The following is a 60948-nucleotide window of genomic DNA, read 5'->3' as shown; positions in this document are numbered from 1 at the left end:
AGAAAGCATCTTTAACAAATGATGTTGACATAACTGGATATATACATGTAGAAGAATGACAATAGATCCATATCTATTGCCATGCACAAAACTCAAGTTCGAATGGATCAAAGACCTCAACATAAAGTCAGCCACACTGAACCTCATAGAAGAGAAAGTGAGAAATACACTTGAACTCACTGGCACAGTAGACCACTTCCTAAATATAACCCCAGTAGCACAGACACTGAGTGGAACAATTAATAAATGGGACCTCCTGAAACTGAAAAGCTTCTGTAAAGCAAAGGACACGGTCAATAAGACAAAATGACAGCCTACAGAATGGGAAAAGATCTTCACCAACCCCACATCGGACAGAGGTCTGATCTTCTTGAGTTATAGAAAGAACTCAAGAAATTGGTCATCAAAAGAATAAATAATCCAATTTAAAAAATGGAGTACAGATTTAAACAGAGAACTCTCAACAGAGGAATCTAAAATGGCTGAAAGACACTTAAGGAAATGCTCAACATCCTTAGCTATCAGAGAAATGCAAATCAAAACAGCTCTGAGATTCCATCTTACAGCTGTAAGAATGGCCAAGATCAAAAGCACTGATGACAACTTATGTTAGAGAGGATGTGGGGAAAAGGGAACACTTCTGCATTGCTGGTGGGAGTGCAAGCTGCTACAGCCCCTTTGGATGTCAGTGTGGCCATTTTTCAGAAAAGTAAGAAACAACCTTCCTCAAGACCCAGCAATACCATTTTTGGGTATACATCCAAAGGATGCTCAATCATACCACTAGGACATGTGCTCAACTATATTCATAGCTGCACTGTTTGTCATATCCAAAACCTGGAAACAACCTAAATGCTGCTCAACTGAAGAATGGATAAGGAAATGTGGTACATTTACACAATGGAGTACTACACAGCTGAAAAATAAAGATACCTTGAAATTTGCAGTCAAATGAGTGGATCAACAAAACATTATATTGAGTGAGGTAACCCAGACCAGAAAGACAAATGTCATATGCACTCACTCATAAGTGACTTTTAGACATAGGGAAAAAAAATCAGCCTACAATTCACAATTCCAGACAACCTAGACAACAATGAGGACCCTAAGAGAGACATACATGGATCTAATCTACATGGGAAATAGAAAAAGACAAGATCTCTTGAATAAATTGGGAGCATGGGGACTATGGGAGAAGGTAGGAGGAGAGGGGAGAGTAAATGAGGGGAGAGGAGAAAAATTTAAAGCTCAATAAAAAACAATTACAAAAAGATGTCCTAGTTGCTCTTGGACAACTAAGGGAATGATAAAAATAAAAGTTAGTAAGGCCCAATGCAGTATAAAAAGATCTCGTGACTTTTTATCAATTCTTTAGTCAAAAGAGCAATGTTGGGTACAGTGACACGGACAGGAGATGCAGTCCCATTTAGGCGTCCATGATCCACAAACATCTCCCTTGATCCATCTGTCTCCTCATTCTGGCATGATGCTCTTGTCATGCAGACACTGCATGTCCCATCCCCTAATGGTCTCAGCGGGGCTGGCTTGTGTTCATCGGCTCAGTTCAAACCCAAGGGCTTCATTCTAGCCTGCCAAGACTGTTGTTGCAGCCAGACCCTGGTTCTAACAGGCTGCAGACCAGCACCTTGGTGCTTGCCTTCCCATCAGTCACGTCTGGCTGATAAAGGGCCCAGTCTGGGTGAAAATCTTTAACTCGGGAGACTTTATAGCACATCCTCTGGGGGATAAGGTAGACCCCATTCATCGAGGAGACGTGCCGCTCCATTCCAAGATGAGGAAAATGGCCACCCCGGGGTTTGCTTCCCACAATAGCCAGCTCAGCCTTATGTATTCTGTCAACCATCTACTCAACCTTGCAATTACCTCCGCATTAAGGAGACACACATTCCAATCCTCACGGGGGAAGGGCTGCCATATTGAGGGCTTCCCCCCAGGTGTTCCATCTTTACATCCGTCAGAGTCAGTTTTGTGTCTTAGCATCTGCTGCAGGGGCTGCGCAGCCACTACTGCCACCACCCCAGCTCAACTATGGTTTCGTCGGTCCCTGTTTGGGCACCAATTGTATCGTGTGATACTATTTGGGGGAGTGTGACTTGAATTGATATTTTCTCATCCTAGAGAGGAAACCAGTGACAGACGAAAGTAACAACAGTTCAGTTTGGTGAAGCAATTCTGTTGGGGTTTCTTACATGAACACGGGTGAAGTTGTGCCACTAAAAGCCCACGCCAGCACAGAGGGCAATGTCTGAAAGCTGGAACCCCAGAGCTTCCTGTGCAACTTACAGAGTCCACCAGTTCCTGCTGTTTATATTGCCTTGGGCAGGGAGGGACCTCGTGAAACTAGTCAGTTTCAGGGACTTCTTAAAATGTGGAAATTGTTTGCTTCCCGGGTCTAAAGGAGCCTCTCTCAAGGGCAGAATGTTTCAATTAAGAGGGCATTATTATACAACACTTCCAGATCTGACTGACCCAGGATTGTAGAAGTTTCTGGAACACAATGATTTTGTCACCAGGAAGCAAAGAAGGAAAGATCTCCATCTGCCCTTGCCTATGAAGTCAGTCCCCTCAGAGTGACTCTTGGAGGAGGTGGTCAACGCCTTCCATTCCTTTCCCTCTTTCCCCAAACTTTTCTCTCCAAGGTCCAAAGGACAAGTTGAAGTCACTCCGAGAGAAGACTTAGGAGCCTGGCTAGTGGCCTGAGGATCAGCAGAGCTTCCTGTGACAGCGTCTAGGGTGGCCTTTTAAAAGCAGCTCTGGCCATGGTACTCTCTTAGCAAGGCACATGGCTTTCCCAGTGGAAATCACCCCTACGTGCTCCATCCCCTGCCTGCCTCCTGTCTCATCTTGTCCTCACTTAGTGATCACACAGTCTTCCAACCCCTACCATGTGTCTTGCCGATCTGAGAACCTTAGTTGACATCCTGAGCCCTATGTCTAAGACATTCATTCCCAGAGTGGCAGCAGGTTGTGGCAAAATGCAACCTTTTTTTAGTAGGGAATTTTCGTGTCTACTAATATAGTTCTCTCTGTCTCTGTCTCTCTCTCTGTCTCTGTGTGTGTGTGAGAGAGAGAGAGACAGAGACAGAGAGAGAGAGAGAGAGAGAGAGAGAGAGAGAGAGAGAGAGAGAGAGAGAGAGAGAGTGTGTGAGGGAATTCCCTTGAGGGAAAAGTAGAGGCATTTCATTCTGCTGTGGGTAGTGCCTGTCACCAAGTAGGCAAGTACCATGCTGAAGGGGTGAAGGGCACCTGCAAGGGCCAGAGCTGGAGTCCTGGATTCCTCCTCATTGTTCATCGCTGTCTTGGTTTCCTCACGCAGTCAGAAGGGTCCTGTACTCGATCTCTGGCTGCATCTGGCCTTGACCCAGTCCCTTGCCTGTAAAGTGAGAGGTTGTGTACAGCTGGCAAAGTTGCCTGAGCTCCTTGTTCTTGCCCTGGGACAGGGTCCCAGCAAAATTCCCAAGCATCTCCTATACCCCAGGAAAAAAGATTGTCCCGGTTCTTTCTTGATTATCCGTGTTTGGGCTCTTTAGTTCCAGGTATACTTGGGGACTATGACCTTCAAGTAAACATGCAAGGCCACTGGTGTGTCTTAAGAGTCCCGACTTTAGGGCTAGACCATATTAAACCCTCCAGTTTCTTAGAAGCATCAGACCTTGGACAAATCACGAATCCCAGTTTACTTGAGTAGCCTAGCACAGGGCTATGGTCCACTGTGCGCAATTATCTTTTCATTGCTGTTGTGTCCTTTTTGACCAGAATGGAGCAGGTGCCAGGAAGTAGCAGGGTTATGATCTCCTATTACTGGGAATACCTGAGAAATGGACAACCTATTCCTTAGCCTGAGTGTGAACCGCCATGCCTTCCCCGGAGAGAGCCCAGGGCTCCTTCTTCAGCTTGCATCTGCTCGTCTCACTGGAGAGGAGCTGGAGAGAAATTTGATTTGTTTCTTTGGGCTGGAAAAGCAGGCTCTCCTCCCTTGTCCCTGGATGGCAACCAGATTTCTGAAGGAGGACTTTTTGCCAGTCACATTTGCCAACAAGCTGTCTCAGAAACCTCTGGAAAGAGTGTCAGGAAATTGGAGGCCACTCTGACAAACGACAAAGTCCAGCTGAAAACCAGACACCATGGGAGCTCTGCTTTAATCACAGTAGTCACCACTAGACTGGTTTCCATGACAACAACTCTTTCCTAATACCAGGAACTGATTCACCTGCAAGAGAAAAATTCATGGAGGGGGGGGGCATTCTCCAGCACTAAGGTAACACCCAACCACTCCATCTTCTAACTTTATCCCTGGCAGATAGAGGTCTGCTGTGAGGGAGATGGATACGTGCTCCAAATTAGATCTCCCAAATGCTGGCATCCAGCTGGTTCTACAAAGTAAGTACTTTTGGGTGGATAAGTACCCGTGCCCAGCAGCAACCAAACAGATGGGACCCAGTTTCCTCCGAGCCTCGGGCTTACTCAGGGGAGCACCCATAGCCTTCAGAAAGATGGTCAGCAGATGCCAAGTTCGTATCCAATGTGGAGCAGAGAGAGCAGACATCCACCTTTGTAGGCTGCCTTTTATCTCTACGGGAAACATGTGAAACAAAGCTGTTTACCAGTCCATGTTTGCTACTTTTATGCCAACTTGACACAGCTAAAGTCATCTGAGAGGAGAAAACCTCAACTGAGAAAATGCCACCATAAGATCAGTCTGTAGGCAGGCAAGCCTATAGAGCATTTTCCAAATTGGTGTTTGATGAGGAGGGCCAAGGCCATTGTACATAGTGCCACCCCTGACTGGTGGTCCTGGGTTCTATACAAAAGCAGGATGAGCAGGCCATGGGGACCAAGCCAGTAAGCAGCATCCCTCCATGGCCTCTGCATCAGTTCCTGCCTCCAGGTTCCTGCCCTGTTTCAATGTATACATTAGCTTCCCTCAGTGAACTATGACTTCAGATATGTAAGCCAAATATAAACCTTTTTCTCGCTAAGTTGCTTTTGATCACGGCTGTTATTACATAGTAATAACCCTAACTAAGACACAGTATAAACCAGAGAATTATAAAAGGTTAAAGTTGGGAGAGGTCTTGGGGTCATTTAATCCAAAATTCATTCTATAGATATGGGCACTGAGGCCTAGAGGCAATCGCCTAGTTTGGAGAAGTAATGGTGGCCAGACACAGTGTCCCACAGGGGCAGGGTCTCTGCTCTGACGCAGCTCCAGATAGAGGTGAATGTTCCTGTCGGAGCATGTCTTGCTGTTGAGGGCATTTCAAGGAAAGCCCTCAACACAGTAACCGAGTATCTCCGTCATTTCTTTCTCACATAGAGCCATACCAAAGGCTAGTTTGGGCCTTAGCAGGCTGTCTCCACAGTTACCTGTGAATTATGGTATATAATATGTGGTACTGTGGAATAAAGCCCACTTAGGCCATTTTATTACATAAATACAAATGCCTCCTGGTTGCCATAGGATGTAATAATGGGTGTAGAAAGAATACAGTAAGGAAGGAGTCACATGAAAACATCGCATGACTGTTTAGAGGTTATTGATCCTGGTTAAGAACATTCCATTTTGAGCGAGTTATGATGGCATTTCCTGGTGTGGAAGAATTGTCTGTAATCTGTCAATCATGTTTTAAATAAATGCTGATTGGCCAGGCAGAAAGTATAGGTGGGAAAACCAGACAGGAAGTTGAAATGATGTAATGAGAACAGGAGAATTCTGGGAAGGAGAAAGTTGATTCCTCCCATTCCTGCCCAGACCACCAAGGCAGCAGGATGTGATCTGCCCCACTGAAAAAAGGTACTGAGCCACATGGCTAACATAGATCAGAAAAATGGGTTAATCAAGATGTGAGAGTTAGCCAGTGAGAGGATAGAGCTAATGGGCCAATCAGCTTATAACTTATAGAGACCTATGTGTGATTTTCTTCGGGGATAAACAGTTGTGGGGAACCAGGCAGGACAGAAAACACCAACAAGCAGGCCTGGCCCTCCATGTTACAATCCCCCTTTAATCCCAGCACACAGGCAGCAGAAGCAGGCAAATGTCTGTGGGTTCAAGGCCAGTCTAATCTACACAGTGAGAGAAACCCTGTCTCAAAAATAAAGTAAACCCTCCAAAAAATCAAATAATTAAAATTTAGGGTTGATCCTTTGCTTAATCTTAAGACACATACTCCAGAGGCCAACACAGAGGTGGTCATCTGGAAGACTTAGGGTGGCAGGGTTCCACGGGCCCTTTGCCCTCTGTCCTCCATTGATGGGGGTACTGGGTAAAGTCATGAAGAGTCATAAAAGCCCACCTGATATTTCTTCTCAGGAATGTAGTCAAAACTTCGAAATGCACAAACACACATACATGCACACACACACATGCCCTCTCACACACTCTCACATGCACACACTCTCACATGCCCACACTCTCACATGCACACACTTTCACATGCACACACTCTCACAGGCACACACTCTCACACAGGCACACACATGCACTCTCACACACACGCATATAAACATACACGCACACATGTTCTCTTCCCCCACACACATACTTTGTCCTAGCAGTTTCACTTACTTCTAGATAAATCTCCAAGGAACAACCCATGTACACAGGAAGCACACATAGGAATGTTCGCAGTGGCAGGTTCTCTCTCTCTCTCTCTGTCTCTGTCTCTGTCTCTCTCTCTCTCTCTCTCTCTCACACACACACACACACACACACACACACACACTCACACACACACTTTGTCCTAGCAGTTTCACTCACTTCTAGATAAATCTCCAAGGAACAACTCATGTACACAGGAAGCACACATAGGAATGTTCGCAGTGGCAGGTTCTCTCTCTCTCTCTCTCTCTCTCTCTCTCTCTCTCTCTCTCTCACACACACACACACACACACACACACACACACACACACACACACTTTGTCCTAGCAGTTTCACTTACTTCTAGATAAATCTACAAGGAACAACCCATGTACACAGGAAGCACACATAGGAATGTTCGCAGTGGCAGGTCCTATAAAATAACTACAGAGAAGGAGAGAAGAGGCAGACAGCAGGGTGGGGGGAGGAGATCTAAATGGTCATCAATAAAATGGGATGTGATAAATCCATATAGCAGAATATGAATTATATATAGCTGTGGAGGAGAAATTGGTTGGAGCCACATGTCTGCATGAAACTTCAGACAGACATTCTCGAGTGCCCCGGGTTCATACGCTCATGCAGTGATAACAAATCAGAATGCCAGGCCCTGGTCTCCTCGGCATAGGACACTAGAGGGGAAGTCAGCTGTAGTCCTCAAGGTTTACTGAAGTTGGCAGTGCTTCATGGGCACTTGATGCACAATTTTTTTTTCTGACTCTTATTAAGGAAAAGAGACAAAGAAAGGCTCTAGGCTGCCAACCCCATTGGATATGATTTATTTACCACTGTAAGACTCTGTATTCCAAAGTGTGACCAGACATGTGACCACGATGTCTCATGCGTCTTTTTGTGCTTTGATTTGGAACTACATAATGAACACGTGGCATGTGACAACAGGAAACACCAAAGGCAGAAACACACCACAGGACTAACATTCTCCTCCAGAGATCCCCACCTCAGTTCAGTTCAGAGACTGTCACCTCCCCCGGGGCCCTTTCTATCTGAGAGCAGCTCACCTGAACTGCACTCACGGCTGCCCGTTATCCGCTATCTAAATTAAAGTGATGTACTGTCCACTCCCTGCCCAGGAGTCATTTCTGAGCAGAGTGGGCAGACACATGAGGGTCTCGGTGGACAAACACTCAACAGACAGACCTTGGGAGAGACTCACAGAGGACTGAGGGTAACTCCTAGCTGACCATCAGCAGCCCAGCCTGAAAATGGCCTCTCACACTATTTTCTCCTCAACTTTGGTCTCTTGCTACAAAGTGGTCCCTGGCAAAGACTTAGGTTCCTTCCCGCTGATCCCAACTGTTCACGCAGATTCAGCTGGTTCAGAGGCAGCTTCCCAGGCATGTCTAGAAACGAGTTAAGCTGATGTAAAGGTGACTGAAGGTTTTTGATTCACTGATCTGACATCGGAGTAATTTACAGAGGAGGTTTTGGAGAGGAGCTACCAAGTGCCATCAGTTGAGCAGTGACAACTGACCTCTCTCTGCCTAGATGCCTAGGGGCTTCTCAAGCAGGGCTAGCAGGCATCCATGATATCGGTGTTGTGCTATAGGTGGCCACACCGAGGCGCTGTAGAGCAAGGAAGTAACTGACAACCCGAATTCTGGCTCACAGGTGTCTATGCCTGCAGCCGCTTACATTTAATTCCCAGTGAGGGCATCTGTTGGAAATATCAACGAAGGAAGATATTTCCAATCCTGGCTTCTTGTTATTTCCTAGCTAAAGGGACATGTTCCCCCAAACTGGAGGGAGGTACATTTTAAGAGGCTGCATTTCCTCTTTAAATTGTTATCCAGCTCCTCATCCACATAGCTGAATGGAATAGGCCAAGCTTGGGGCTGCTTCCTCCTGAAGTATGGACATACTGAGAGGGACAGCTCTGCCCCACAGAGTCAGCTGCAGGGGATGACACTGGTGCACGTGACAGCTAGCCCTCGGGATGTGGCAGCCACCCTGGAAGATGCCACCAGAGCTTGCCAGGGAAAGGGTTCCCTGGGTATGATAAAAACAAACAAACAAAACCCACTGTGATTTCTTAAATAAAACAGTCAAAACACACAATTCAGTTAAAACGTGGGATACGAACAACAAAAGTAGAAAAGGGAGAATGAGTGTCAGCAGCCTTCTCTTCTCCACGCTGAGCTGGTGGGGAGCTCCCGAAGGACAAGGCTGGGAAGGCAGTCTAGTAAGCCCCTCCTGCTCGACTCCAGAGCCCCCATGCTTGTTCAGGACAGATGCCCTGTGTATTCCACCCAGAGTCTCAGTGCGGTGTGACCCCAGTGGCCCAAGGCCCTTGGCCAGCCAGTGCATCTGAGACAGTTTAGTATAGTTCCTCTTGGCATGGTGGCCTCTGACCAGAAAATCATTTTCATTGCTGCGTCATAACTAAATTTGCTACTGTTGTGAAACATGATGTAAAGATTTTTGGAGAAAGAGGTTTGCCAAAGGGGTCAGGAGCCACAGGTTGGGAGCTGCTGCTTTAGACTAAAGTGAGCAAGGACTGCCCACGGAGTGTACCTGACACGCACCTTTGTCCATAACACAGATGGGCAAGGCACGGCCTTCCGAGTGACCTCACGTGTCAGTCACACTCACTGCCCTGGTGCCGCGGCTCACTTTTCAGTACTGGACATGTAGAAGAGGATTGAGGTCCTGGCTTCAGCCAGCACGTCTGTATCGTGTGGACAGAGGCAGGAGGGGAGGACTGGCCGCTGAGCCTGGAGGATGACGGTGACCAAGAAGGACCAGGTTGGTGGCGGGCAGCCGACTACAGGTGCAGTTGATGCCACATGGCGATCTGCCGGCGTGGGTTCTTTAACATCTCCTCCCAGTGGCTGCGCTCAGAGCCCGAGGCATGCAGGCCTAGGCTGCAGTGACCCAGCTCACAGCTCGGGCCCCCCTCTCCCTGGCCCAGCACCTCCAGCTCCACACTGGACGCCCGCAGCAGGTCATCCGGTAGCTCGAACATGATCATCTCGTTCCACACGGGGTTGATCTTGTGCTTGGCCTTTTTTGTCTGTTTCTTCTTCAGCTTCTGAGCCTGGTGCTTCAAAGTCACCTTGACAGAGACATCTGGGGAAGAGTACAGAGGAAAGAAGATGAGGGGGAGGTGAGCTGCGGGGTTCTGATGGCACCTGGAACACTGCTCTTTTCTGAGGTTCCCTACACCTCCCCTGGACCATGTATCCACCCAACAGGTATTAAGTATCTACTAGATGGTCTAGATTTAGGAAGAGAGACAACGTCTGTAATTTGCACTAGAATGTGAGAGACCTACCATCAGGTTGAGTATCTTTATCTGTAAAGTATGGGACTATAAACCTTATTGATTTGGGACGTTTTTCAGACTTGGGAAATACTTGAATATATATTGCAAGGTATCTTGGAGATGGGACTCATGTGTAAGCATAAAATTCATTTAATGATTCTTTTTTTCCTTGAATCTAAGGCCTTACACATACTAAGCAAGCATTCTACCTCTGAGCAATATCCCCAGCTTTCTTTTTCTTTTTGATCTAGAGAAGGGTTGCACTATGCCACTCCAGTTGGTCTTGAACTTCCTCTGCAGCCCACACAAGCCTAAAACTTGAGATCTTCCTGCCTTCACAGGAGCTGGGATTCCAGGCCTTCACATGCAGCTTATACACACAGCTTCAAGATTCTTTTATACAACATAAAATCAAATGGGTTTTTTGTTTGTTTTGTTTTTATTAGAATTCACCACTAGTGGTCGGGAGAGCTCAGATGTTGACATTTACTGGATTTTAATTTTCAGATTAGAGATCCATAGCCCGTCACAAAACATGAGCTCGGTGGGTGGCTCAGACCTAGGCATGTCAGAGGGCCTCTGGGGAACCACTTTGGCCACAAGTCCCCTTAAATGACTTGACAAACTAGTCAGAGACAAAGACTTAGGTGTCCTCCAGTTTGCTTTCAAATCAGACCAGAAAAATCATGTTCTCCCCACCCTTATCTTCTTCAGTCTCCAGTCCAGCCTCTGTGTCCCCAAGACGGTGGCTGCCCGAATTTTGGTCACTGGTCTTTTCTCTAAGTTTTACTTGAGGACCTGGGTTTCCTGTGGAGAGGGAAAAAGCGGGCTCCCTGCCCCCAGGTCCCAGGAAATTCACACATCAGCAGGCAAGCTAACACAGCTTAGGACAATTTCTTCTCATTAGTCAAGGTTGCCCAAGCTAATGTGAGAATAATTGTTACTTTGTATTTATTGCTATCATTAGCACCCCTGTGTGGTTAGTTTGTTATTTCTACAGAAATATTTCAGACGCAAAGTGCTCTTCTGTAATGGTCCTGATAGGAGCTATTAAAAAAGAAAGAAAGAAAAAGGAAAGGAAAGCCAGAAATGACTGGAAGGGATGAAGGGAGGCATCCACCTCTGACCTGTAACTCAGGGCTACAACACCAACCCTCTGGATTTCATTTGCCTGGGACCTGTCAGGAATAGATGGACAAATCTGTATTGTAACTCTTTATACATAACCATGATTTCTGTGTTATTGATAGCTTGCTTTGTGTGTAGGCATGGCCTGGCCCATCCCCGCTGCTAGCAGAGCCTGCTCAGTCCCCACAACTAGGGCCATGTGCCCAGGTATCAGAAGGCAACTCCAAACCTATGGGCTTTTATGAAGAGGCTTATGTGGGCATCTGTGCTCTAGGCTCCTTAAGCCCCACACTACCTTCATAGCCACAAATCAACTGTTGTCACCCATGCTCAGCGTGGCCAAGGCTTAGAGCAGAGAAGAGACTGGGAGCATGTGGGAACTCTAGCAATTATCCGAGAGAACGCAAAGGGACGAGTGTGCACCCCTGGCATCAGATGCTGAGGGTGACCCCACAGCTGGACTCTTACCAGCTCCTTGTTAACCCGTCTCCATTTTATGCTGGATTCTACCGCCTTCTGCACGCATCCCAGAGCTGGGACACCCACCCCCCCACCTGTCTCCTTGCAGCCAAACTTACCCTTGCCCAAAAGATCCTTGGATTGGTTGGAGTGGAGGTTCTTGGCTTTAATGAGCACCACCAGGAGGCGGTTGGCAGCTGGGAGGTAGCTGATGGACAGAAGGACCTCCCCGGTCCCTGCGGATGGCTCCTGAAAACAGGAGGTAAGGGATTGTAAGTCAGCCTGGATTCTGACCCATCAACTGAAGCTGAGACTAGAGTCACACTGCCCTCATACCCCACAGATATTCCAGGATCCATTCCATTAGCCTAAGGTTAGTTTATCTACCACGGCACAGGGTAAGTGGGTCCCGAAGACGGGTGCTGTGTGTCATCAGGAGTCTTGGATACCATAAATTTTCTTTTTCTCCCCCCCCCCCCTGAGACAGGATTTCACTATGCAGCCCCAACTGGGGCAGAGCTCACTATGTACACTAAGTGGCCTCAGATTCACAGAGATTTACCTGCCTCTCCCTCCAGAGTGCCAAGATTAGGCATGAGCCACCATGATCTGCACATGTTACCTCTTTAACTCCAACTTATAAACAGAAAACAGCCTCCCCTGAGGCTACATTGAGGGCAGGAAGCAAGAGGTTCCTCTCCTTCTGCACTCTTTACCTAGACTCTGGGGTACTTTGTCAGAATGCTAGGGTCCTAGGAAGCCTGGGTTCAGAGTAACAGCATGGACCCATCAGGCTCCTGGAGGAGTAGAATTATCCCCCAGCCTTGATTTCACTCATTTTTGAGCATGTGTTTCTATGTGTGTCTCCTTGTGGGCATGTGCACATGAGAGTGCTGGTCATCATATCTCTTGAAGCTGGGGTCACAAGCAGCTCTGAGTCACTCAAAATGAGGGCTGGAACTTGGATCCTTGTTAGGCATGGTAGGAGCTCTCAACTGCCGAGCCGTTTCCCCAGTCCCAAATTGTCCATTTCTTTGTTGGAAAAGGTAACTCTGGCTTTGCGGGCCAACATCACCAGTGAAGTGGCTGTCCTAATGTTTACAGGATACCAACATCAGCACAAGGCCGAGGGGCAGCAGGGACAGCTGGGCAAGGACCAAATAGCAGCGGTGTAGTTCGAGGAGGCACGAGTCCTAGTCTCGGCAGCTCCCCGGCACTCTGTCTCTGTCCACCCATATGCTGGCTTCCAATGTCACCCATCAGCCTCCCGCAGGAGTGAGAAATGTTGCCAAGTCTTTTGAAGGAACCCTCCCTGCCCTGCGGCCCAGCCTTAGCAGTCAGATTTTGTCCTTTCTTGCTGCACAGTGAGGGGATTCAGGGAGCCCCTTTTCTGCCCAGCATTGAGGTCACTGGGGGTGGTCACAGAACCCTTAACCTCCTTCAGTCACACTGGCATGGGACCCAGCTGTGGTCGGGAAACCTGCTGTGGGTTCTGGGCATACCCTCTGTCTCAGAGCAAGCCTGCCATCCAGGACAAGTGTCTCCCCCATGACTGCAATGACTCATTCTTCTCAGGGACTCTTTTGAAATTGTCCTTTGCTCTTGAAGAACCAATTCACCATTCTGATTGACTTCGATTTGTTCTTCTGACACTCCCTTTTGAGTTGTTTCTAATTCTAAGAAATGGGGAACCTGCAGGCCATTACTTCGTGTTTGGAACTGAACCCCACAAAGCAGTAGTGACGGTCCTGAAGAGAAGCAAGATAACGTCACCCACACCTTCGTCCCCATGACTGCCGGTCCTGCATCACCTGGGAGCTACTGTCAGGACAGGAAGGCAGACAGCATCCTAGGAGGTTGCTAGACTTGCCACCCCCCTGATGCAGTTCAGGGAAACAAGCATCCTGCTCTGCCCTCTTCACGGTTTTGCTGATTGGACTCCTTGAGGAAGCTGGTGGTCAAGCCTGGTCTGCTGAGGTGCCCAGAGGCAGCCCGTGGGCTTGAGGTTCCAGTAAAAGTTTAATTAGATCTAGGGTGCTAGTCACATGACAAACTGATCTGGGAGTCTAGGACTCTCGGGCTGACATGAATGCAGGTCTATTAAACAAAGAACACTGTGCTCATGCAAGCATGTGTCCTGTCCCTCTAGACTAAGGGTTCATTGCACAGCCCTGACATCAGGCACACACTGGACACAAAATAAATATTTGCCAGAAAAATTTCAGACATCTCTCTTAATCTTGGCAGTGACCTTGAGAAGGGCACTGAAGTTCTCATTCTCGGCAGGAAAGGCAAGGGGGCTGGTTACCACTTGGGTCAGCAGCTATGACATAGCAAATCTGAGACTCCTATGAAGTCTGCTCTAAGGGAGTCCAAGCCCCAGGCCACTGCTCTGGCTTCCTAGGTGCCAGTCTCTCCTAATGCTCTCATTTTACAGCGGAGGCACTGAGGTCTGGGGACAGGTGCCAAGCACAGAGCCAGGGGCAGAGCGCCACAGCTGACCTGGGCTGTGTTACAGATGACCGGGCCTGAGCCTTCTGCTCCCCACAGAGCCAGGGGCAGGGCGCCACTGCTGACCTGGGCTGTATTACAAACCACCATGCCTGAGCCTTCTGCTCCTCACAGAGCCAGCCTGCATCTTTGCAGGGCCTCTCACATGTGTATGAGTGAAAACCAGGACCAGTCGTGTGGATGTCGGCATACAAGGGACCTGCAGTGACACCTAGCCGGGTCCAGATGCTCAAAGCAGCCACTTTCCTCTCCCCCACCTCCTTTTTTCGTCGATGCTCAATGAATCACTCCCAGCTGCCCTCAGAGTGGGGTGCTCTGTTGTCCCTAATGACGCACACGCCTGTTTTGGCTGAATGTCTTCCGGCTGGAACTGGGGCACTGTTGCCACCTCTGTTAACCCATGCAAGCCCAGAAAAGAAAAAAAAATCAGAGGTGCAGTAACTGTAGATTCCTTTACCGGTTTCAAATCAGCCTTCCTTCTATCTGGATGGGGCTTCCTGACCCAGCCTGCAGCTTGATGCCTCCCCCGACCCTGCCCAGAGGGAAAGAGATTGCCTGGCTGTCTGTGGAGTGGTGACAGCTGCAACAAGAGTGGTGACATTAAGATGGATGCGGCTGAGGACAGTTGTGGTATCCTGCCTGGGACACAGTAGGGGTTAAGTGAGGTGCTTTTGGAATGAGCGATTACTGTCTTCCGGGGAATGGACAGAAGCAGGAAAGACATGCAGGACTTCTCTCTTTGTGAGATTTGTTTCAGCCCTTCTGGGGTCATGCCAAAACACCCATGCCTAGTAGAGGAACCTCCTAAGCTCCAGAAAAGACTAGCTTATCAGTTTAATAGACCTACATGTCTTCTTTCCCATCAGAGGTGACCTATACGAGACCCCAATTACATATTAATTAGAAAGTAGGCTTTAAGACAACAGGTATCAAAGGGAGGCTGTAGATTCCTATCAATTTTCCAAGCTGGGGCAAAAAAAATAACAGAAAAACAGGGCCCAGAAGAAATGATGACCCAAAGAGAAGCAAGTAAGGAGTGGAGTGCCCTCTGCTTCCTACAGTCCAGACTTACAGAGGTGGCCCCTGCCTGTCACCTGCTCTGGCAGGTTATGGAAGTTGAGAGAGTCAGAAGAACATGCCGTTGAAGCTGAGCTATGTGCCCTGTCTTGTCTGCTGATGCTGTGTGGCTCCTGGCCATGTCAGCCTGAGATACTCCTGGGTACAGACAGGGTGCTCACAGGGTTGCCCTCACCTGCCCGGACTGCAAAGTGACTGCCGGGAGGACGCTAACACCCTGAGCTGAGCCACCGAGAAGGGAACACAGAAATGGTGTCTTTATGAGCAGCTTGACAACTTGTTTTATCCAGAAAGGGTGATGGGCAAGACTTGCAACTTTGTGAGCCTTGCAAGCTAGTCAAGGCTGGCCCAGCCTGTGTTCTACAGCTACATGCAGTCTCATGACCCAAGGATTATTGTGAATGCTGTCCAACACAAAACCTTAAACTCACTTAAAACACTCTAAGATTATTTTGTGATTTTTTTTTAATAAGACTTGATTTCATGGTTCTTGATTGTGGCCGTTGTAAGTGACAACATCATGTCTCAATGTCAAAAGGTTGGGCACATCTTACTGCTGGAGATCAACTAAACTGACAGGTCATTATCAGAAGTTCCCCGGAGGCTCCTCAGTGGCAGGATCTTGGATGGACACTGAGTCCTTATACGCCATCCCTGCTGTGCCTCGACCCCATGCCGTCACGGTCTATGGGGTTCATGGCTTGTTCCTCAAGGAGCCCAGTGTTTCAGCAGCCTGCACAGCAGATGCCATCCTAGAACAGTATCTGTGCTAACCGCTGACTGCGCTCTGGTCTTCACAGAACCAAGGTAGCTCATTTAGAGTCAGTGCCAACTCGTGCCCACCAGGCCTTGCAGAGCTCTCCATCAGAGTACGCATAGGCTCGTCTTAGCCATCTGTACCACCTGTCTCAGACGGGCTGCCAGCAGCCAACTGCTTCTGTTTACATCAGGTCTGTGCTGAGAGCAGAGGGCTCTGGGTTTCCTTCCGCCACTGCAGGGCAACGCTTGAGAGGAGCATAAGACCCATGACTGCATAGCATGGTAACGGTTGCCACCCTCATCATGGTGCTGCTCCTGGCGGCAGGGGTGTCTTCGGACAGTAAGAGGCACTCCTTGGGATGGATGCCAGGAACCCCAAGTTCTGGGCCACAAATCTGCTCCAGCCTCTGATCAAGAGCCCAAGCTGCCTTTTGCCTGAGACAAGAATGTTTCTGGGCCTCGTTTCATCATCTCAGCGTTCTTCTCCCACCCTCTACCAGCCAGCTCTTACTCTCTGGTTGGAAAACCCTACCTTTGCTGTGGTCTTCAGCTCACCCCACTGTGCTGCTCCCAGGGGCACAGATGTTCCATCCAGGCCCAGGCGGAGTTCCCCAACCACACTATGGCGGGAGAAGCGGTCACAGGTCCGTAAGGTGAGCCTCAGGGTGGCTGTGGGGAGCTCATCCTCACCCAGGGGTAGGGCTAGGCCCTCCTCCCAGGTGGTGTGCAGCTGCCGTTTCTTCAGGGCCGTCTGTGCCTCCACGGAGCCGGTCTTGACAGCCACGCTTCCTTGGATGTAACAGTCACAGCCTCCTTCATGGTCACTGGTGACAGCTGCAGGCAAAGACAAAACAAGACAGACCTGGGACTTCCTGAGGATTGCAGGGAGTAGATCCCCAGACAGGGCTGCAGAACACAGATAGCCTTGGGTGTCGGCAGGACCCTGGGGTGAACACTATGTCCCATTACTGTGCAAATGTCTTGTAGGAAAAGTTTTTAAACTAGAACATCACGGGTGATGAATTTTCACTGGATAATCGGGACAAGAGGCACTTTCTAGATCCCCCCCGACCTCAAGATTCAGAGATGTTCCCATTGGTGCCAAGGCCCTGAAGAGCTTTTGTTAGGATAGCTACCAATGCTGTGACTCATTTGTTTCTGTGTTTTAAACATTTCCCACATAGCCACTTGTGATCCGAATCACCGGCCGCTGCCTCTATTCTCCACCTTGATGTTTTCAATGCGTCCCACTGTGGATTGTGTCTGTCAGCTTTCTGACACCATGACAAACACCCGGGAGAATCACCTTATAAAGAATCCAATTATAAGGTGAGAAGGTATACTTGGACTCGTGGTTTCAGAAACTCTAGCCCCTGATATCAGCAGCTACATTGCTTTGTGAGACAGGATGCCATGGAGGAATCACGTGACTGAGCAGAAGACTTCATGTCATGGCCAGGAAACAAATGAAGGGAGAGAAAGAGGCCAAAGGGCTGGGGAGCTAGTGTTAGCCACATGCCCCTTTGAGGACTGTTAGGAATTCAACTGCAGCACTTGTGTGAATCCCTTAGCATGCATCTGGCTAGACTAATTGGCTTTGGTCTTTAACCTTACCAGGAAAGGGGTCTGGGTCTCCCACACTGTGTGCCCACACTACCACGTGGACCCCTCATAGGAGAGTCTAGCACTCAGTTTTCTAATCTGTAAAATGGTACTTTCCTGAGGCCCAAATGGGCTAAAGTACATGGAAGTGTTTAAATATCTTAAACAACTATAAAGAGGGGAAATTCTCTCTCAGGAAAGGAACCCAGAGGCTGAGGGAAAGCTCAGAGCTAGAACACCGAATCAGTACGTTTGAAGCCCTGATCCTATCCCCAGGACCAAATTCAACACAAGACAGTTAGCTTTGACAACTAGGCAACAAACCTCCAGGAGGGGGCTTTAGGTCCAGAAGACCCACCCTAATTGTGGGAGGCACCCCACTGAGGTCCTAGGCTGAATAAAAAAGGGAGCCCCAGAGTTCATCTCTCTCTGCTTCATGTCTGCAAACATGATGTGACTAGCTGCCTCAAGATCCAGCTGCCATAACTTCTCCACCATGGGACGTGACAGACAGGTATCCTGGAACTTGTGAGCCAAATGGCTCCTTCCTCCTTCCATTGCCTTTGTCAGGGTGTTTCACCACAGCAAGCAGATGAGTAACTGAGGCAAGTTTGGATCTTAAAATGTGCTGCAGAGGCTGGGACTGGTGGCACTCTGTGGAGGTGGGAGCTGGTGGAACGAAACGGCTTCGGGCATATTATTGAAGAGGATACTGGACACTGCCCACCCCCTGCTTCCTTGTGGCTGTGAGGTGAGCGGCTTTGCTCAGTGTGCACCCTCTGCCATGGCATTCTGTCTACTGTGATGCTTGGCTCACCACACACCCAAATGCAACAATGTTGACTACGGGCTGAATGTAACCTCTGGAACTGCTAGTCTAAAGAGACCTCGCCTCCTTCTAAGTGCCCGCCCCTTGGGATTTTCTCACAGTGATAGAAAGTTGGCTAGCACAGAAACAAGAGAAATGAGGAACAGACACAGCACAACTGACCCCATCACAAGCCCTCGTTTCTTTGTACAGTTTTAGCTTTGTTGTATAGTGGCCCCCAGGACAAATTACTCGATTCTTGGGAAAGTTCTCAGAAATGTTTCTGACTTATGAAAGACTGTCTCTGCCTGGCACAAATCCCTGTTGAGTGTCAAAGGCATCGCTGGCAGTGGCTGCTAGCTGTTCATCAATCACTTGCTTCCCAATGCTCTTAGGCAGCCTGCCTGGCCACAGTTCCTAGGATCCCCTGCAACAAAGTGTGGCCAAGTGATGAGCTGCAGAGCCTCCCATCCCGCCGACAGGGCACACACGAATCCCTGCTCTCACTGGCTGCAGACCCTCCCATCCCATGGACAGGGCACACGAATCCCTGCTCTCACTGGCTGCAGAGCCTCCCATCCCACGATCAGGGCACACACGAATCCCAGCCAAACACACAAAGCGGCACCTTCCAGACTAGTCACAAATAGCTCGGCCTTCTTCTGGTCATAGTCCAGGCGAAAGTGGAGTTTGGGAGCCTGGTTCCAGCTAGCAGCCTTCTCAGGGTTCCAGGTCTCCATGACACAGACATCTTCCACCACACCTGGAAGATAGACAGAGCAGCCATGGTCATCATGTTGGGGTTCTGCTTCCCTGGTGGTATCATGTCATCTCTGCCATCTAAGCCCAAAACTGTCTCAAAAGGAGCCTATGGACAATGCATCTCAAGAGACTGTTGGGGTCCAGTGGTCAATATGTTGATGCTGTATTTACACTGCCACATAGTAGCTGAATGTCCTTTAGGGATGCTCTGTGCTTGGTCTGTGGTGAGCTTTCCACAAGGAAAGTGGTCACAGCCTAATTGGTGCTTCTGGTGGAGGATGGAACTGTGGGCAGATCTCACAGGAATGAACAGGTGGAGGTAACAGCAAAGAATAACCCCAGAGTAGACACCAGTGGCAAGGATGGAGGCTTTGACTTTAACTCATGTGCACTCAACATTTGCTGCGTGCACGGAGGACCTTACCTTTAATGGATAAAGTCCTAAAACCACCAATAAAACTGTCAGTATTGCTGGCTCCACCCCTTTCGTGAGCTGGAGTCTAATGTGTGGAAGAATCTAAAAGAAGAATTAAGAAGCCACAGTGGCTGCTGTAGACAACATGGTAAGTAACCAGAACCGAACCGCTGATCCTTAGAATGAATCAGAGGGCTGGATTCTAGAGGATTATTAATGTCCCCCAGGGGCTCATTATTAAATTTCTGCTGCACACCATCCTCCAGGGACCAGAATGATCAAGATACATATGTATGCAGGATGCTTTTGGCTTCCAAAGCCATCCTGAGGCCACTGCCGCAGACTGGATGAGAAGACTCTTAGTGCCCAGGCAGCCTCAGCCCGAGAACCCAGACCCAAACCCCACTCATCTGGCATCTCTGTTCAGGGCAGCATCTGCAAGCTCACTCTGCAGTCATCTTTGCTGAGTGACCAAGGGACAGTGCCATGTGAGCTGCAAGGATGGACTCCTCCTCTAGACGTGGGGTTCTGAGTACTGTGGTGTGGTGAGGGGAGCAGTGGGGCTGAGGGAGTCCAGCACAGTGCATCATGGGGATGTTGGCTGAAGTGGTCAAGGCTGCTAGCTGCCTATGGATCAGGACCAGGCTGCTGCCCTATGAAAGGGAAGGAAAAGGAAGAAAGGAGTCCATGTGTGATGTGTGCTGAATTCTTTGCAGCTGGGCACAGCTTCCTTTGGTGGAGGGTTTCATCCTGGTTTCACCCAAGCATCGAGCAATCAGAGGCTCCCGAAAGAGGCTCTGACTGTGGGAACCACCCCCAAGAATACTCACCCCCGTCAGAGTCTCGCCTGACTTTCCCTCTCAAGACTTCAAACTTGAATCTACTTAAAATGTGGGCAGGAGAGCCCGGATACTGGCCCATTTGCAGGGCAGATTGAGGTGGTTCCTGAAAAGTCAGGCTAATGTGAACTGCTGGCCCCTATGGCAGGCCATCTCCCACTGGCCAAGAGGAATCCACCTAAACCCAGGTCACCATCAAAGCTGCTGCTCCCTGCATTGCCACATACAGCAAACCTGGACCACAGGACTGGCCACCTTCTTAGTTTTTGGACTGTCTCTCTTAGAATGTTCTGGATTCCTGTGGGTTAAGGCCCGTGTCTCTCAGCTCCCCTGCTATTCCTCTGGCTGGCACCATGCCGGCCACCTATGGGTGCTGCCCTCTGAAGGCTGATGCCCATAGGAGAATAGGGACAATAATGATAGCCATGTGTTTTGATGCTTTGTACTAAGCCCTGCTAAAAGCATTTACTTTAGCCATTATTTATATACATTTGACAGTGGGCTAACATGATCCCACTTTATTAATGAGGATGATATCCCAAAGAGACAGCAAGTCCAAGGGCACACAGCAAGCATGTAAAACAGCAGAGGATTAAACGTAACTCAGAAGCTTGTGTCTAACCTTGATTTTTTTTTATCCCTTATGTAATCACCCAGTAAGATCAGAAGGAGACTCCTCAGTTCTCACAGGAAGCTGGATGTCAAACAGTGGGGTCCACCTGCTGTACCACACCAGGACTTTGGACAACCTTGGCAGGTCATACACCGTGTCAGAAGACACTGGCAAGCCCTTCCCTGCCCCCTGTGTTGCCTCCAGGGCCAGGGATCCCTACCATTCTGAGGAAGGATGAACAGCTCCTCTGTGACCTGCCTCTTGAGGCGACTGTCACTCTGGGCCTGGGGGCTGGCAGGTGCAGCAGACTCCTCTGTGGTCCCCAGAGTGTAGTCTGCATAGTTGATGACTTCTGGGGCTGTCACAGCTGGCCGGGGACCATAGATATCCGGAAACTTCAGAAGAGGTCGGGGCTGAACAGGCTCTGTGGACTTTTGAACGTTGAACTGCAAATGTGGACACAGCTGGTTAACTGATGTGAGCAGAAGGGCATGGTGGGGACCATCTCCACCCCAAGGAGAAGTGGGGGCATTACTGCTTGTAGGAGGCCAGATGGGAGGTCTGTTCCCATTCTACCTCAGAGAGCACAGCCTGGCAAAGGGAAATGTCACTTCCAACCACGTTGGGAGGTGTCACACTCTGCCATCCCTGGGTACCATCATGCTTCTCCAGGCACCCTCCTTTGTGCCCTCCCCTCTCTCCTCCATCTCTCCATCCCCTTCCTCTAGCTGAGGTGTGCCAGTGGTTGATTCTCACCTACAAAATCCAGACATTCTGTGGCAACCTGCAAGAGCTCGTCCTGCCTGACCCACTGCTTTGTCACACAGCGCAGATCTGCCCGCTCTCCTTCTGAGGCCCCAAAGGCCACCTCTGATGCACCCATCCCCATCTAAACTCTACCCACCTCTCCTAACCACATCTGGTCTTTAGCTCCCAGCACCGGCCTCCCTGTTACGTTTTAGTTGTTGGTGGCCCAGTGATGGCCTTAGGGTGTCAGACCCATTAGTGCAGCACTAGGTCTTGACTCGCTCCTGATTCTAGCTTCAGAGCTGGGCCCCTTCGGGCAGGTCACTTTGCCTCTCTGTGCTGCTGCTTCAGGTGTAAAGAGGTAGGTGACACTGTCCCTGGGAGAGATAGTCCAAACAACAGAAGTAAAGCGTGAGCCATCTGACTGAGGAGGAGACGTCACTGCCCGCCCCCAACTGCACATCAAAGGCAGGGCAGCACACGAGCTCCAGGCAATTAGAGAGCCTGGAAGCTTGACCTTGACCTTGTGTAGAAGTGGGGAAACTGGGGCTCAGAAGCCCTCACAGCCACACGAAGTCACTAGAGCAGTGGTTCTCAACTGTCCAAGTGCTGCAACCCTTTTAATACAGTTCCTTATGTTGTGGGGGACCCCCCCACCATAATGTTACTTTTGTTTCTACTTCGTAACTTTAATTTTGTTACTGTTATGGACTGTAAGGTAAGTATCTGTGTCTTCTGATGCCTCCTAAAGGGGCTCCGATCCACAGGTTGAGAACCATCGCACTAGAGACTTAGACCAGATTTGATACCGTTTGCCTGCTGGTATCTGCTGTCATTCGGCCACTGCTGGTGATCAAATGGCAATTGCAGCACCCTGGTCCAGCCTCAGGTGCTCTACCTGGTTCCTCAGCCCCACAAAACTCCCAGAAACTACCCAGCTATCCTGGACATAGAACCAGCCTCTCTGCCTCATATGGGGACCAGAAGTGAGGCTATTTGGGTGGCCTGAGGAACATGCTCCTGTTTGATTTGATTTCATTCCAGCTCAATTGTTTTATAGAATGACTGGGTTTAGTTCGTGGGTTTGATTCATGGCTGACTGAGCTGCGGTTTTGGTGGGGGACTCATCACTGGCTCCAGGATTAATGAGGTCCTCTATGGGCCCTTCTCAGAGTCTGTTTTCCAGCCTACCCTAGAGCAAAAAGACAAGCGCCCATCCTGACTCCCCTCCAGCCATGTTTTCACGCATATTGCCTGCTTGTCTAGGGCCATCCTCAGCCCTTGGGGTGGGATTACTTGCTCTGATACTCCTACCCACTGCATTACCTCGGTGACTTTTCCTAGTCTGGCTTTGGGGGTCACCTATGCTAGGGAAGCCAGCCCAGATGCTATGGAAGGCATGTTCTCCACCAGACAGGATGCATCCCCACTAGGCAGAAAGCACATGGTCCTGTCTTGTGACTGCAAGATGAGTCAGAGTTAGGACAAAGCCAACAGCATGCACTGAGGGCGGAGGGACAAAGAGTCTCTGATGTTAATGTAACTTGGTCACCAAGTCCACCCACCCTCTGGCCACCTCAGCAAACTCACAAGAGATGCTGTTCCTACTCTTGGAGCTGGTTTGAGTTGTAAATCTCTGCCTTGCAACCCAGAGCATGATAAACTGTAGACACGCCCCTCAGAGGTCATCAGCCCAGGGTCCACTTGGCCTTGGGCAGGACTCTGTCCCTGGGGAATCTCTCTGTACCCAGTCTACAGTTCCCACACTTATCCTGAGGGCAAACTGACCTTTTGCAAGAATGATTAGCGGCCCAAGCATGGGAGAAGAGCTTCTGTCAGTAACTCAAGTCTTCACACATAAAAGCACCAGTCAACCACCTCATTCTGCCTTTCAGGACCCTGTTTCGGGGCCATCGAGACGGCTCGCTGGGTAAAGTCATTTGCTGCCAAGCCTGAAACCTGAGTTCAAGTCTCAGAACCCACATAATGGATGGAAAGAGTTATCTCCCATGGGCTGTCCTCTCATCTCCACACCTGCATGGTGGCATTTGTGCCCCCCCGATGTACACAAATAAATAAATAAATGTAAAAAATATCATCTTTCTGTTGCTTGTCAAATAGCTGAAACCTCAGTGCCCAAGTTATATTATAGAAAAGCATCTGAGAGCAAACTGAGGGAGCCTAGGAGAGAGGTCTGTGAAGGGAAGAAAAATGTCTGGAAGGAAGGAAATGTTGAGGAAAAGGCCCTGTAGAAACACCTGCAGGCCCACCTGCTCCCAGGTGGAGGTGGAAAAGGTCCTGCAGGCACACCTGCTCCCAGGTGAAGGTGGAAAAGACCCTGCAGGCACACCTGCTCCCAGGTATAAATGTTGAGGAAAAGGCCCTGTAGAAACACCTGCAGGCACACCTGCTCCCAGGTGGAAATGGAAAAGGCTCTGCAGGCACACCTGCTCCCAGGTGGAAATGGAAAAGGCCCTGCAGGCACACCTGCTCCCAGGTGGAAATGGAAAAGGCCCTGCAGGAACACCTGCTCCCAGGTGGAAATGGAAAAGGCTCTGCAGGCACACCTGCTCCCAGGTGGAAATGGAAAAGGCCCTGCAGGAACACCTGCTCCCAGGTGGAGGTGGAAAGGTGACAGGGACTTGAGACAGTGGGTGCCAGTAAGTCAGGAAAGGTGTTCAGAGAGGCTTCTGTTGAGCTTATAGGCATGGATGTCTTTCTGTCCATGTGGAGCTAGGCAGAAGAGACACAGATTCAGGACAGATCCCACCGAGGAGCCCCTTGGGAGTCTCAAACCTCACCTGAGCCCCAGGTTGTTAGCCTCGGACTCACTGCACCATAGTAAGCTCTGCAGGTACCAAGTTCAGGCTGGGGCTGTGAGGCTGTACCCCCAGTGCCTGGGAGCATGCCCAGTCTCATCCAGCTCGACTCCTGCCACTCAAAAGCAACCAGAGTAGGCAATGAGCTGAAACTCCATGGGGAAAGTCAGTGTCAAAAGCCCAAACTACTCCATCTGAAAGCAGGGAAAGGATTTCTATGGCCATTCTCCAAAGAGGAAACACAATGACCACCGAAACCAGGTAGTTTCTGTCGACTTAACATGAACTGGATCATTTCCCTCAGCTGAGGGAACCTCAACTGAGAAATTGCCTTCATAAGACTGGCCTGGAGGCAAGTCTGTCAGGAATTTTTCTTGATTAATGATGGATGTGGGAATGGCCAAACCACTGTGGGTAGTGTCCTCCCAGGGCAGGTGATTCTGAGCTATATAAGAAAGCAAGTTGAGCAAGCCCATGGGGAGCCAGCCAGTAATCAACACTCCTCCATAGCTTCTTCTTAAGTTCCTGCCTCCAGGTTCCTGCCTGAAGAACGAGGAGGAGGAGGAAGAGAGAGAGAGAGAGAGAGAGAGAGAGAGAGAGAGAGAGAGAGAGGGAGGGAGGGAGGGAGGGAGAGAGAGAGAGAGAGAGAGAGAGAGAGAGAGAGAGAGAGAGAGAGAGAAGGAGAGGGAGGGAGGGAGGAAGGGAAAGAAAGAAAACAGCAGTATATGCATTGAAATATTACTCAGCCTTAAAAGAGAAGGAATTCGGATGTACCACTATCTGCACGAGCCTAGAGAACACCACTCTAGCTGAAAGACACTAGCTACTAGACAAATCTGAGAGGCTTTGGGTAGTCAGAACATCATGCAGAGGATGTGGAAGGGTGGTACTGCCGAAAGGGGACAGAGGTCCAACTTTACAGAAACAAAATGGTACAGAGATGTGGGATGGTGTCCACCATTCTAAGACCATCTCACACCATAGGCTTACATATGCACACCACACATGGCAGATTTCCTGTCACGTGTACTTAGCACAATCAAGCAAAGTGAGCCTGGTGTGGTAGTCAGGCACGATGGTACCCTATGCACTTGTAATAACAACAGTTAGGAGACAGAGACAGGAGGATTGCCTTGAGTTTGAGGCCAGCCTGGTCTACAAAATGAGTTCGAGGACAGCCAGGGCTATGTAGTGAAACTCTGTTTCAAAAAAACCAATACAGCCAGGCGGTGGTGGCACAAGCTTTTAATCCTAGCACTCAGGAGGCAGAGGCAGGAGAATCTCTGTGAGTTAGAGGCCAGAACAGCCAAGGCCATACCGAGAAAGCCTTTCTCAAAAAAAAAAAAAGTTTATGGGCTGGAGAGATGACTCAGAGGGCAAAATCACTGGCTGTTCTTCCAGAGGTCCTGAGTTTAATTCTTAGCAACCACATGGTGGCTCACAACCATTTATAATGAGATCTGGTGCCCTCTTCTGGCCTGTAGGTATACATGCAGACAGACCACTGTGTACATAATAAATAAATAAATCATTTTTTAAAAAAGATACTTAAAAAAAAACTAACCCAAAAATAAAACAAAAAAAAACCAACCCCCCAAAAACCCCAAAAAACTCAATACATATACACATTCACATACATACAAACACATACATACACATACACACATTCATATATACATGCACATACAAACACACACATAACTTATATATACACACACATATACACATATATAACATACACATACATACATTGAAGCTGGCATAGTTGTAACTTTAGCACTCAGGAGGTGAAGGCAGGAGGATCACAAGTTGGAGATCAGCCCCGCTATATAAGGGGCTTCTACAAACAACATCTATAAAATGTTTTTTTGCGAAAATTTGGAACTCTGGTAGCTCTTGGAGGTATCCCGAGTCCTGGGCAGGAAGCTAAACACGGATTTCTGTTTCTCTTCCTCTGTTTTCCCTACAGTGTCTTTGGAGCTTTGGGGTTGAAGGTGACCCCTGCAGCCCCAGCTGTCACTCTGGATGCTGAATGGAGGCTGCCCTGCTGTGTGCCTGCCTGGCCTCCCCCACTCTCTGCCTCAGCCCTGCCTTCCTGGCTCCGGTTTCCTAGGAAGTGCGGTCTGGAAGCCTCAGGCTCTGCCTACATCAGCTGTTGCGGGCTGACAGATGGCTTGGGGGCAGGGCAGGAGGACCTGGACCTTCATCTAATGAGCAAATATTGATGGAGCCTCACCTCAGGCCAGGCCTCACCTGAGCCTGAGGGTTCCAGGATTGAAGAGACAGCCGCCTTCCCAGGTGAGATTGCGTGGGGAAAGCAGAAGTCAATTAGGGAGCTAGTGGTCTGTGACAGATGAAGCTCTCAGCAGCCCTGCTGGTTATTAATTTGGGGTTTGTGCTGGGACATCTTTTTTAAAGTAACATTTCAAGGGATTTGAGAGATGGCTCAGTCGGTAAGGACTTAGTACGCAAGCATGGGAACCTGAGTTCAGATTCCCAATACCTACAGAAATAGCAGGGTATCTGTGACCCTGGCATTCAGGGGGTGGAGATGCAGATTCCCTGGGCTCATTGGCCAGACAGTTTGGTCGAATCTGTGAGCTCCAGACTCAGTGAGACCCTGACTCAAAAAGTATGAAGGAAGACACCCAGGGTTGACCTCTGGCCTCTACATTCACACGTACACAAGTATACATATACACACATGTGCACATGCACACACATGTGCATACCTGCACACAAGTGTGCATGCACCTAATCACCATCTCCCCAGGGGAAGGCTGCCTCCCACAGACTAAGTCAGCATGACCTCGCTCTAATTTGATCGTGGAAGACTAAGGAGATGCTTTGTAACAAATAGACTCCGCTCCCCCGTCCTGTTGCCCCAGGTAGGCGGCTAAGCATCCAGTTGGAGAAGGGTCTTAGTTTCTCTTCTTTAAACTCAGGTTTCCGTTTCCAGCCTTTCCACCCCACGGTTCTGCCTGCCTGGGCCCCGCATTGCCCCACGCAACCCCCTGAGCCCTCTAAACCTCCGCAAAGGACGTTCTTTGAGATCAACGCCCTTCTATTTCCTTGTTCAAAATCATTGTCAAGGAAAGAGCAGTGGGGACTCATTTCAACCTAGATCAACACTTTAGAGTTTTCCTTTGCTGCCCTCAACTGCCCCCCTGCACAGCCTGTAGTCAGAGGACAGGCATATTGGAGGAGTTAACTGGCAGCTATCACTCACAGGGGGATGTGCTATTCACATTCCCAGGCTCAGGTGGGAATGGTACCTTATGTGGGCTAAAACCGCATATTGAGGGAGGCCCTAGAGACACAGGTAGGGGCGAGTCCACAGGGTCCCAGTGAAAAGAGGTGTGTATTTCAAACTGCTGAGCAGAGCTTCACTTTGAAGAAACAGCTGGTCTTCCGGTCCTGGCGCCAAGCAGTGTTTCCATGGCGACCCTACAGCAGGCACCACCTCCTCTCTGTGTATTCTAAGCCTGTGTCCCAAATCCCCTTTTTTCTGTACTCACCTCTTCCTACTCTATTTTCTCTTGGAGGTTATTTTTAAACCCCAAAAGGCTAGTTTGGGGGGGGGCTGAGAATGTGGCTCAGTTGGTGGAGTGTTTGTCTAACATGCTTGAAGCCCTGGGTTCAATCAACACTACACAAACCAGTCATGACACATGCCTGCAATCCTAATACTTGGGAGGTGGAGGTCAGAGGATCAGGTGTTCATCTTTGCTATATAGTATGCTTGAGGACAGTCTAGGCCAGTGTTTCTCAACCTGTGGGTCATGGCCATTTGGGACCACATATCAGATATCCTGTATATTAGATATTTACATTATGATTCATAAGAGTAGTAAAAATTAGTTATAAAATAGCAATGAAATAATTTTATGGTTGGGGGTCACATTAGAATGGTTGAGAACCACTGGTCTGGACTTACTGAGACTTTGCCTAGATAGAAAGACAGACACACAAATAGACAGTTCCCTAGCCAGTACCTAACACAACAGACTAGGAGCAGGTAGGGGTGAGTAGGTAGCCCTCTGTCTGTCAGTGGCAAGTGTGTGAAGTGTGTGGCTAGAAGGGCAAATCCTGTCTGTGTGCTCAGCCACCCATCTGGGCATTTGCTCAGCATTCCATCTCTGGGGAACAAGGATCAGTAGGAACAATCTTTAAGTCAGATCCTCACAGGGAGGACAATCTCAGTAGACACCAATCTAGATATTACTAGTACCCAAAGGCAGTTTTGGTCGGAAAAGAACAACATTAAGATCATGACAGGGGGTTACCCAGTGAGGACATGTCCGCAAGAACGTGTCAAGAGAGCCTGCTTAAGCTCAAGTCTGAATAGACAGACAGACAGACAGACAGATAGATAGATCAGCGTGTGCACCACTCAGCTGTCAGACACAGCTCTAAACATTCTTCCAGAGGGATTTCTTTAGACCTCACTACCTTATAAGGAAAGTTCCAGCACTCCGCCTGCTTCTCAGAAGGGGAAATTCTGAAGTTGTGTGGTTGATGAGATACCAAACTAGGCTTCTGACCCAGGTCTGTGAGTGTAGAGTCTAGACTAACCTGGCCACGTGCTTCTCTGCTAGCAGTGAACTGGCATCTTCCCCGGGCCGTGGGAAGGTGAAGGAGAAGCCAGCTGGGGAAAGGGGAGGATGTCCCACCTCTGTGTTCCCAGTCTGGCCATTCACCCATTCATCTGGTCAGCCATCATTCACTATCAGGACATTTTCTGTGCCAGCCACCATGGCAGCCACCTGTCTCTGTCCTCACACATGGTCTGCACCTGTGTGATGACAGGGACGGGGAGGGGGGTATATCAGGTCAAGGGGATCTCTGTCTCCCCAAGGGAAGGCTACCCCCACAGGCTAAGTTTGTAGTCAGCGTGGCCTCGCTCTCCTGGGAACTTAATTTGGTCAGGGAAGACTATTTGATCTGTAACACCGGACCCTGAATTAAGTAGTTAAGATTGTGAAAACAGACTATGCCAGTCAGAGAGGATCTTAGTTTCTCTTCTTTAAACTCAGGCTTCCTTTCTTTTCCACACCATGGTTCTGCCTGCCTGTGCTCTGCATTGCCCCATCCAACAACAAAGGATGTTCTGTAAAATCAGTGCCCTCCTATAGATATTATAAGAGAAACTACAGTGGCTGAGTTCAATTTAAAACAGCAACAAAACAGCTGGACCAGCGGCTGGAATCACACAGCACCCAGAGAAGAGAAGGTGTGGGATAAAGGAGCCATGCAAGAAGATGCTAAGAGAATCTGACTTTGGACTAGGCACCCCGCAGCATGAGTGGCAGCTTGACAGACGGAGGCCCTGGAGAGGCACATTCTGGGGCATCCAGGGAGCTGCTGCATCTGCAGGTGAGTGGAAGCCAGGCCCAAGAGGACAAGGAGGTTGAGGAGAGCTAGACCCCCAACGTTCCGAGAAGAGACACAAACTAAAACAGAGCCAAGCAAGACCTTGAATATCAGCAATCCCAACACCAGGGGGAGATGGAGGCTGGGAGACAAGTTCAAAACCAACCTGGAGTACATAAAAAGACCCTGTCTCAAAAAACAAACAAATGAACGAACGGGACCAAAAGCCACAGAAGGACGAGATCCTGCCCAGAGATATTTCTATTCAGAGGTTAGTTCCTGCATTAATTGGAACTCATTCACAGAGCAGGAAAAGGCAATATGGCTGCCTCCTCCTTGACCATCCCCGTGAATGGGATACTCTGTGAAATGAAACACAAGCTTCATTACATCCAATTGCAATCTACCCCACAGGTAGTATTTTCTCTAGTCTATATTTTTGACATTTTAAGGTCACATTTATGTGTTTATTTGTGTGCGTAGTGTGTGGAGGGGAGGGGACCGCTCTGAGACTGAGTTCTCTCCTCTCACCATGTCGGTCCCTGGGCTGGACTCAAGTCTCATCAACACGGCAGCAAACACAAGTACCTGCTGAGCCATCTCACCAAACCAATGCTATTATTTTAGTATTAATAAGTGAAAATGGGGGCTAGAGAAATGGATCTGCAGTTAAAAGCACTGGCTGCTTTCCCAGAGGACTGGGGTTCAGTTCCCAGCACCCACATCATAGCTCACAACCATTTGTAACTTCAGTTCCAGGGAATCCAGCATCCTCTTCTGATCTCCACAAAGACATGAAAGTGGTGGGCAGATATCTATGCAAGTGAAACACTCACACATAAAACAAAATAAAAATTTAAAACTAAGTAAAAGTCAAAACAACGTAACTACTTTTTCTACTAAGGAGGAAAGGGGGTACTGTAAAGACTGAAGCTTTCCAAAGCTGCACAGCTTATGAGCAGCTTGGATGGACTTAGAATCTAAATCCCCCCAAAGCCATGTGGCTCAGCACTTGTGTGGCTCCTCGGTGCCATGTCTGGATACCCACGGTCACCGTTGAGAACGGAAGTGCCAAGGCTGGCTCTAGACTTTCCCTTCGGTGTTTCCCTTAGGTTTCCCACAGTCCTCCTTCTCCCAATCAGTTAGTTGTCTATTGGTGTTTAATGAATTGCCTGGGTGTTTGTGCATCCCTCCTTTACTATCTGGAATCTGAGTTTGACATTCCTTGTGCGCCTTAGTGACCTCTGACTCCTGAGCCTTTGACCTCCGAAGTTCCCATGTGAACCCTTGCATCAGCACTGCATTGAGTCTGCAGGAACTAAAAGTCGTTCTACTAATCCGAGTCCATTTGCGGTCCAGGAGCTCAGGCAGGCCTGTGAGTGGCTTCTATAAGCCGCACACAGGCTTCATACAGCCTGTGAGCCACGTTAACGCTTTAGACACTTTTGATTCCATAGCTTATCTGTGGAGGCCATGTTTGTGTGTGTGCATGCATGTGTATGCATGTGCACGCTCAGGTACACATATGTATTCGGACATGTGGAGGCTAGAGGACATGCCTTAGATATCTAAATTTTGTTCTTTTGAGGCAGAGCCTCACTGGCCTAGAACTCACCAAGTAGCCTGGGCTGGCTTACAAGCCTGTGTTTGGATCCTCATCACTGGGTTATAAATGTAACCGTGCCTGACTTTTATTATGGGCCCTGTTCTGCTGGCGCGCACAAGACTATACAGGGAATGCACAGTTGACGGACCAGTAGGCAGATCCACGGGAGTGTATATGTACATGTCCACTTGGAATAACTCGTTTTGCAGAGCTGCGGAAACACTTGTGTTTTGGAAAATTGCTGTCATATCTGTGGAAACCCTGTAAAGCTATGATTCTTCCCTTCAAGATGGGATTCATTCCCAAAACACCTCAGCAGTGTGACTTCTTCTGCACAGGCAACAGAGTAACCTTGCTCCATTGCCCCCCAACACGCGGCCTTGGAGCGGTGGCATTCACTCTTTGTTCTAGCAGTCAAGTTTTCAGAGTCAACCCCACAGAATTACCTGCTAACAGACAGCATAGAAATGTCTATAGAAGACAGACACTGAGCAGGAAAGCAGCATGTCCCACCTCTGGGCGTCCCCAAAGCTGGTTATCACCAAAGATGAGGAGAATGCGTGGATCCAGGATGTTGAGTAACTTTATCTACGGTTTGGGATGGCAGGTACTTCCCCTTGGATTCTGGCTCTTTCCAGGGGTGCCACCTGTTCCAGAGTACAACTTTGTCAGGTTCTACCTGCCCCTCTTTGTGATTTTGATATGCATATTATCATTGTCCTTGCCTGTGGAATTTTCCAACTACGTCTGTAAAAACCAGAAACCTCATGGAGATCAGCCCTTTTTCTCCTTCTTCTCCTCACTACTTCTACTTCTTCCCCTTACTCTCCTCCTTTTTCCTTCTCCTTATTCTCCTCCTTATTCTTCTTCTCCAGGCCCCTTTGCTTCACTTTCCCCCTCACAAAAAATAAAGAACATGCAGAGGCAACATGCTTGAGTTAATTCTTTTTACCCTCAGATCCTCGCCTGCCATAGACATCTAATTTTGAGTCCTGAGGGGGTACTGAGGCTGGTACTCAAGGCCCCCATAGTGCTCACTTTCCTTGACATCGAATCTTCCTCCAAAGCAGCTGGAGGAATTGCTGAGTCTATAATCCCTGTGTAATTGATGAAGCCACGGGCCAGAACAACAGTTTTCAACCCTGCTATTATGCCAATTTATTGAAAATCACATGTTACCAGAACAGGATTGTTTTTACCCATGAAATGATGAGTACATGCAAGATTATCCTTCTAGCAATGCCACTGCTCACATCTGCCTGCTCAAAGCTTTCTACATGTTAGAGAAGGAAGTACATTTGCTGAGGCAGCCAAGCGTATAAATCATCCATCAAGGGTGACGTGGGGTGGAAAAAGTGCAGAGAGGTGCAAGTCTCAGGGAACAGCCATCCTTTTTGCCAGTCATGTGGAAGGCACGGCAGTCTCTGCCCTGGAGGTGTGAGAACAGCCATGTGGTAAAGGGTGGAGCAAAGAGGGTCCAGTAGGTCAGCCTCACTTATCTCCTAGCTGTGTATCCACCAGCATCTGCAGCAAACACGAGCAAGGCCCTGCCCTTAGAGAACGGACTGAGGGGTTGGAGGGAGAGTCTCCATGTTAGGAACAAGGAAGTACTTATGCCATAAGTCAAAGCACAAGGCAGACACGGCTAATCGATCAAAGGGCTCTTTCTTTTTTTTTTTTCTGGCTCAGATCTTTTATTTTTTTATTTTTTTAAATTAATTTATTTATTAAGGATTTCTGCCTCCTCCCCGCAACCGCTTCCCAATTCCCTCCCCCTCCCCTGATCAAGTCCCCCTCCCTCATCTGCTCGAAGAGCAATCAGGGTTCCCTGACCTGTGGGAAGCCCAAGGACCGCCCACCTCTATCCAGGTCTAGAAAGGTGAGCATCCAAACTGCCTAGGCTCCCCCAAAGCCAGTGCGTGCAATAGGATCAAAAACCCATTGCCAAAGGGTTCTTTCTTGCTAGCTCTGGCATCCCTGCACTGTCTTAATGGATAAGAGCTGATATGCAGGATGGAAGGGATTTGCTACCTGGGTACCTCTGTATAAAAAGATACTTTTGGTCATTCTGGGGATAGGATCCATGGCCTCATGTGTGTGGGCAAGCCTGCTGAATGTGGCCTTTTATAAGGAATGGTTATTTTTATTTGTGAGTCTGTGTCTGTGTGAGTGTGTGCCATGTGCAAAAGGTGCTTGAGAATGCCAGAAGAGCGTGTTGGACCACCTGGAGCTGAAGCCACATGGGTGCTGGGAACTGAACTCAAGTCATCTGCAAGACCAGCAAGCCCTCTTAACTGCTGAGCCATCTCTCCAGTTCCCTGAAGGTGGTCTTCAAAGGTCCAATGTCTGGACTGTGTGCTGCCAAAGGCCAAATGGAGAGTTTCACACCATCAGTGTGGTCAGAAGGTGGAGGACTTCAGCCTAGAATTTGAGGACAATGAATGGTGGAAGAGACCATCTCAATAGTAACGGCAGTGACCTGAATCCAAAGGAAGCAGGCTCATGACATGGTGAGGGTGCCCAGGAGGAAGGTGGAGCTGGAAAAGAGTGAGCGATCAGGCCAGAAAGGGCTTTGAACACTGAACAAAGGGGTCAGAAATCTGTTTTTTAAGCAGTGAGAACATCGGACAATCTGAGATCAGAGAATGTCGTGAACAAAACTGATTCCAGTAACTCAAACCAGTGGGTGCATGCAAGAACGACAGAAAGAGAAGTGAGAGGTGGAAAAGGGAAATGGTGGGGTAGGGTGGGCGAGGTCTAGGAGGGAGGAATCTGGGACACCAAGACCAAGATGAAGAAGACCTCCAGGAAGATGGGCAGCTTACAGTGGTACCAGGCTCCAGGGGAAGGGGTGTGTGTATAAGAGAGCAGCATTCAGGAGGGGCACTTCCGATTTTTTTCTGTCAACTTTCCAGAGAAATCTGCTGCATGGTTATCCACAGTAGGGCTTGAAGGACAGACTGGTTTCTTCCTTGACCCTCCTGTCTAGTCAACAAGGGATGCCCTATAAGGGCAGATACTGAATAAGCAAGGGATTGGACATGAGCAAGCCAATGATATTGGTGCCTTGGCAGCTGTGCTTCCTCGTGGTCAGAACGACCCTTTGTGGTCACAGTGAGGTTGTTGCCATGATATCAGAAATTAGACTGTTAATTCAGTTCCCACATGTGTGCTCATGAAGGGAGTGTGCGTGTGTGTGTGCATGCGTGTGTGTTGTGTGTGTGTGTATGTGTCTGTGCGTGCATGTGTGTGTGCGTGTGTGTACTCTTAAAAGCTCTGGCTTTATGATATGCATCATTCACATTGTGCTTTGGACTTCTTCCCCTTGTGACTTTTCTAGAGGGTCATGGGAAGAAATACCCTAAAGCGGAGATCTGGTCCACCATGATTTGGGAGTGAAATGGCGTACCTTAGCCCGTGAATATACCACCTACCTCATGAACAGTCATAGCATTTCTTTGAAACCTACAATGCAGAACCCAGTGAGGTGCTTGTCCCCTGCAGGGAAGCCCATTCCAGTCTCTCTTTGGAGTCTGCTTTGCCAAAACATCAATAACAAACACAATGCAGCAAGTAGACAAACCCTACAGTCTTTCTTACTAAGTTCCCTCCTTTGAGAAAATACGAACCAAGAGATACCCCCACCTTCAACCCCATCACAGAGCCACTTAGCATCTCCAGTTCAGCTGCCATTTGGATGTAGTTGTTCTTCCTTTTAAACCAAATGCAAACCTACTGCATCTCACCCACCAGTGGGCCTGCAAAATATTGCAAAAATATGACTAGATCATGGGAGGTCAGTAACATCAGAGCAGCTGCTTTCCGGTTACTGTAAGCTTGGGGTGTTTCTCCTCAGGACCTTGCAAACTTCTAAGCTTCTTGAAATGAGAACCACGCTGAAATACCTTGTTTCCAGATGTTGGTTGACAACAGGTATTAAAAGCTGTTGGATGCACAAGGTACCAGCTGGATCAACAGGGAAGATGAAAGCGTGCTAAAGGTTGGGATCTTGTGTGAATAAAAGCATCTTCACTGTTGGTTCCCACCTTGCCCATTTCATTGGTACCTTCTCTTGACCATCTGCTCAGTCATCATCTGGCCAGTTGTCAGGATTGTGATGATGGTTAACTCTGACTGAGCACCCATCGTTAGATTTGGGCAGAAGCACATGGTACATTTACACTGGGTGTCAGGGTGGCGGACTCCATAGGAGACTGGTAGAGGGTCAAGGCATCGACACGAGAGATGAAAGGTGGATGTCTCAGGGCGGCAGGATCATTGTCATCCCTAGGTAAAGAGGCTTTGGGCAGGGGAGGTCACAAGACGCAGGGCAGATAGTTGAGTGAAGGCACTCTCCTGAGAGGACCTAGCCCTTCTGTTATGGGTAGAGCAACACACCTTCAGCAACCTGGCAGAAGGAGTCAAGAACAGGTCTCCTTCAGGGTCCCCTTGGGCCAACACCACCTTGTTCTACGAGTTTAGCTGACAGGAAGGAGTCACCAGGGCCAGAGCATGAAGGAACAGAAAATGGGGGTTGCTTGGGCAGGGGTAGGGATCGGGTAAGGTTGGAGCTGGGTTAGGAGGGCTCAGAGAGAGGCCTCGGAGGCAACAAGGTGCAGTTTCCATCCCATCACTGCATTCTGGACACCACGTGTGCATTTGTTACATGTTGTGATAAGATGCCAGCAAGGCAGCTCAGGGAAGGGTTTGCTTTGGCTCACAGTTTGAAGGGACAGTCCCTTCTTCAGGGAAGGGTGTGGTGCAGGAGCTTGAGACAGTGGGCTGTATTGTATTCCTGAGGAGAGAGAGAGAGAGAGAGAGAGAGAGAGAGAGAGAGAGAGAGAGAGAGAGAGAGAGAGAGAGAGTAGGCTGGTGCTCAGTTTTAACCAGTCTAGGACCCATCCTTTGGAATGGTCCCACCCACAATTAAGGTAGGTCTTCTCACCTCTATTAACCTGGTATAGATATCCCACAAGTAGGCCCAGAGGCTGGCCTCTTTTATAACCCTACGTCCTGTCAAGTAGACAATCTATACCAATCATCACAGCATGCTATCTAATCTAATCTCCATGATGACTCACTAATGGGGACACAGCTAACAGGTGACCAAGGCAGGCAGGCAGGCAGGCAGGCAGGCAGGCAGGCAGGCAGGCAGGGAGAGCTTAGGTCACTGGCTGGTGTCAAAGCAGAGAGAAGGGTAGGTCTACTCAGATGCCTCCTCCCTTCCCTCATTCCTAGAGTAGAGCAAAATCAGTGGAGAAGGGCCTTTGAAGGCAGCTTCATTATTCATGCTATTTATTAGCCCAATTACCATTTCGCTTACTGCTGCAATTAGCGCTGACTCCCAAGGCAGCCTGTCGCAATCCCCAAGCAGAGCTTCTTCCAGCTTAGTCAGCCTCAGTCCGTCACCCTTCTGAGGAGGCCATGGCCCTGAAGGGCCTCCCCAGGGACAATCTGCAATGCTGCCTGGATCCCCGCAAGTAGCCTCAACCCACTTTCCCAAACTTCTAGGCTCAGGTATAAGCAGACACAGGGAGCCACTGTGAGTGCCCTGTGGGACTCTCCCATGGGCTTCTGTGGCTACACAGCCAAGAAGCTCCCCCACAGAGGGATTCTGGAGCTTTCCTAAAATGAAGGAAGATTCTAGAAACACCACAGTGGGAGTTATACAAGCATTTGCCTCCTCTGCTGCTGGCAGTTCATGCTCCTTTAAATGGACTGCAAGTATTCCAGATGTCCCCTAACACTTCTCCCCCTAAGACCCCCACTTGTCTCGTAGGGATCTAAAGAATGCTTTATGCATTCTGGGAGCATGGTGCTCTCAGGGCACCCTGAGACTCCATGTCCTCCATTCCAGCTACAGGCTGAGCTCTCCTGTCTCTTCCAGGGAGTCTCCGACTAGCTTCACCTCCCAGCTTCCCTATTTGACTCTGTGGCTTATTGTTTCAAGAGTGTTGTGGAATCTAAAGACCCTCTTGTCCCTTGTCCTTGTCCTGATGTCATCTGGCAAGCTCAGGTCTTGAGTCAGCCACTCCTAACACTTGCACTTCTTCCTGTGTGTTTGAGGATGCCCATCCCATGGCTGATTCAAGGATCCACTTGTGCAGAAGATGAACTCTTCCAGGGACAGATAGCCCTGCAGTTCAGATTGGATTTGTCTCTCTCTCTGATAGCCTTACCCTTTCCTTCAGGGTGAAGGAAGGTGTGTTGGAGATGGAAACACGTCTGATCTGCTGCAAGACACCTGGAAGCGTGAAGATATGAAACGCCAGACATGAAGGAAGACCCATGCCTGTGAGTCTCTCCATCAGTTCCTCTGCCGTTCCCTAAAGTGCTCTTCTCTACTCTGAATCTTTTACAGATATTCTTCTTTAAAATTTTAGTCATCACTGTTTTGGGTTTTTTGAGATAAGGTCTCCTGCAGCCCAGGTCAGACTGGGCTTGCTATGCACCTTGAACTCGTGATGGCCCGCCTCTGTCTCCCCAGTGCTAAGACTTCAAGCTTGCACCAAGTCTTACTTTTTAAAAGTGAGTCTTTTAGTTGCACTTCTTTATAACATTTACAGGCATGTGTGTCACTTCGGTACCTTCCTTATATTTGACCTTCCTCCCACCTCTCTCACCCCATCTTCCGATCCCCCTCTTTGCTCCCAACACTTCTCCTCTTCTTTCACATGTAGATGGAAATCTTCTAATCTTAGGAGAGAAGACAGTTTGTCATAGTCAGCTGTGTTGTCTTCCAGTCATGTCTTCTTCCTCCTCCCGTTGTGACGTGACACATGCTAGGCATGCATTCTACCACTGTGCTACATTCCCTGCCTGAGAGTTGGTCTTTCTTCCCATCCTCATCCCTTCTTTGGTTTTCCCTTCCCTTAGAGAGCTCTCTCCATGCCACAGTCTCCCTTCTACTTTCCTCTCATGCAATACACATGCACACACACGCACGCTTGTACACATGCACACCACACACACAAGCATGCACACATGCACACCACACACACAAGCATGCACACATGCACACCACACACACACGCATGCTTGTACACATGCACACCACACACGCATGCACACCACATATACACACACATGCACACCACATACACACACATGCACAGCACACATGCACACCACATACACACACATGCACACCACACACACACATGCACACCACACACACACACACATGCACACCACACACACACATGCACACCACACACACACATGCACACCACACACACACGCTTGCACACATGCACACCACACACACACGCATGCACACCACATACACACACACATGCAAACCACACACACACGCATGCACACATGCACACCACATACACACACATGCACACGTGTGCACACAGGTACTCATGCACAAACATACTTTTCTCTCTGCCTCAGTGCTCCCTGCCCCCATGATGCCTCAGCAGCACAGCCACCCTAGGCAGTTCGGACCCTTTGCCAGGCACAATATAAACTTCCTAGGTAAGCCTGATCCTCACAGGTGAAGATCTAGGTGTGTATGTGTGCATATGATTATGTGTGTGCAAATACACTTGCACTTGTGTGTATTTGCACATGGAGATCAGAGGTTGATGTCTGGGCCCATAGCTCCATGGTGCTTGGATTATAAACACTCATCACCATGCCAGGCTTTTGCATTGCTGCCTGTGATTTGAACACAGATCATTATGCTGGCACAGCCAGCACCTTACAGATGGAGACAGCTCCTCATGCCCACAGGTGAGGATTTTTTATTTTATCTTGTGCTAACCAAGTAAATGAAGGCGTAAAGTGGGGGAAATCAACCTGGAGTGAGACTGCCCACACTCCACACCTCTCGCTGTTCCCCGTTGCACTAAAAATCGAGTGCAGAGATTGCCAAGTGAACCTGGAGCCCTCCTGCCTCTTGAGTCTGTGCTGCGCAAATGCTGTGGCTGCAGGCAGCTGCCCATCCATCACCCATCTGTCCCCAATCCATCTACCCACTTAGCCTTCCTCACTTCTTGCTAAGCAAAGCTCTGTGCTGGTTCTAAGAAAGTAAAGTACGCTTTGGCTTTACTGGGCAGAAGTGAGGGTGAAGAAATCAATGGAATATATCAAAATGCCCTGCGTCTTTGCCAGGTGGACTTAGTCACACAGAACCCCCACAGGCCGTTCCTGCTTCTGTCCGTTCACACACACATACATAAGGGCTCCTCATGGCTTGATCTTGATTTGTTCCCATAGAGCAAGTTTCAAAAGGCAAATGACACACCATCCTTCTAATGGGAAAAATTATAATGCATTCCTTGCCCACCTTAAGACCCCAACCAACCTCTCCAAATACTTATAATTACCCTTCAATGCTGTGTGAAAATCATTCTAGGCTTTTCTGTACGGTAAAGGCATGAGAGCCCTTTAGCCAAGGTTAGCACCTGTGGAAGTTGTGGTGGGAAGGCTTGTGCGTGCCACACCCGCCCCAGTGGGGATGGCAAGGTTCCTCCTGACGCTGCTCTGGCCAGTCAGCATATACAACATGGAGTCTAGCTTAGAGGACACCAGCTCGGTGTAGGGGGGCTGAGGAAGAGGACAGTGACAACATGAAAATATTCAAGCAACAGAACAGTTGTGTGTCACACCGCACCTCGTCCGAGAGTCATGCATCTTGGATGTACTGGTGTAGGTCCATTTCAATAAACATTCGGTGCGAATAGCAGATGGCAGTGAAAAAGCAGAAGAGGAATTTAGGGATGCAAATCAAAATAAGCACAATGAATAATTTTAAAGTGAGTGTTTCCATGAAAGGCTTAGAAAACTCTGAAGTGACATACACTGTGTGCTAGTTCCTTCTCTTGCTGCCAAGACTAACCCTGACAGGAAACAACCTAAGGGAAGAGGGGCTTGTTTTGGCTCACAGTTTTGGGGAACACAAGTCATCATGTGGGAAAGGCAATGCGAGGTGAGGCAATTGCTCAGATTGTTTCTGCAATCAGGAAACAGAGAGCAGACAGGAAGTAGGGCCAGGCTGTAAGTGTCCAAAGCCCACCCCTAGTGACCCACTTCCAAGGGCAAGGCTCCACTTCCTCAACCTTCCAAAGCAGCTCCACCAGTGGGGATCAGGTGTTTGTTAGAGCACAGTTAGCCTAGGCAGGTGTTAGAGCACAGTGAGCCTGAGCAGGTGTTAGAGCACTAGCTGGGGATCAAGTGTTAGAGCACAGTGAGCCTGAGCAGGTGTTAGAGCACTAGCTGGGGATCAGGTGTTAGAGCACAGTGAGCCTGAGCAGGTGTTAGAGCACTAGCTGGAGATCAGGTGTTAGAGCACAGTGAGCCTGGGCAGGTGTTAGAGCACAGTGAGCCTGGGCAGGTGTTAGAGCACTAGCTGGGGATCAGGTGTTAGAGCACAGTGAGCCTAGGCAGGTGTTAGAGCACTAGCTGGGGATCAGGTGTTAGAGCACAGTGAGCCTGGGCAGGTGTTAGAGCACAGTGAGCCTGAGCAGGTGTTAGAGCACTAGCTGGGGATCAGGTGTTAGAGCACAGTGAGCCTGGGCAGGTGTTAGAGCACAGTGAGCCTGGGCAGGTGTTAGAGCACAGTGAGCCTGAGCAGGTGTTAGAGTACTAGCTGGGGATCAGATGTTAGAGCACAGTGAGCCTAGGCAGGTGTTAGAGCACTAGCTGGGGATCAGGTGTTAGAGCACAGTGAGCCTGGGCAGGTGTTAGAGCACAGTGAGCCTGGGCAGGTGTTAGAGCACAGTGAGCCTGGGCAGGTGTTAGAGCACAGTGAGCCTGGGCAGGTGTTAGAGCACAGTGAGCCTGAGCAGGTGTTAGAGCACTAGCTGGGGATCAGGTGTTAGAGCACAGTGAGCCTGGGCAGGTGTTAGAGCACAGTGAGCCTGAGCAGGTGTTAGAGCACAGTGAGCCTGGGCAGGTGTTAGAGCACTAGCTGGGGATCAAGTGTTAGAGCACAGTGAGCCTGGGCAGGTGTTAGAGCACAGTGAGCCTGGGCAGGTGTTAGAGCACTAGCTGGGGATCAGGTGTTAGAGCACAGTGAGCCTGGGCAGGTGTTAGAGCACAGTGAGCCTGGGCAGGTGTTAGAGCACAGTGAGCCTGAGCAGGTGTTAGAGCACTAGCTGGGGATCAGGTGTTAGAGCACAGTGAGCCTGGGCAGGTGTTAGAGCACAGTGAGCCTGGGCAGGTGTTAGAGCACAGTGAGCCTGGGCAGGTGTTAGAGCACTAGCTGGGGATCAGGTGTTAGAGCACAGTGAGCCTGGGCAGGTGTTGGAGCACAGTGAGCCTGGGCAGGTGTTGGAGCACAGTGAGCCTGGGCAGGTGTTAGAGCACTAGCTGGGGATCAGGTGTTAGAGCACAGTGAGCCTGAGCAGGTGTTAGAGCACAGTGAGCCTGGGCAGGTGTTAGAGCACTAGCTGGGGATCAGGTGTTAGAGCACAGTGAGCCTGGGCAGGTGTTGGAGCACAGTGAGCCTGGGCAGGTGTTGGAGCACAGTGAGCCTGGGCAGGTGTTAGAGCACTAGCTGGGGATCAGGTGTTAGAGCACAGTGAGCCTGGGCAGGTGTTAGAGCACAGTGAGCCTGGGCAGGTGTTAGAGCACAGTGAGCCTGAGCAGGTGTTAGAGCACTAGCTGGGGATCAGGTGTTAGAGCACAGTGAGCCTGGGCAGGTGTTAGAGCACAGTGAGCCTGGGCAGGTGTTAGAGCACAGTGAGCCTGGGCAGGTGTTAGAGCACTAGCTGGGGATCAGGTGTTAGAGCACAGTGAGCCTGGGCAGGTGTTAGAGCACTAGCTGGGGATCAGGTGTTAGAGCACAGTGAGCCTGGGCAGGTGTTGGAGCACAGTGAGCCTGGGCAGGTGTTGGAGCACAGTGAGCCTGGGCAGGTGTTAGAGCACAGTGAGCCTGGGCAGGTGTTAGAGCACAGTGAGCCTGAGTAGGTGTTAGAGCACTAGCTGGGGATCAGGTGTTAGAGCACAGTGAGCCTGGGCAGGTGTTAGAGCACAGTGAGTCTGGGCAGGGTGAGTACAGTTTACAACCAGAGCAGAACACCACACAGTTGCTAGTCAAACAGTGACTATCTCAAAAGAAGAAGGGGGACGAGGGGGAGCAGCAGGAAAGGGAATGGGGAAGGAAGGGAAGCAGGGAAGGACTGAGCGGAAGGGAGGAAGAAGAGAAGGGAGGGGGAGGGAGGAAGGAAGGAAGGAAGGAAGGAAGAAAGGAAGGAAGGAAGGAAGAAAGAAAGAGAGGAAGAGAGGAAGAGAGAAAGGCAGAAAGGGAGGAAGGGAGGGAAGGAAATCATAATTAATGCCCAAAGAATTGCAGGATATTGCGGGGGGAATAGAAAATAGCAGAGTGTCCAGGGAAGGCAGTTTGGCTGATCCTTTAAAAGTTAAAAACAGAATTGCCATATGACCTGGGAATTCAACTCGTGTGTGTGTGTGTGTGTGTGTGTGTGTGTGTGTGTGTGTGTGTGTGTGTGTGTGTGTGCGTGTGTATAGTACCTGAAAGAGCCTAGGTAGAAACTCAAGCACACAGCACTGGAATGTCCAGGGCAGCAGGACTAAGGAAAGGACAACACCTTAGAAACGTTCTGAGTGATGGAGCTGAAGAGCTGGCTTGCAGCTACCAGCATTTGCTGTCCTGCAGACGACTAGAGCAGGGCTCACCACCACCTGTAACTTCCGATCCAGGGAGATGGGACAGCTTCCTGCCTCCAGTGCACCTGCACACACATGCTCAGACACACACCCATACACACAACTAAGAATACGCAAACCTCTTTTTCAAAAGAGACATTATGCTAACCCAAAGACGCCAGACATAGAAGGTCACTTGTTAAAATATTCTCTGTATAGGAAATGTCCAAAACAGGCAAGTCCATGGGGACAGAGGGTAGATGAGTGGTTACCAGGGCCTGGGGGGGAGGAAGGACAAGAGGCTGCCTGCTCAATGGGACAGGGTTTTCTGCTGGGCTGATGAAATGTTCTGGAACTTAGTGGGGGTGGCAGCTGCTTGACAATGTGAATGTACTCCACGGCACTGACTCATGATTCCTGCACTTTAAAACGGTTAGTTTGGGGCGTGGATTTTACTCTAATACAAAAACACATTGAAACCAAATAGAATCTGTACACACTCCTCACTGGCATCGGAACACATGGAGCATGTATGAGATGATGAACCTGACCGTGGGCTGCCTGCCCGAGCAGCGCTGATTCTACAGTCCCTCGCATGCCTGACCTTTCTGTTGACTCTGATCCTGCCCACAGCACCATACGCTTTATGAAGACAGAATAGGTCACATGTCACTTGCAAGAGAGCAGCCACTACTGTGTACCTATTCCCTAGCACTGAGCCAGGCATACAGTGTGTGCTCAATAAATGCAATTAAAGAAGTAAGAAAGGGACAGCACTTGGGAGGCAGAGGCAGGCGGATCTCTGTGAGTTCGAGACCAGCCTGGTCTACAGAGCTAGTTCCAGGACAAGTTCCAAAGCCACAGAGAAACCCTGTCTCGAGAAACCAAAAAAAAAAAAAAAAAAAAAAAAAGAAGTAAGAAAGGGAATAGAGGGCCGGCATGGTAGTGCATATCTTTATCCCAGCACTTGGGAGACCAAGCAGGAGGATCTCTAAGTTCCAGGCCAACTTGGTCTATATAACAAGTTCCAGGCTAGCCTGGGCTACAGAGTTAGAACAGCAACCCTGTCTGAACCCCCAACTCTCAGAAGAAGAAGGAGGGGAGGGATAGAGAGATAGTGGAAGGGAGGGAGGAAGAGAGAGAGGAACATACTCCTTCCTTCTGTTTTTCTTTCCCCTATAACTTGGTTATGGGATATTGTGGGTGTTCAGGGGTGTTGGTCCTGATACCCAGACTGAGAACTCCTTAGTTGTTAAAACTCAACTATACTGGGCTGGAGAGATGGCTCAGTGGTTAAGAATATTTGTCCTTGAGGATGACTTGGATTTGGTTTCCAGCACCCATGGTAGCTCATAAATGCTTGTAGCTTCTGCAGATACTTGCACACGTGTACATGATACAATGGACTCACACAGACACACAATACACATATAAAAACAAACAAAACCCTTGCTTCTATGAAGCTCTTCTTCTCATCCTCAAATTGGGTTTCCTCAAGGCTAGCAGGAAATACGCTCTGGGATTTTGAGCACAGAGGCAGGATGGCCATGGGGGAGGTGAACTGCTGTGCCCTTTGGCAGAGGAGTGTGCAGAACTGTACCCACAATAGCCAAGAGGTGGCTTCGGCCTCAATATCCCTGTGGTATGGAGCAGGTGCTCTGGAAAGAGCACGTGTCTGTGGATTCTGATGGTTCCTGGGCCCTGACTCAGGGTGGAGCCTCTGTCTTCCCTTGTCCTTCTGGGTCCTCACCTCTCTTCTTTCCCTTCTCCGTCAAGCCCTGCTGCCTTCTTCACTGCTCCCCACAGAGTCTTCCTGCACCCCCAGTTGCTGATAACCCTGTCTGAAAGTCTGAGCAGGGTGCAGCAGAGTCTTCTGTATGGGCTCCACGAGGGGATGAGTCATGAACCTGACGCTTAGCTGCTCTTCCTGTTGCTGTGATAAAACGCCTGGTAGAAACAACTTAAGACCCAGGCCATCTGGCCTTAGTGGGTTCCCGATAGAACATCCCCATTGTAAAAGCATGGGATAAAACCGGACTTGCTGAACATAGCGGACAATGAGGACTACTGAGAACTCAAGAACAATGGCAATGGGTTTTTGATCCTACTGCATGTACTGGCTTTGTGGGAGCCTAGGCAGTTTGGATGCTCAACTTACTAGGCCTAGATGGAGGTGGGTGGTCCTTGGACTTCCCACACATCAGGGAACCCTGATTGCTCTTCGAGCTGATGAGGGAGGGAACTTGATAGGGGGAGGGGGAGGGAAATGGGAGGCGGTGGCGGGGAGGAGGCAGAAATCTTTAATAAATAAATAAATAAATTAAATTAAAAAGATAAATTTTATTTTAAAAAAAAAGAAACAACTTAAGAAGGAAAGGCTGTACTTTGGCTCACAGTTCACTGGATAGCAGGGAGGTCAGGGCAGAGGAGCTTGGAGCAACTGATCACCTTGCATTCATAGCGGGAAAGCACAGGGTGGTGAGTGAACACTGCCCTTCAACTCTCTTTCTCCGTGTGTGTATCCGGGACCTCAGCCAGGGAACGGTGCCACCTACAGTGGGAAGCCCTTCCCACCTTAGTGAACATCATCAGAATACCCCCCCCCCAGGCTTCCCAGACGCCATCTCCCAGGTGATTCTAAAGTCTGTCAAGCTGATGATTAGCACTAACCCCCACACTGGCTATCTATATGCTCTACCAAAAGGAGAAACTGGGGGAGGGACCAGGAATGCGATAGGTCAGAACCTGTCATTGGGAAGTGACTGATGGGTCCTGAGACAGACATTCACTCTGTGAATACTTTGAAAGCTTAGCACTTCCTGGGGCTGTGTGCTCATCTCCCTGAAATAATTTATGCTAATCTTGTGATGAAAAATTCATACTGTCTTTGTTGTTGCTAAGCAACCAGCCCAAACATGTTTACTGTTTAAAAATCTCTCAGGGGGGCCTTGGGCTGTACCCAATGCCTGGACCTTATGGGTTTACAAAGCAGAGAATGACCCCAAGCATCAGGGGACTTTTTCTGGAAACTGATTTTCAGAGACACAGACTCATAGACACCTGTTCACCTGTCTGGGGACACAGTGACATGGACAGAATTTTGACTAGCGTTTTCTTACTAAGCTCTAGCCCATGATCAGACATGTGGCTCCAGAGCCAGACTTCCTCAGTCTGGATCCTAGCTCTGCCTATGACTGTGTTATGTAAGCTCTCTGGATTCACACGCCTCACCTATAAAAGGCAAGTGTCTGGTGCAGGTGAAGAACACATGCAGATGGCCGTGCCAGCCCTGATGTTTATTACTCTGTGGAAATGGATCTTTCACTGATGTTGTGCAGATGAAAGGGGATTTACTAACGGAAATCTGGGAGTTGGTTCCTTTAAAAATCTGAGAACTGGGCTGAGGCAGTCGCTCAGTAGTACATGTACTTAGCATGTAGAAGCTTTGGGTTCAAGCTCACCCCTGCCACCAACAACAACTAGCAACAATAATAAGTAAAAGGCTGAAAACCCATGGAGGTCAGCCCTTAAAGCAGCCAGAGTCCAATCAGTTCCAGGAGTGGGGTTAGCAGTTCTCAGGGTCCAGTCATTAAGAGGTTACAAAAGGGATGTCCAGAGAGTGGCCACCCAGAAATGGAGAAGGATGTACTTTGGGCTGTCGGTGGCACTGCTTCTCCTAAGGATTTCTCATGGCTCCTGAATGTTGCCATACCGTGCTTGTGGCAATTGCTGGCTGCACCTTCTGTCTCCTCAGGGGGAGCATGTCTGCCTTTCACCGTATGCTACCTAGGATGTCCTCATTAACCTTTAATGGATGAATTAATGAATATGTGGTACAACAGCTGTGTCTGGCCCATCTCATCCATGGGTACAATGAAAACATGCAGCCTGGGGGTGCTGCTCTGAGGTCATGGGTGGAGAACAATCAAAGGGTCCTAGGGCCCCATTGCTGGTATTGAGATCCCAGTTCCTAGAGTGAGTCTTTTATGTTGCAGATGAAGAAACAGCAGCAATGGATAGAGTTAGCTTGTGATGGATCATGTACAGGAGGATCTCAGGCCTGAAAGTCCCCATCATGACAGCACTGGCCTGATCTTCATAATTTCACAAGCACTGTGTCACAATGAGATGCCTTCATAGGAACCATGTTAAGACACAGTTGCTTATAGAAAAGCACACAAACCATAATATAAGGCTAGGTGAATCTTGAAGGAAATAAACCATGTAGCCAGCACTTACATTGTGAGGCAGAACAGGGATCAAAGCCTAGAGGCTCCCCACTCCCTAACCAGCCAGACTCACGCTGTCTCTTATTTGTCTTGCAGGGTAGTAGCATGAATGCCTCGAGCCTGGCTTCAGGTCTCCTGCAAGTGTGGACTTGACTGTGACTTACTTTGTGGTTTGTCCCCCCTAGTCCGTGTTGGATACAAAATGTTTTCATTCGATATATACATCCAGGAAGGTCACATGCCCTGCTTTTCCAGCAGACATTGTCAGGAGCAGAGGAAAAGTGAAAGACACAGTCTTTGATCTTGGGGGAAAGGACTCGACTATGCGTATATTAGTTGATATAAATTCAGCTTTTATTCATCCCATAGAAACTTGGAGCTAAGCTCCCAGCGAAAGCCATCATGTTTCAGTTCTGCTGGGAGGGAAGAAGTGGGTGAGCTGGGTGCTTGTGGCAGTGGCTAGCAGGAGTGTGGTCAGGGGAGTCCACAGGGTGTGGACAAGTTTGCTAAGGTCTCTGGCTCCATGTTGCCTTTGAGAAGACAGAACCAGGTCCCTTGGGAACCTAAAAGGTGTTTGAGAAGATTCACTTAAGGTCACTTCCAGGTAAGTGCCACATAAGGGGAAATGGGACCCTACAGAAAAAGCTTCTTGACTCCTTAGGGTCATGCTAGGGGATGATTTCAGGATGCCCAGTGGGGAGGGTTGCTTCTCTGCTCATCCAGGAATGACAAAGGGGACAGCTGTAACCTTAACCCCAGGAAGAGGGAATCCCAGGGAAGGAGATCAAGGGGTCTGGAGACAGCTTACAAATTCATTCAGAGACAGTTGTGAAGAAGAGGGAATGGCCATCAGGGAACCCCGTGAGGGCCATTTCCCTAACTATGCTTCAAGTCATAGGTCATTTGTAACCAAACTTCTTGGGGTGGACTGAGGTGTCCCCAATGATCTCACCACATCATGAACGGAATGACCTGTGTAGGAAGATTGAATCCTCAGCACCCCCCAAAGGCTGGACACAAATGAGGGGGGGACACTGTGCAAGTAGATGGGACAAAGGACCTAAGTCTAGCTCCAGAACAAATCACTGTGATCTGTGACCTAAGCCAGCAGGACACTAGTGGGGATGCTTCCACCCCCTGCCACCTGGCCGTCAGCACGAGCTCATGGTCGTTTGTGACCTGACCCCTTCCCTGCCGAGAAAAGCCCTCAGCTATGTCTCCGGGATGATGACAAAGCAGAAGATGACTCGTAGGCTGCAGAGTCGATAGCGTATATCCAGGAACGTGGAGCTTTATATTAGCGTAGTAAATCACAGGATGGATCAGGGACTTTAATAAACACCGTAACTTAGAATGGTGGTGGTGGGGAGGGGGTGGGAACGGCATGGGAAGTGTCTGTAACCCCAGCAGTGTATTTCAGACAAGCTATGACTTTCCTTGAGGACAGAGTCTCAGGGATCAGGAACACTCCCGCGCTTTCTTGTTTATAGTCACACTTAAAGAAAATGCCAAGTTTCAGTTTGAGTCAATGATGATAAAAACATGATCTTTTCCTCAATACTCAAGACCCTGACCCCCTCCAACTCCATCTGCAGACTCTTGGCAGATATTTAATCCCTCGGGATAACCTCCAAAATCTTTTTCAATACAAACCTCAATTTTGTTTATCCATTTGGGGCATACGTCAGATTCCCAGGCCTGCCCTCTGACACCAAAGGCATTTCCCAGCAACACAGCCAATGAGATTTGGAAGCACAAGGCAGGGATGCTGCACCCTACAAATACCACAGACCTCAGGGGGACACAACTAACTATAAGCCCTCAGTTGGAGACAGAAGTGTACAGCCTCCTCCCTCCTCCAGCACCTTGTCCTCACTTTGAGGAATATCTTCAATGAGCCTTGCTGACTGCCCCCCAGTCTTCTCCCACCCTGTCCTGCCTCCTTAACTTTCTTGAAATCAACTAAGTCGTCGTTGTCAGCTACTTTATCTGGGTCAGCGACTGAATCAGAACACAGTGGCCACCAAGACACCTTGAGTTCTCACACCTATCAATTTAGCTGCTGTTGCCAAATGCCCTGGCACCAGGGAACCAGGAGAAGAAATGCAGATGGGTGGGCATCACATATCAACAGATATGCATGGGCAGACATCACTGAGCCTTCAAGAGAACTGGCCATGGTTGCAAAGACACAGCCCCTTGGAACAGAAAGTTGGGTGCCTTTGTTTGCCAGTGGTTTTTTATTGCACAAATGTCAGTTTCCAGGTACTGGGAATAAATGTTATGCAGGTGGCTAATATGAATGGCAGATAGGGTAGGGAGTGCTGTAAACATCTTTAGAAGGAATGATATAGAACACAGCCATAGGTATGCTTGTTTTATGGGACAGTAAGTAAAATCCTCCCTCTGAAGAGAACAGCAAGAGATATAAAGGCCATAGAAAACAAGTGGGGGAGGGGGCAAGAGGAAGAAGAATCACCAAACCAGAACCTGGCTGGAGACACAGGCACCTTCCAGACAGAGGGGGTAAGGGATGGCTGGAGGGGCTACTAGCAAGGACTCTAAAATCAGACTAGCTCAGGGACAGCTGGGCCCCAAAACTGTGTGGCCCTGGACAAGTCACTTGCCCTCCCTGAACTTGAGCTTCCTAATTTGTAAGTTGGATGATTCCCTTGTACCTTTGTAGGGCTGTAAAAAGCACAGTTATAAGTAAAGGTCTTAACAGTAAGGCAGTGTGGTGGTGACTAAGCCATGGCTGCTTTGCTGCAACTTATTCTAATGAGGCATTTGGAGGGTTTTAAGTGCTGAGAAACAGCCTGGCAGGGTTTTGGCAGATGATCAGCATTGTGTGGGCTCCTGGGGGTCAGTAGGGCAGCCAGAGGAGAGCCTGGAGGCTGTTTAAATGAACTGTTCCCCAGTTAGGGGCAAGGATGGAGGGCCACCTCTGAACGGCAGGCAGCGGAAAGGCCATCTGTCCCTCAGGTGTCTCCCAGCCATGCCAGATGGGAGGGAAAGGCAGCCAGCCACACCCTCACCACTGGGGAGCCCACTGTTCCCAATTCCTGATCATTACAGGCTGAAACCCCACAGCTCACCAGCTCCTATTTACCAGTGACAATGTCACTTGTATGGGGTTCCAAGTGTCTCAAGGACAGCAGCCATTTCCCTTCCCTCTCACTACAGTGAACAACACACAGGCTCCACTCTGGGACCTGGGGGGCTTGTGAATAATTAATTTACCAGGAAAAGGAGGCCTGGCACAAAGCAAGATGCTCCCAGAAGGCTAAAATCAGGGAATCTGGATGGTCCTGGGAAATCCTTGATGCAGCCCTGACTTAGGGTCAGCCTTCCTCTGGCTCTCCAAAGAGCACTGTTCTCCACCTGAGAAGCATTCTGGAGGTCACAGATCATGGAGAAGGCTTCTGCCTCCATCGCTCAGATGCTGCTGCCATTCCTGTCTGGAATACACAGCCCATAGCCCATTTCCAGTTCAAGGAGGCTCTGAGGACCACAGATGAAGGGGATAAAAGCCTTCCAGTCTCCAGAGACCTACGGGGATGCTGAGGCTCAGCTGCTAGGAGTAGGGGTCTTGCAGGCTCCTCCACATTGGCCACCTTTAGACCCAGGCATCCCTAGTGCTCCTGTTGTCCAACTTGGGGACTCACAGGGAGGAGGTGCCACCTCCCCTCCGGTTATTTCTCAGCTGTTTGCCCTAAGGTCTCCCTCTTTCCTCTGGCAGATCCCACTACCCTTGCCCCCTGTGTCCCCTGAAGGATGCTCTAAGCCTTGCAGCTTCCCCATCTCTTCTTAAGGCTCACAGCCTCTCCTCCTCGAACACTGTACCCCCATTCTCATTCCTTTCCCAGCCCTCTCAAGCCTTCATCCCCCATTCTCCTTCAAGTCCCTCCCCCACCCCTCAGAGTCACCGCGGTCCCTGCTTGTAGGTCTGCTCTCCCCTTCCTGGTCTAGCAAAGCATAAGGTGGCCCGGCCACCCCACCTGGCCCGCACTCACCTGTTGGGCCGGCTGGAGCACGCCTGGCCTCGCCTTCTCAGGGTCGGGCTCGCGGTCCCTCGGAAGCAACCCCTTCTTGGGGTGCATGTGCCGGCACAGGCAGGTGACCCCGCACAGAGCAAGAATGCTGGTGGCAGTGCCCAGCGTGGCGCCCAGCGCGATCACAGGCACCGACAACACCATGGTGCCTGCTTCCCGCGGCTCGCCCGCCTCCCGCGGTCCTCCTGCACCTCGCGCTCCCGCCGGGCTTCAGCTGCTCTCCAGACTCCAGAGTGGGGACGCAGCCAGCAGAGAGGGAGGATGGCTGTAAGGACGTCAGAGGCGGAGGCTGACCCGGAGGCGCGTCAACTGCAACCCCCTCCCCGCCACCATGTGACCCTCTTCCTATCGCCGGGAGGGCCCTAGCAGGTGATTGCCTCAGGGTTGTGCGGGCCATGTTAAGAGCTCTACACACACACACACACACACACATTCACACACACACATGCACACACACATTAGCAGGTGATCGCATCAGGATTGTATGGGATCAATCCTAGTTCTCGCCGCCCCCTCCCCCATACACACTGGTAGGTATAACCTCCGGTTTGTGTGTTGCAAATCCTAGAACACACACACATACATACCAGATAGATACCCTGTGTGCACACACACATATACAAGCATGGGCACACATACATTGGCAACAACAGTGTTTTTAGAGCCATTCCTAGTGCTCTATGTATACATACACACACATATGCACACACACACACACACACACACTCCCTGGCAGGTGGGTAATATCAGTGTTATCTAGATGCTCTGTGATCATGCATACACACACAACAGGCAGTTGGACCTAGGAAGGATTGGAGCTTACTGAAGTCACACAGTGTTAATCAACCCAATGAAGGGGGCTTCAACTCACACCTGGATCTCACTTTGGGTAGCTGGTCACCTCATCAGACCACTAACCCTTTGCTCATCCCACCACCCCTCACCCTACCTTAGGGCTGGTAAGGAGGCTGTAAAGGAGATGCTGCTCCAGGCTTGGCAAGCGTTCACACATGGGAGTCAAGGTGTCTCATTTCCTGGACACACCGTAGCTTCCCACCAAGGACAGGCAGAGACTTGGAGAGGGAATGTGGGGGAGGGCAGACAGGTGTGGGAGGACTGACTGATGCAGGATGCTGTCTGACTTAAGGGTCCTGTGTTCCAGTGCTTGTCTTTGGGCTGCATTCAGACTCAAGTTTATTACCTGACCTGATTGGCAGGGACCTTACCTTCTAGATAGCTGAAGAAGCTGAGACTCAGAAGGGCTACAGGCCACTAGAAACATTGTCACCATCCTGAGCCCACACTCAATGTTGCAAGTTCTATCTTTAGAGGGTTAACAGATTGCCGCTGGGACAGAGGTCTCACAATGTGGAGAAAATGTGTGCTTAAGAGTGAGGAAAACAAGAGTCTGTGCAGGAAGGCAACTGTCTTAACTCTAGAAAACGGAGCTTTGGGAGTTTTCATTACGTAGAAGGTTTGCTTCATTGAGAACTAGATGTGGTTTGTGGGCTCTAGGTGCTGGGCACTGACGGGAAGGGGCTCGGTGGAGTTTAATCCACAGCAGCTGTGATTCCAGATCTGCAGATGCTCAGCAGCTCTTGTCTGTCTGGCTGCAGGTGTGCTCATTGCATGGGTTCCCTTTGCCTCCTCCTGATTTATCACTTACCCACCTCACAGAGCTCCACCCTGACTTTGTGGCTTAGAGCAGTTGTCTTTCTACATGGCGTGAATCTGTAGGTTGGCTGGCCTAAGCTGGTTGGTTTCTGCTCAACAGTCTTCCGGGACAACAGTTATCTAGAGGTCCAGCTGTGCTGTGCTGTGCTGTGCTGTGCACTCACACGGGCAGCAGCTGGTGCTGGGTCACCACAGGAGACAGTCTGAGGCCTCAGCAGGCACCCTCGGTTCTTCTCCATGTGGTCTCTCCCTGTAGTCAGAGCTCCCAACATGGCAGCCAGGTTCAAAGAGCAAGGAAGACCCAAGTGTCAGAAGATACAGAAGAAAATAATTTCTTTGCTCAGTGTAGTTAGCTTCCTTCTCTGTTCCCTTTGAAATCTACCAGAGTGGATGTTTCTAACACCTACAGCTGATTCTGTCACAGTATACACAACCTTCCAAAGGGTTTCCGTGGAGAGACCCCAGGGGCAACTTAGATCCAAACACTTTGTTACATGGTGGGTGCTGTTAATCCATCCATTCTTCTCTTCCGCCATCCCCAGTGTATTGGAGATTCACTCAACAAACTAACATCTTTAGAGACTCCACAGCACCCATAACTGCACACAGCAGGTACTCAATAGTTAGTAACCCCCATGATTATTTCTCTAGGGACTTGTAGAGATCAGAGGGACTTCCGTTTTCTATATCAAGTCCATTTTATTGCATTGATCTTTTCCACAGTTACTAGCTATGTCCCTGCTGTATACCAGGAATATTTTTAAACTAAGTCCTATTTGTCCACAACTGTGAACTGCAACCCCCCACCCCCATCTCCCGTGCGCTATTTAGCTGCCCTTGGAGATTCTTTTGGCTCCTGAGCCAGGCAATGCAAAACCTTCTAGGGTATGAGATAAGAGGCTTAATTAACACAGTCCGCTGCCGGTCTCCGGGGCCTGAGCTGTCCCCCGGGAGACTCTTAATGCCACCAGTCAGAATAGAATCCAAGGGAGGCATGGATGGAAGGATAAAGAGCACTTACTACCAGAAAATGTCCAATGGACATCAGACACCTGCCATGTGGTCCATTGTTGCTATGGTTACTGGAATGCGGTGGCCCCCAGCCTAGGAAGAAAAGCTCACCTCTCATCTCTTTCATATGCAATGAACCTCCTACAGAGCCAGGAGTGGAACCCAAGGCAGCTGAACCAGAGGGGTTGTCAGGATGCAGGGATGCCTTTGCTACCCAGCCAGACAGCCTCACACATCCCATCAAAGGGCGAACTTGCGCTTCCTGTGACTGATATCTAGGAAGTGGCCTTTAATGAAAAGGCCTGGCTGGGTTTCTTTGACAAATGAAATCATACGGTCTGATAAAAGTGGTTGACAGTCAGCCTGGAAGAATGGACGAGACTGTCCGGAGAAGAAACCTGTGCATAATTGGGAGTGTTCGGGCTGCCAGGCTGCCAAGGTCAGACAAGGGCAAGATTCTGGGAGAGTATCTCAAGCAGAAAGAGGCTCTCCAAGGGCTATCCCCCAGCCTCTGGATGAAATGCCATCATTGTTACTTTGATGATTGCTTGGATGTTTCAATAGGGAATCACTTCTAGTCTCTAAGATCCTGAAATTCTTTCATCCTGAAGGGAAAACATTTCAAATGCAGTCACATGACTGCTCACCATGGGGTAGCCTCTGAGAATTCTTCAGGTCACAATTCCCTCACAAGAAGCATTTGCACAAAACCAGAGCACACAGGTCAGCCGAACCCTATGGCCCCCACATGCAATTAAGGGACACCGTCCCCACCGGCTACACAGAGGCTGCATCCAGCATAATACTAGCACTCTTTTGCTGTAATAATGCCTAATTAGTCTGAGGAGCATGTTAGAAAATACCGGTAAGAGTAAGTGCAGTAAATGCACAAATAGGAACAGTGGTGTTCTGTGTAACTGGGTGCACTGTGTCTTCCTATGGCTGGTGGTAGAGTATGTCTGTTCTCAGTAGCATGTCCATAGACAGGTGAGGAACCATCACAGCAAGACTAGGTCAGTCCCATTGTCATCGTATGGGCCGAACACAGAATGTCATTGGCCACAGCATGCCTGTAATAAAACACACAGCAGTGTAGAGAAAAATGTGAGTGACCATGACCCAGGAACACGGATTCATGCTGCCCTCAAAATGCAGTAGCTAGTTTGTGATTTCTTTTAGTACTAACAGAAGAAAATAAAGTCAAAAGTCAAGGCCTTTGGAACCTTGGTGAAAGCAGCAGCTTGGTGGGTTTTATGAAGCAGGTGCATGGTTTGAGTGAGAAATGTCCTCCACAGACTCATGTGTTTGAACACTCACGTATTAGTCCCCAGTTGGCGGTGCCTTTTCGGAGGAAGTATGTCACTGCCCTGGCCTTGGCACACTTCCTGTTCTGATCCCTCTGCTTCTTCTGTGCAGATTCAATGTGACCACTCAGCTTCCTGTCCCTGTCCTTGCTGCCATAGCATGCCACACTATGCCTTCCTGAGTACCGTGTGGACTCCAACCCTCTGAATCAAATGCCAGAACGGAGTCTTCCTCAGTCGCTTTTGATCACGGCAGAGAACTCTTCGGTATGGGCTTTTTGCCAGAGAGTCCCCAGGATGTCAGGTCAGATACAGAATTGGGCAACAAATATGACTGCTAAGAAAGATAAAGATAGCCCAAGGTAATTGTCTCTGGACCCGCAGCGCTGCGCGGTCACTGAAGTCCTAGGCAGGCAAGCGGCCTCACAGATATAACACTGGTGCAACAGTTTCCTTTATTCGGTTTGGATTTTGTTTCTGCTTTCTGAGAACTTCAGTTCACAGCTGTCCCCGCTGACAAAGTGTCTCGTTTGTGTGGAGAGGCCAAATACCTTTTTGTTGTTGTTTAGTATTGTGGTACTAGAAAGGCTCATTCCTAGAATCTGATAAATCTGGGATGGGCTGGGGAGGCAGCTCAGACATTAAGAGCCCTAGCTGCTCTTCCAGAGGTCCTGAGTTCAATTTCCAGCAACCACATGGTGGCTCACAACCCTCAGAAATGAGATCTGGTGCCCTCTTCTAGTGTGCATGGATAAAAGCCGACATAACATTGTACACATAATAAATAAATCTTTAAATAAAAAAGATAAAGCTGAGATGACAGGAAGACAGTCAGAGAGAGAGAGAGAGAGAGAGAGAGAGAGAGAGAGAGAGAGAGAGAGAGAGAAATAGTCAGTAAAGGTCCTAAGGAAGAAATCCCTAGACCACATCAAATTTTAGCAGCTATCGTGACTCAGGTCTAGTCTCTCTCTCTCTCTCTCTCTCTCTCTTTCTCTCTCTCTTCCTCCCTCCCTTTTTTCACATCCTCTCCCTTCCTTTCCCTTCCCTCCCCTCCCCTCCCTTTCCATCCACCTTCCAGTCCTCTCTCCTCCCCTCCTCTCCTCTCTAACTGACATAACATTTGACTGTGACTTTATTCATAATAGGAGTATTATATTCACAGAGAAAGCACTCAAGAGCACAGTATGGACTGGGGCTATAAAGGCAGAAGATGAGGGAAATGGGCTTTTTAACCAACTGAAAGCCATATTTTAAAATAGATTGATCACGTGTTTCCCTCTGTGTCTACAGCTCCTTGTATTTTATAAAAGGTTATTTGACTATTCAAAATAATTTATTATCTTTTAATTTTAGTTTTTCTAAAATTTAAAGTTTGATGGTAGAGATAAGTACATGAGAAGTGTTTTTAGTTATAATTTTAGGAATGGTTATTCTTCAGTGTCTAAATTGTTGTGATTCCATTTATGACTAAATTTCATTTATCCTATTATTCTGATATTACATCAGATTTCAGTATGGAAAGCAGATAGAACTCACATTAGAGAAGAATCCAGATGGCAATATCACATCACTTTTGATTTCTTTTTAGCAAAATGCATTTTTAACTTTTACATTTCCTTTTCTCATTTGAAGGCTCATTCCTTCAAATGTTTTTTCCTTATAATTTTTAGGAAATGTTTTGCTCCTAAAAATGACAATAGTTCAATGAAACCCAAGGCTGTATCTAAAACACAGAAACCACGGGCATTGTGTGTTCGCTCCCTAAGAGTTAGGAGATACGGTACATCTGTGTTGTCTTAGCGTAGTTACCCCTTCTATGACAGAAGTCTTGGCACAATGGGCATTTGAGAACCTCCTCTGCTAAAAACATTGACTTCTTGCTTGGGGCAGAAGGCAACCAAAGGGTGGATCAGAGTCAGACACTTCTGTGTCCATCCTGTTTTTCATTTTCTTTACATTGGATCATCACTTTAATCATTCAGTGGGTATCTATAAACCATTTTATTCTTCAAGGATGAAGGCTCAAGGATGAGTTATTGTCTCAAATGCACAGTGGAAGGATGAATCTAAATTATATTTAGGATGCAATATAAGAAATTAGTATCATTTGTACATGGGACTCTCAATCTTTCTTTCTTCCTTTTTTTAATCTGTGAGTCCCAAGCAGGCAAAATAGGGAGTAACAGTTTGGTTTTATAATGACCTTTAGGACAAAGCATTTCCTAAACTTTTGGAGTTGAATCTTACCTAGGCTTGAGCAAAATAAGGACCTTGATAACACTGTTTTCCAAAAAAGGTTATAAGCAAGAAATAGCCTCAACATGCTTATATTCACCTGCATGCCTGTATACACAGATACACATATGTGTAAACTCACACACATGTATGCACACATACACATATGCAAGAACACACACATACACGCACATGTACACACACATATTAAATTAGGCACACAAATGATGGAGGTGGTCTTGTATCTATCTATTGCTTTCATTGGTTAATTAATAAAGAAACTGCTTGGCATTTGATAGGACAGAAAATTAGGTAGGCGGAGTAGACAGAACAGAATGCTGGGAGAAAGAAGCAGATTCAGGCAGTCGCCATAGCTCTCCTCTCCAAGATGGATGCAGGTTAAGATCTTACTAGTAAGCCACCACCTCGTGGTGCTACACAGATTATTAGATATGGGTTAATCAAGATGTGAGAGTTAGCCAGTAAGAGGCTAGAGCTAATGGGCCAAGCAGTGTTTAAAAGAATACAGTTTTCGTGTAATTATTCCAGGTAAAGCTAGCCATGCAGGACCCGGGCGGCGGGAAGCAGCCTGACATTCCACACTACACACAAAGAACAGTACACAATAAATTAGTGTGCAATAAATTAAAAATTAAAAATGAAGTGTCCACATATTTTGATGCTCAGCTATAAATTAATTTTAGGGACAGAATGAGTTTTATCCCACAATGTCTTAGATACAAAAGAGACCCATAAAATGACCATGCAAAAACAGCGATAATAAACCCACAGGATGCAATATCAGTAAATCAGAGCTGTCTTGGGAAGATGAAGCAGGAACAAGAAGATTCACAGGGAAGCATGACACGCAGGCTCAAGCACAGCAGAAGTGGAGATGCTTCCCAGAGGCAAAGTCTATCCTAGAGCTTTTTTCATCCAGCATCTTTTCCTTTGATTCAGAGTTTCATTTTGTTGAAAATAAAGAGGGAAGAGGTACTAGACGAGAGGAAGGGGTTGGGAAGAATTAAATTATTTAGAATTTATTCTGGAACAGACTATAACTTTTTTATTAATCTCTTTTTCATCTTTAATATCTCTTATTAACTTAAATGCAGTTCTCAAGGCATCCTGGACTTCCACCGCCCATCACTGAATTCCTCCCAGGCGCCTTGTCAAGAAGCCCAGTGGATCTGGAAGGACAATGAAAGCTCAGCTGAGCTGATTGTTCCAATGACCCCAACCTACAGCAGGTCTGTCCGTTCCTGAAGCAAAGCTGCCCAGATGACTGGTTACTCACTCCAGACACATGGCTGAGCCAAGTAGAAGCTGGAAGACCCTCCCTGCCAGCCCGGCTGACCACCACCCACAGAACTGTGAGCTCCCTTAAGCAATGAGTCATTTTCAGCCAGTGAGTTTTGGAGTATTTGTTACACATCTAGAACTAACTGATAAGAAGAGATTGTAGTGTATCTTTATTGTGTTCATGGTGAAACAAGTAGTGTTCTCCTTTTTAAACTTTGTATCTCTTCTTTTACTTTTATGAATGTTTGCTTTGTAAGTCTGTTTGCCACCTTTGTGCCTCATCCCTGGAGGTCAGAAGAGGGCATCAGATCCCCTGGAACAGGAGGTACAGGTGGTTTAGAGCCACTGTGTGGGTGCTGGAAATCAAACCTGGCTCCTCTACAAAAGCAACCAGTGCTTGCCACCTCTGAGCCACCTCTCCAGCCCCCAATACTCTATATTGTAAGTCACCCAGAACAGGGCTTTTACGGTGCATGATTAATGTCTTTGATTGTTTTTCAGACTGACAGGAGGAAACCTTACAAAAGAATGCCCAAGAATCAGTCTTTCAGATCTCAACACCCAAGAAATAGACAGCACTACTTCTCTGAACTGACCTCCACTGGACCAGCTTTTTAGACTAGTCCCAGTTCACTGTGGCTTCTGGAGCAACTGGTGCCTGACATCCTCATTGTGAACAGATGATACCTCATAGCCCACAGCCTGCACCCAACTGTCCTCACTCCCTGTCCCCTCGGTGAGGTCTCCCCCTTCTTAGGAGTAGCTGTTTTACACCCAACCCTTTTTATATCTGTAGATCTCATTATCAAACTATATGTCTTAATTAATTAAGAAGTCAGTGAGTGAACTAGAAGTCTAGAGAGAGTTTGCTTTATGGAAACTAAGAGGGGTGCTTTGCTCAGATCCACTTGGTAACTGGTGCCTTCAGAATTGCTAATGGAATAGGGTGAGTTATCCATAAAAGGGGTAGGAGCCGGGAACCAACAGCTAAGAGCGCTTACTGCTCTTTCAGAGGATTCAGGTTCAGTTCCCAGCACCCATGTCAGGTGGTTTACAATGACCTATAATGCAGGTCTGGAGGCCTCTTTGGACACCTGCACTCATGTCCACACACCATAATACACATAAAATAATAATAACAATAATAAAATAATAATAAACTTGTGGAAGTCAGCCACGATAAGCTAAGTATGGGCAGGTCACCCAAAGGAAGTTCTTTATTTCCAACCATTATCACCTGCCAGAGTAGGACTCAGCCATCGATAAATTTAATAAGAGGCCTGAGTCTCAGTTTACCCTGAAGCAATACCTGGCAGCAGAAAGAACCACAAATGGAGATTACCTAACACCACCCAAGAACAGAACATCCAAAGGAAATGCCTAGCATTCCAGCTGCTGCAGATTCCAGGCAAATCTCCCCGTTGTTGCTTTACTGTAAAGAACAGCAGAGGGACCCAGAATCTCAAAGGAGGCTTTGTGGGTGTGCTCCGGAGGCGGAGGCGGGACTGACAGTCATTAAGTGCTTCCTACCTGTCAGGTACACGCTGAGCTTTCTGTCTCTACTAATCTATGACATAAAATCGGAGGGGAATGACAGCTCTTACCATTTGGGATGGGGGCAAAACAATGCAACTATGGTTAAGATTAAAATAAAAGTTTAGAGCGTGGGTGTCATTGTGACCTCTTTTTGACATGTGATGCACAGTCCTAAGTATGCCCCAACGAATTTCTGTAGTGAGTGCACCCCTGTTTACCAGATCAGAGACTAGTGTTCATTCACCCCAGAGGCTCTTCAGGTACCAGTTTAGGAACTATTTTAGATGGAAGTTGTTCCTTGATGAGGCGATGCTTCCCCCTAGAGGTCATATTCAGAACTGTGCCCTCTCTGGGTCTGCAGCGAGCCTTGCCTTCTCTAGGCAGCCTTCTTTGGAGCCTGGTACATCCAAACTCACCAACTTTCTGTCCCTTGCTCCATCACCTTCTGCTCCTCCTCCCTGATTTACTTTTCTTTTTTTTCTTTTTCTTTCTTTTTTTTTTCGAGACAGGGTTTCTCTGT

The 60948-nt window shown here is 48.7% G+C and overlaps 1 protein-coding gene across 1 annotated transcript; it reads right to left on the bottom strand.

The window, feature by feature from the left end:
* Positions 1-5531: 5531 nt before the first annotated feature.
* On the bottom strand, positions 5532-51766 carry Syt13 (synaptotagmin 13). Its single transcript, XM_075961475.1, has 6 exons — positions 51328-51766; positions 21139-21364; positions 18918-19052; positions 16412-16713; positions 11652-11781; positions 5532-9749 (listed from the first exon to the last, which is right to left on the bottom strand). The coding sequence occupies exons 1-6, from the start codon at positions 51508-51510 to the stop codon at positions 9445-9447; spliced, it is 1281 nt and encodes a 426-aa protein (XP_075817590.1). The 5' UTR covers positions 51511-51766; the 3' UTR covers positions 5532-9444.
* Positions 51767-60948: the final 9182 nt, after the last annotated feature.

This window comes from Microtus pennsylvanicus, chromosome 2 (assembly GCF_037038515.1).
Source record: "Microtus pennsylvanicus isolate mMicPen1 chromosome 2, mMicPen1.hap1, whole genome shotgun sequence".
Classification (NCBI taxonomy): Eukaryota; Metazoa; Chordata; class Mammalia; order Rodentia; family Cricetidae; genus Microtus; species Microtus pennsylvanicus.
Note: the sequence above shows the minus strand (reverse complement) of the source record. Positions and strands in the feature narration are given on the sequence as shown.

Bases quoted from the DNA above. Each gene is read 5' to 3' on its own strand.
- Syt13 (XM_075961475.1), bottom strand. From the start codon at position 51,510: ATGGTGTTGTCGGTGCCTGTGATCGCGCTGGGCGCCACGCTGGGCACT. The intron at 21,365-51,327 runs GTGAGTGCGGGC...CCACATTTGCAG, and splicing joins TGCTCCAGCCGGCCCAACAG to TTCAACGTTCAAAAGTCCAC. The intron at 19,053-21,138 runs GTAGGGATCCCT...TCTATCTTCCAG, and splicing joins GTTCATCCTTCCTCAGAATG to GTGTGGTGGAAGATGTCTGT.